At 40.8% G+C, this 72,089-nt stretch overlaps 1 protein-coding gene across 2 annotated transcripts; it reads right to left on the bottom strand.

The window, feature by feature from the left end:
* Positions 1–57,689: 57,689 nt before the first annotated feature.
* Positions 57,690–71,729, bottom strand: AKAP4 (A-kinase anchoring protein 4). Of its 2 annotated transcripts, XM_012471694.2 has the most exons (6): positions 71,482–71,729; positions 68,531–68,626; positions 67,454–67,504; positions 66,934–67,035; positions 59,110–61,203; positions 57,690–57,941 (listed from the first exon to the last, which is right to left on the bottom strand). In XM_012471694.2, exons 1-6 carry the CDS (start codon positions 71,506–71,508, stop codon positions 57,786–57,788), a joined length of 2,526 nt encoding a protein of 841 aa, XP_012327117.2. In that variant the 5' UTR covers positions 71,509–71,729; the 3' UTR covers positions 57,690–57,785. The 2 variants fall into 2 exon arrangements, with proteins under 2 accessions (XP_012327117.2, XP_012327116.2); XM_012471693.2 differs by lacking the exon at positions 67,454–67,504.
* Between the last annotated feature and the right edge of the window lie 360 nt (positions 71,730–72,089).

The following is a 72,089-nucleotide window of genomic DNA, read 5'->3' as shown; positions in this document are numbered from 1 at the left end:
AATTCCAACTTTCCACACCTAAGTAACAAAAGGATGGGAGGCCACTCATTTTGCAACCTCCCCTGCTTTCCACGCATCCTCTGCCCCATCTCCACGTTTTCTGTGAGGCAAAGGGAAAACTGAAAGTATCTTTGATTGGTTGCTTTCTGCAACCAATCAGAGATTTGCATAGGAGTGTAACTTTGTAACTTCACTTCAGCCTCTGATAGTTGCTTTCCACAACCAATCAGACTGATCGTGGGCCGCTAGTTCATTTACATAGGTTGTATATCAAGTAACCAATGAGAAACTTCTAGAGGGTATTTAAAGCCCAGAAAATTCTGTAATGCTGCTCTTGAGCCCCTATGCTCGGGCTGTTCCCACCATGTGGCGTATACTTTCGTTTTCAGTAAATCTCTGCTTTTGGTTGCTTCATTCTTTCCTTGCTTTGTTTGTGCATTTTGTCCAATTCTTTGTTCAAAATGCCAAGAACCTGGACACCCTCCACGAGTAACACAGTCTTAGATCTCCACCTAGAGTAAAACCAGCCCCTCCAACTAACTCTATCCATTCAACAAACAAATACAGGTTTTTCTACTTCCTTCTGTTCTCCTACTTCAAAAAGACTGGCATCATGGCCTGGAGACTGTGAATTCATAATGTTTTTGTGATCTGGTTCCTCCTTTGTTAGTATAGCCCCTAGCTCTCTCCTGTACTGCAACAGCCTCCTACTGCCCGCCCCCCACTAGTTTCCCCACCCTAAACTGTTCTGCCCACTGTTCAGATTAATTTTTGCCTAAAACATCTCCATTTCCCTCACTGCTTTAGTATCTTCCCACAATCATTCCATTTCTCATTCACTGCATGAATGAACTGTCCACTTCTAGTCAGGTCTCACTGTTGTCCTTCTAAATACACCATCCTCATTTTGAAGCGACCCTTGCAAAAATTATAACAGTGAGAAAATGATGACAGTGACAATGATCTGACCTAACCAATTCCATCTTGCCTGGGCTGGAGGGCAGCAGTGTAATCTCAGCTCACTGCAACCTCTACCTCCCAGGTTCAAGCAATTCTCATGTCTCAGCTCCCGAGTAGCTGGGATTACAGGTGTGTGCCACCAAGCCTATATAATGTTTGTATTTTTAGTAGAGATTTATTTATTAGTAGTAGAAATTTATTTATTGTTTGTTTCACCAGCTTGGCCAGGCTGGTCTCGAACTCCTGACCTCAAGTAATCCACCTGCCAGCCTCCCAAAGTGCTGGGATTATAGGCATGAGCCACTGTGCCTTGCCTAATTTATAGTTTAACTTTGAAACAAAGATTATAACAACCCCTCCCTGAAACAAACCCCTTTCTTGCCTGGGAACCAAACTGCCTTTGTAGGACTAACAAATTAGCCACAGTATTTGCAACTTCCACAATTACTCCTGCAGACTACATCACTATTGTAGAATCTAAGATTGACCTTTTGAGATGTCTTTTCAGGTTTTTGCATTTCTGACAGCTGATGGCTCTACCTGGATTTGCCAACTGGTCCTGTGGCCTCACCCAGGAAACAACTCAGTGCAAGAAGACAGCTTCAACTCCCTATGATTTCATCTTTGACCTGACCAAGCAGCATTCCCCACTCCCTAGCCCCCTGCCTTTGTCCTTGAAAAACGCTAGTCTCCGAATTTTTGGAGACTGATGTGAGTAATAATAAAATTCTGTTCTCCTATTCAATCAGCTCTGTGTGAATTAAACTGTTTCTCTATTGCGATTCTCCTGTCTTGATAAATCAGTTGTATCTGGGGAGCAGGCAAAATGGCAAAATGAACTCATTGGACCATTACAATCCAGAATCAACACTTTGATTCATTCTGAGCTTCCCACCCACAGTACCTTCTTTCATCCAGGAAAGGGTTTTCACAATAGCTAAGAGTAGCTACTATTTATTGAGTGCTTATTCTATGCCTAGCTCTGTGTTAAGCACTTTGCATAGATAATTATTTATTACAATAGCCCTATGAACTAGATATCTTATAATTATTCCCATTGATGTGAGGAAACTAAGGCTCAAATAATTCCTTCTCCCTCTCCCTGTCTATTTATATACCATCTTACTGCTTTCAAAGCATATATGAAATACATTAACTTTTTATATCTTTTTTTTGAGATGGAGTTTTCGTGCTTGTCGCCCAGGCTGGAGTGCAGTGACACAACCTCTGCTCACTGCAACCTCCGCCTCCTGGGTTCAACTAAGCTTTGATTCTTTGAAGTGTTTCTGGGTTCTGATTTCATAAACACATTATTTATAGTTTGCATGTTGAGTGTAGGGAAATGATACCTTTAAAACTTTTGAAGGGCTTTTAAGCCATTTTGTTCATATAAATTGTTTAGTCATTTCCTTTGCAGTCTTTTTCTTCGTTTTTATTTTAGATTCAGAGGTTACATGCACAGGTTTGTTACATGGGTATATTGCATGATGCTGAGGTTTCGGGCACAAATAATCCTATCACCCAGATAGTGACCATAGTACCGAATAGATAGTTTCAATCGCTGCCTCCTCCCTCTCTCCTGCCTCTAATAGTCCTCAGTGTCTATTGTTGCCATCTTTATGTCCATGTGTACCCAATGTTTAGCTCCCACTTATAAGTGAGAACATGCAATGTTTGGTTTCCTCTTCCTGCATTAATTTGCTTAGGATTGTGGCCTCCAGCTGCATTCATGTTTCTGCAAAGGACGTGATTTCATTCTTTTTTTATGGCTCCATAGTATTCCGTGGTGTGTAGGTACCAGATTTCCTCTTTCCATTCTACCATTGAAGGGCACCTAGGTTGATTCCATGTCTTTGCTATTGTAAATAGTTCTTTGTAGTCTTTATTACTGCTGATTTGCTAGGCAAACCCTTCCTTCCTGGATATTGGAAAAGCTGAACCTCAGCCATGCCCCTGTCATAAGCATCCTAATCATGACTCAGAGGAAGCAGAATGAGTGCCTGGCGCTTGTGTTTCTAGTAGAGTGACACTTGGGCACACAGCAGTGTCTCTGCAGCTCTAAGGAGGGAAGTGAGATTGATAGGGTTGGGGAGAGAAAGGGTTTACCATTTTTGACTCTTTATACTTCTGTATCACTTTTCTTTTTGCAATGAATGTTATTTATTACTTCTGTAAGAAAAAGCAATACAATTATTTATTTTAAAATAAAAAACAAAAGATAGGAAAGATTAGAGAGGGGCTACAGAAGAATCGTAATCATGCAAAGCTAGTTATCTCCAGCAATAAGCAAGGAGATGCCATTTGTTACCTACCAGAATGGTAAAAAAACAAAAACCAAAAAAATTAGATAATGCTCATGATTGACAAAGCATGAGGAGGAATAGATGCTATCCTCTACTGTTGGAAGAAGCTCACATTGGTATAGGTTCTTTGGGGACAATTTTGCAATGTGCCTCAGCACTTACCATGTATTTATCTTTGACTCAGCAATACTACTACTGGGAATTAACTGTATGGATATATGCTCAAAAGCATGTCATGATGTAAGCATGTGAGAATGTTTACTGCAGAATTTTTTCAAAATGGCAAAAACTAAATGTCCATCATTAAAGTTTGGTTAGGCCAGGCATGGTGGTTCATGCCTGTAATCCCAGCACTTTGGGAGGCTGAGGTGGGAGGATCACTTGAGCCCAGGAGTCTGAGACCAGCCTGGGCAACATGGTGAGACCCTGTCTTGACAAAAATTAAAAAAAAATTAGTCCAGCATCGTGGTGCATGCCTTTAGTCCTAGCTACTTGAGAGGCTAAGGTGGGAGGGTCACTTGAACCTGAGAGGTCGAGGCTGCAGTGAGCCATGATTGTGCCACTGCACTCCAGCCTGGGTAACAGAGCAACACCGCGTTTTTAAAAAAAAAATGTTTGGTTAAATAAAATGCAGTTCATCCATTAATATTAAGAACATTAAGGACTATTTAAAAGCAAGAGGTAGAGTGTAGTGCTGAAGTGGAATGATCTCAATGATGTGCTGTTAAGTATAGAAACTCTGAATATAAGATACTACCATTTGTATCTTTTTTTTCCTGGAAGAATACACAAAAACTGTCAAAAGTAAAATTATATTTGGGTAGAAGGACTAGATTTCTGGGACCAGGAGCTTTTAATTTAAAATTTTAACTTTCAGTACTTTGCAAATATTTTATCATGTGCCTGAATAACTTTTAAATAAACACCAAAATACCATTCTAAAATATCAACTGTGTCATTGACAGACTTGAAAAGCCTGGTTTTTGGACTCAGTGTTAAGAACCCTTATCTTAGGGAAAGAACTTGCCCAAATATTCAGTGTTCCATTTCTTCGGTCTGGTAGTGCGTCAAGATCAAAGGCTGTCTAGAGACATTGAGACACTGTCTCAGTGGTGGAATGTTAATGCCCTTGAACGCCACCCTCAGGCTAATACTCTTTGGGAAACAAGGGCTAGGAGATAGCTTTAACCAGCCAACTGTAGATTTCTTCTCTTTTTTTAACTTTAGCAATTTTTTTTCTGCTTTACTGAGGCATGAATGACAAATAAAAATTGTGTATATTTAGAGTGTAAAACATGATGTTTTGATATATGTCTACATTGTGAAATGATTACTACGATCAAGCTAATTGATATATCCATCACCTCACAGAGCTACCTTTTCTTTTTGTGTGGTGAGAACACTTGAGATCTACTCTCTTTGTAACTTTCAGGTATACAGTACATTTTTATTAACTATAGTCACCATGCTGTACATTAATTACATATCTAGTACATATTAATCTTGCACTTTTTGACCAGTCTCTCCACTTTCACCCACTTTCAAATCCCTGGTAATCATCATTCTATGCTCGGTTACTATGAGTTTCACTTTGTTTTAGATTCCACATATGAATGAGATCATAATAGTATTTGTCTTTCTGTGTCTGGCTTATTTCACTTAGCATAATGTCCTCAGTTCATCTATGTTGTCTCAAACGGCAGGATTGCCTTCTTTTTTAAGGCTGAATAATACTCTTGTGTATATATACACACCACATTATCTTTATCTACTCATCTGTCAATGCACACTTAGGTTGTTTCCATATTTTGACTGTTGTGAATAATGCTGCATGGGAGTGCAGCTACTTCTTTGACATACTGATTTCACTTCTTTTGGATATATACCCAGAAGTGGGGTTGCTGGATCACACAGTAATTATACTTTTAATTTTTTGAGGAAACTCCATACCATTTTTCATAATGATTGCTCTAATTTACATTCCCACTATCAGTGTACAAAGATTCTCTCTACTTCATCCTTGCTAATGCTTATCTTTTGGTTTTTTGATAATGGCCATCTGAACAGGTGTCAGGTGATATCTCATTGCAATCCCTATCAAAATTTTAATGATTTTTTTTTACAGAAATGGAAAAAACAATTCTAAAATTTATATGAAACCACAAAGATCCTTGAATAGCTAAAGCAATCTTGAGCAAGAATAAAGCTGAAAGTATCACACTTCCTGATTTCAAACCATATTACAATACTATAGTAATCAAAACAGCATAGTATTGGCATAAAAACAGACACATAGACCAAGGGAGTAGAACAAACAGCCCAGAAATAAACCCACATATATATAGTCAGCTAATTTTAGACAAAGACACCAAGAACACACAATGGGGAAAGAATAGTCTCTTCAATAAATGATGTTGGGAAAACTGGATAGCCACATGCCAAAAAAAAAAAAAAAAAGAAAAAAAAAAGAAATTGGATCTTACTCTCACACCATACACAAAAATCAATTCAAAGTGGATCAGAGACTTAAATATAAGACCTAAAACTATAAAACCCTTAGAAGAAAACATATGGAAAAAGCTCCTTAACATTGGTTTTGGCAGTGACTTTTTGGATGTGACACCAAAAACACAGACAACAAAAGCAAAAATAAGTGGGACTACATCAAACTAAAAAGCTTCTGCATGGCAAAGAAAAAATCAACAAAATAAAGAGATAACCTACAGTACAGGACAAAATATTTGTAAACCATATATCCAATAATGGGTTAATATACGAAATATATAGGGAACTCGTACAACTCAATAGCGAATACAATGCAAGCAAACAAACAAAAACTGGGCAAAGGATCTGAATGGACATTTTCCCAAAGATGACATATAAATGGCCAATAGGTATATGAAAAGACACTCAGCATCATTAATCATCAGAAAAATGCAAATTAAAACCACAATGAGATAACTTTTCATTTCTTAATTATTATAGACTCATGAGAAATTGCAGAATTAACATAGAGCTGTGCCCCTTTACCCAGTTTCCTCAATGGAGATATATATACTTTTTGAGACAGGGTCTTGCTCTGTCACACAGGCTGAAGTGCAGTGGCATAATCACAGTTTACTGCAATCTCAACCTCCCAGGCTCAAGCGATCCTCTCACCTCACCCTCCCTAGTAGCTGGGACCACAGGCATGTGCCACCATACCTAGATAATTTTTTTTTATAGGGACAGGGTTTTGCCACATTGCCCAGGCTGATCTTGAATTCCTGGGCTCAAGAGATCCACCCCGTTGGCCTCCCAAAGTGCTGGGATTATAGGCATGAGCCACCACACCTGGTCCCAATGGTGATATCTGATGCAACTAAAGTGCATTTCAAAACCAGGAAATGGATTGGCTCAATACAATTATGTACCATAGCCCTTATTCAGATTTTACATTTTTTGCATGCATCCAAATTTATGTATCTTTGTGTATAACTGTATTACATTTTATTATATGTACAGATGGCTATAGCTTCCCTCACAATCAAGACACAGAAGTGTTTTGTCACCAAAAAGGAACTCCCTATGCTGTTTATACACATACTCCCACTCCTTCTCTATTTTTGGATGTTCTCCATCTCTTTAATTTTGTCATTTTGAGAATGTTATATGAATGAATCACAGAGTATGTAACCTTTTCAGATTATCTTTCTTTCACTCAGCATAATTTTCTGGAGATTCACCCAAGTTGTTGCCTGTATCAATAGTTTGGTCCTTTTTATTGCTATGTTGTAATTCATTGCATGGATGTACAGTTTGTTTAACCATTCACCCACTGAAGGACATTGTATTGTTTCCAGTTTTTTGGCTATTACACATAAAGTTGTTATGAATATTTGTGTACAAGTTTTTTTGTGTGAATATAAGTTTACATTTCTCTAAGATAAATTTTTCTAGGAGCATAATTGCTGGGTCATGTGGTAAGAAATCACCAGATTATAAATGATATGAAAAAAATGGTCATCAATTTAAGGAAATAATTTGCCTACACAGATTTTTGTCATTTCAAAATGGTAATATATTCCACTCTCATATGGTCCTTAGAATTAAAGCATGGCGAACGGAAAAGGAGAGGAAAAGAGTGTAATTGAGTGCTAAGGCAGAATATCTTGCCAGATGTAATGAAGACAGATTATACACTAAATATGTGCATAGATTTTCATAGAGTTAACCAGATGACTGCTTGTATTTTTCACTTACACAGGCAAAATGGATTTTGCAGTTACAAGTTATATTAAATGCATCAAATAAATCTCCTAAAATTTATACTATAAAGTACCACCTTAAGTTATCTGGGCTGCAACTGTGCATAATTTTAAAATGCCTTTCAAAAATTTATTTATTTGAGACAAGGTCTTGCTCTTTATCCAGGCTGGAGTGCAGTGCCATGGTCGTGGCTCACTGCCGCCTTGAACTCCTAGGCTAAAGCCATCCCCACCATTCAGCCTCCCAAAGGGCTGGGACTACAGGCTGAGTCATAGATTTATTTATTTAAATGTAACATGAGGAAGACATTAAAACCTTTCAGATTTCAGGAGGTATGAAGAAGGTGAAGCTTAGAACCCTTCACAAGGATTCCACTGGAAGTGGATTAAGTGCTGTGCTTTGTGGATGTGACGATTAGTCAATGCCACCAGCTTGATGGATCTTTCTTTCTATACCAAATCCCAGAAAAGCCCATGCTTTCAGTGATCATTAAAAGCTGAGCTCCATCTTCAGCTAGGTAGGTTAGGAATTCAATGCTCTCATTCAATCCCAGAGTGGTCCGGTGACTGCTACAACACCTGGCCCATAGGAGATGCTTATTAAATATTGGTTGAATTAATGAATGAGAAAAGCGATCTGGGAGCCTGACTTGCACTGGGTAAAATCCCAACAGACTGCCAAACAGAGCAAGGTGCAATACTGGGGAATACACCTGCCAAGTCAATGGAACACACGGATTGACCGTTCAGTGTATTCTCTCCTCAAAAAGAAAGATTACTTCGGAAACCTCAAATACTGCTTCTGTTCCACAATAGTAAACAAAGGGAGCTGTGTAACAACAAGATCTGAGATTATTATCAAGTTGTAATATCCTGACGCAGCCATCTCCACTCTAAGGGTGCTTCTTCCCGCAATTTATACATGTCAGCTTTCACCCTTCTCATTGACTGGAATGAAGGTACGTGGTAAGCCAATCTGACCATGAAGAGAAGAGTAACACCAGAGAATGGATGGAGCAAGCAGACAGAAGCAGGTTAGGTCCCTGACAATTTTAAAGAGTAGAGCCACTGTAATGGCTCAGACCTTTATGTATGAGAAAGATAAACTCCCATCTAATTGGAGACACCATTATTTTGGATCTTTCCATTGTAGAAGCTACTAACTAACATTGTACCACTTTCTGAGAAAGGGTTTATTTCTGCAGATTACTGATCTCATGTATTTTGTTTGATTCTTCCAACTCTTACTCATGCAGGGTAACTTTACATTTGAATGGAAGATGAGGTCAACAAATATTTGTTGAGCACTCACCTGTGCCAGGCATCGTGCTAGAAGAACCATGTTGTACTCCCTATGTGCTATGAACATCTACTGCACAAACCTGTTACAAAGATTAAAGGTGTGTGATTAAAGCTAATGTATGTGAAAGTGCCTAGAGCAAATGATGGCACAGAACAAGTGCTTATGTGTTTTATTTGGAAACCCACATTGACTTTTGCTGCTTTTGGTTCCCAAAGATAAGCAGGTATCTCTGAAGAGATTGTTAGTTTCTATCTGTGAATTCAGCATCAGTGTCAGTGGGAGAGAATGCCTGCAGGTCTGAGAAACAAAATCTCTGGTGAGAGAGGCACTTATGGTAGAATAAATAAGAATCAGAGTTAATTCTAGGCATGATAGGTCTCCTACTTCTCCTTCATGCTTTCTACCCCTTGGTCTCTCTCCTTCCTTCCTTCCTTCCATTTCTTTCTTCCTTTCTTTTCTTTCTTCTTTCCTTTTGACAGAGTTTCCCTCTGTCACCCAAGCTGGAGTGCAATGGTGAGATCTTAGGTCACTGCAACCTCCACCACCCAGGCTCAAGTGATTCTCGTGCCTCAGCCTCCCAAGTGGCTGGGACTACAGGCACGTGCCACCACGCCTGACTAATTTTTGTATATATACATTTTTTATAAATTGGGTTTCGCTATGTTGCCCAGGCTGGTCTTGAACTCCTGGCCTCAAGTGATCTGCCCACCTAGGCCTCCGAAAGTACTGGGATTACAGGTGTGAGCCATAGCACCTGGCCAGAAAAGGAGACTTTTTAAATAAGGGATTATAGCCAGCAAAGTGGTCATCAAACAGGCTGGGAAACATAGCCTATGGCAAAGACCGTAGGTGGGCACTTCAAAGGAGAAGGGTTTGTACAGGAATTTAAGGTAAATGAATTGGTCAAATATACATATTTAACAGCTTACATGAAGAGCTATGAATATTCATGAAGGTTGTCTTGATGCGTGTGTATTGAACAAACCATGTGTATAACATACAACCCATGTTCACTTTGGAGTGGAGACTTAATATTTAAATGTATTATAATTAGGCCCCATACGTGAAAAGGTGAGAGAGAGACATGGAGGCATGCAACTGTGCAGCCTCTGTAAACCACCCAGAACCAGTCTATGGTCGATGGTCTCTTATTAGGAGAAAGTTACTGAAATCAGTCTCTTGTTCAATAAGCTACAGTTATGGTTTGTGGAAGAAGGGGTCAGTCAATGTCTGGTGGTGGGTGAGCTGTGATTGTTTTAATATTGCTTATTTCGAGGCCAGTGCTTGTTTAGTTGCTAGAGAAGAAGAAAAACCTTGTGACAATGAGAACAGAGTTTGTTCTATAAATGTGAGGAGAGCATGACTTCACCCTTGCCTGGCATGACCTTAGGTCTTGTTTATAACTTGGTATCTTATTGTCACAAAAAGCCTGTCCTGTCAGTCTTATGATCTCTATTTTAACATTAATGCTGGTCAGTTGTTGTGTCTAGACCATAAAAGGGAGGGGGTATAATGAGGTGTGTCTGACCTCCCATCCTGTCATGGCCAGGAACTCAGTTTTTGTTTTTTTCTGGGGTTCCCCCAGCCAAGAGGGGGCTGTTCAGTCAGTTGAGGGACTTAGGATGTTACTTTTAGTTTACAATAGCACATAACACAGGGTTCCAAATTGTAGTGAGTAAATATTAGAATTTGTTTAATATTCAGTTTTAACTTGAAACTATAAAGTATGAGAAATAAAGTATAAGAAACTATACATTATTTATATTTAATTTAAGGATTGATAGTGGCACTTTCACTCAGCCCTTATGCAGGATGGCCATCTGTCATATATTCCAGGCAAGTATCTTCAGAAAAGAGTGGGGTTTCAAAAGGGGGTAGGGATTAAGAGTGTCACACTCTCTTCGATGTTATGGCAACTTTTTTCTATTCACATGACCTCAGGTAAGTGGAATTATGGATTTGTTTATTTACTCTGGTTTTTTAAAACTAATGCTCACAAAATGAACAAATTGCTTCAAAAGTGACCTGCAAAGAAACTATGGATTAAAGATAAAATAATGTAAATGCATGCAAGACAAAAGAAAACACACAAAGAAAACCCAAAACAACCAATCATGGCAAAGAGTTGGCACTTATACTCCTAGTAAGAGAACTTTATCAGTCACACTACAAGTTAAGGGCATTGATAATCTAATGAGATGTGACAAGACATTAACCCCAACATTCAGCATTTTTTTGTCATGAAATCTTGGCATACATTCTGCACTTTTAAGATACGTTGAAATCTGGATAGACATTCATGATCATTAGAAAGAAATCTTGCCCTAAGTGCTTGCATTTTATAACTGGATATTATCAGTTACTAATAGTATGAAGCTATCATGATAGTTAAGACCTTTAAAAATAATATTTATTTCATTTTTATCTTATTTTAAAATTTCGAATTGAGATATTCTCAATTTGTTTTGGTATTTTTTAACTTATTGTTTTTGGAGATCATTGGTATCGAGAGAAGAGCATGGGTATTGAAGTCAGAGGGATCTGAATTCAAATTCTGTACACTACTCTCTCCATATCTACAGCCAACCAAGGCAAGATCATCCCCTTCCTGGACTACACAATGACCTCTTAATTGTCATTCTTGATTTCCCTCTAATTCTCTTACACCAAGGCTATGGTCTTACTAGTGGGTACCATTCACATAGAATACAATGTGTGCTGTCCCGGGAGCCCTGTGACCAGAATCACTTTCCTAAAACAAATCCACTCTGCCACTCCCTTTTAGAAGCTTTTATTGAGTTCCTATTACTCTGATCAAAGGGTACCCAAAATAGGACCCAAGGGTCTTTGAAAGTCCCTGAGATTCATTAAGCAGGTCCACGAGTTCCTCCTTTTTCTAACCACCTAGCTATGTCAAGCCAGATTCTTTTCCGTATACTTCAACCAAAACAACATAATGCAACAGATTGAATTTATTTTTATTTATTTATTTATTTATTTATTTATTTTTAAGATGGAATCTTGCTCTATCGCCCAGACTCGAGTGCAGTGGCACGATCTCGGCTCACTGCAACCTCCACCTCCCAGGTTCAAGCGATTTTCCTGCCTCAGACTCGCGAGTACCTGGGATTATAGGCATATGCCACCACACCAAGCTGATTTTTGTATTTTAGTATAGACAGGGTTTCACCATGTTGGCCAGGCTGGTGTTGAACTCCTGGCCTCAAGTAATCCACCCATCTCAGTCTCAGCCTCCCAAGATGCTGAGATGACAGGCATGAGCCACCACACCCGGCCTGAACTTAGAAGCAGATACAGGACTCCAACTGTCTTCTATTAAAGAGATATGCAAATATGTAAAACTGTTATATTGGGGTTCAGGGGTTCGGGGTGCCCTCAGTTCCCCTGAGAGGACATTTCTCCAGGTTCTTGGTCTGTCGCCCTCTCAAGAATGAGAGAGGAGACCACGGCACAGTGTGCTCATAAAAGTAAATGCTGGACACAAAAGTGTTTGTAGAAAGTGATTTATTTAGAGAGAGAAAAAGGAGAAGGAGAGAGAAAGAAACAGCTAACTCTCACACTGAGTGAGAGAATGAAAAGCCGCTCTCACACTGAGTGAGAAGGGTTCCCAGAGGGGGAAAACCAGAGAAGGAAAGTTCCTCTCATACTGAGTGAGAGAATCCAGAAAGATGGAATCCAGGAGAGGAAAGCAGCTTCCACACTGAGTGGAAGGGAATAGAGAGAGAGATGGAGTTTAGGAGGGGAAGACAGGCTTCCACGAGAGAATGTGGAAGGTGACTCCAGAGGGAAAATCCAGGATACAGAAAAACAGCTTCTATGAGAGTGTTCATGGAAGGGGACCCAAACATGGAGTCCAAAGGGGTGTGGAAGAAGGGGACTTTTAACCTGGGAGGAACCCCCAGCTTCTCTAAGACCCCGGGCCAATGAAAGGAGTTCCTTAGAACTTTCGCTGGAGTGATTGACTATTAGTTTCTTCCCGCGCCCGTGAAATTTAAACATAAACCGTTAAATTTCCCGGATGAAGACGGATGGGACGTGGGCATGGCGCTGGGAAGTTCTTGCCCTTAAAACTACGCCCCCTTGTGGACCCGGAAAGAGAACACCTTCCCTCAAAACAATACTGCTTTTCTCACTTTTCGGTTTTGGAAAACATAGAAAATATTGTTATTTTTCACAAAATGCTATTCATGCTAAAATACAGCTAATATATTGTTTATTGTTGTTATTTTATTTTTGAGATGGTGTCTCACTCTGTCGCCCAGGCTGGAGTGCAGTGGCACAATCTCGGTTCACTGCAACCTCTGCCTCCTGGGTTCAAGTGATTCTCCTGCTTCAGCCTTCCAAGTAGCTGGGATTACAGGGGCATGCCACCACACCCAGCTAATTTTTGTATTTTTAATAGAGAAGGGGTTTTGCTATGTTGGCCAGGCTGGTCTTGAACTATCTTCAAGTGATCTGCCCTCTTTGGTCTCCCAAAGTGCTGGGATTACAAGCGTGAGCCACCATGCCTGGCCCATTGTTATTTTAACAAGAATAAATAAATACTTAAAAATTTTTCAATTTAATTTCTAATGTAAAAATCAATAGATGCAGCCCATATAAACAAAAGCTTTTGGGGGTCCTCAAAAATTTTTAGGCATTTACTATAAAGGGGTCCTAAACCCAAAGCATTTGAAAACTGCTGTTTGAAAAAATAAAGTCCAAAGTCCTTAAGCACCAAGGCTTACCAAGGTTTTTCTGATCTGACGCCTGCCTATTCGTTGGCCTTACCACTGCCCTGCAGAAGTTTCCAGTCTAGTTATACAGAACTGCTCACAGTTTCCCTAAGTAATACAACTGTCTCTAACTCTTGGGACAAACGCTGGGGACTTGTAGGGATTTATTTATTTTGTAGATATGGGGTCTTGCTATGTTGTCCAGGCCGGTTTCAAACTCCTGAGCCTAAGCAATCCTCTCGCCTCATCTTCCCAAAGCGCTGGGATTACAGGTGTGAGCCACCATACCTGGCCTTGTAGGGTCATGTCTGAAGAGAGAGGGCCTAGGAAAAAAATCTTAGCACTAGTAGGAGTCTCAAAGACTCTATTGGTCAGGGTTCTTTGTGACAAACAAACAATAGAACTCACTGTAGCTAGTTTTAGTAGAAAAAATAAGAATTTAAGTATATTAAATAACTCAGAAAATTTGGATTTTCACACAGAACCAGAGAAATTTTGTCTCCAAAAACAATATCCCCACTGAGCTTCTCTAGGAGAGCCACTATTGCTCCCTGTAGGTAGGCTTGGTGTAGCTTCAACACCAACGCAGGCCTGGTGATCACTGTAAGGCAATTTAGGACCACTGCCTGTGAAAGCTGGCTGTCTCTCCTCCACACTCTCCACAGTGGCCTCTGAGCAGTGCCTCTTTCATGGCTTGCTCTTCCAAATTGATTTCTCTTCCACATCTTGATTGGGTTCAGTAGGTTCTAAGTCATACGCTTGTAACCTATTGGCAAGGGAAGTGGGAATGGAGATGTCTGGTCCCTGCTTTGGGAAAATATGGGCTCATAAAGTAGCGGAGGGCTCAGACAAAGGAAGAGGGCTCAAAAATGTCACAAAATGATAATCTTCCACTCCAGAGACCATATAATCCAACCCCCTTGTTTTTCAGATGGGGAATGACCTTCCTAATGTCATACAGCTCTCTCCCTAGTGACAGAGCTGATCCTGGAAGCCATGTGTGCCTTCGATGCTCTTTCTACCAACAAGCATTGTTTCCCAAGGGTCCAACTGTGTCATGTGCAATATTCAGACAGGATGTACTCAGGAAGGAAACCAAACAAAAGCTGATATTTGTTCTTGTATTTATATAACATAAATTTCTTGAGCACTCGATGTGTACTAGGGACTGCTACACAATGATCTCCAGAGATCACAGTCTAGGGGGTGAAACGGACAAGTAAACAGGCAATTTCAATACAATGTTGGAAATGCTATAATAGAGAAGCATAGGTGGCCCTGAGAACACAGAGAAGGATCCAATGGCATCAAACTCTTGCTATGGGAGGTTTTCCATCAGAAAAAAACCTAAATGGCATATTCCTGGGATTTTACATGGGTCTTTAATTCTAGGCACTTAAGCAATATAAAGATTAGTCACAGACATTTTCAGTCATAGGTCCAATGAGGTTCTGGAAGTTGCCCAATGTTGCACAGCCACCATGAGGCATACCTCATTGTAAACCACTTTCTGTTGGACTTCTGGGGGTCCTTAGTTTCTTTATCTGTAAAATGAGGATGATCACTACTTGGATTTCATTTGATCTGAGGACCAATCAATATAGCATCTTCAATTAAGGCTCTTCTGGTTGCTGGCAACAGAAACCTACCTGAGCTAACTTAGTTAACAGGAGGGCTTATTATAGGATATAAGGAGTTTCAAGGAACATGAGGTCAGTAAATGTAGCCATGTTTCAGGAGAGACTAAAGTCATGATCTGGAAACTCACCAGGAATCAAGGCAGTTCTGTTTCTTTTAATCACCCTCTCAGTCTGTGTGTTCTTTTGACTATCCATATCCACTCAGGTCTCTTCACGATCCTGATTTCTCTGCTTTTCCATAAATATAGCTTCTCCACAGCTATTGGGTTTATAAGTCGTAGGTTTAAGTGACCAAAAGTGGCTGACTGGCATCTCTGAATCCAGTTCTAAATTTTCAGGATGGAATCTGCTTGTCCCAGTTTAGATCAGGGATACTGTGTGGTTCAGTCAGTTCCACCCAGGAGTCAGGGCTGTGACACAGCTGCCAGCAACTCACCCCTGTGGCTGGTGGCTGGGAGAGATCTAGTTCTTAGAGAAGGGGGATTAGGGGATGGGCAGACCCCTCAAGGCAGATAATGTATGAGAAGGCATGACAACAGAAATAGTGAAGGATCCCAATAATGGCCATCTATTTTTTCTGCCTGCCTGCTACCTGTTCTATTTTTTCTGGCAATAGTTTTTATCCTTTGGGCCGTGAGTGGTGGACACATGATCCAAGTTGAATTGATCATAGTACTTCATACCCTAGCCAAGCTCACTATGCTCGTTCATAGGGGGAAGGATTCCAAAACGATGCTACATTTATTGCAAAAAGTTTATTCTGGAATCCTTCTCCCTCTTCATAAGCTGGCCATTTAACTCCTCCCACTCTTTTAGGGTTCACCTCAGGTTCAGTAGTGTTTATAGTCTGTCCCACACAGTTGCAAGGATTTTATGTTCTCCGCTGACTTTGCTCATGTCCCTAATGAGACATACAGGAAAGTCTACTAGGAGTCATCTGGGTCACCAGGTGGGAATATAAACCTTTCCCAGAAGTCCCATAGCTGACCTCCCCCTGCTTTTTTTTTTTTTTGAGACAGTCTCGCTCTGTCACCCAGGCTGGAGTGCAGTGGTGCGATATTGGCTCATTGAAACCTCCCCTTCCTGGATTCAAGCGATTCTTCTGCCTCAGCCTCCTGAGTAGCTAGGATTACAGGCACATGCCACCACACCTGGCTAATTTTTGTATTTTTTTAGTAGAGATGGGGTTTCACCATATAGGCCAGGCTGATCTCGAACTCCTGACATCATGATCCACCCGCCTCGGCCTCTCAAAGTGCTAGGATTACAAGCGTGAGCCACCACACCCAGTATCCTTTTATACTTCACTGACTAGAACTAATACCAATCACTGGTGAAGGGGAAGAGCATTGCTGTAACTGTTGTAAACTGATTATGGTTCATCTAGTGCTCACTCACTGCCTGAGATCAAAAGATCAACACTTGATCAATGTTGGTCTTCTATTAGCAAGAAGATAGAAGAATAAAATTGGCCAGTCACGGTTGCTCACGCCTGTAATCCCAGCACTTTGGGAGGCTCAGGTGGGCAGATCACTTGAGGTCAGGAGTTTGAAACCAGCCTGGCCAACATAGTGAAACCCTGTCTCTACTAAAAATACAAAAATTAGCCAGATGTGCTTGCTTGAACCCAGGAGACGAAGATAGCAGTGAGCCAAGATTGTGACTCTACACTCTAGCATGGGTGACAGAGTGAGATTCTGTCTCACACACACAAAAAAAAGTAAGATAGCAGAATGACTGCCAAAAGCATCTGCTGCAGATATGACCTCTAGGAAGATATGGGCTTCTTGTGGTTTACGCTGTCTGCTATCGGTTTCCTTCAACTTGCAGGCCTTCTCACTCAGCCCCTAATTTCCTTCCTCTGGCCTCCTCCTGTCGCATGCTTTAGGCAATTCATGGCTTCTAGCCTATTCCCTAGAAGGGGAACGTGTACGTGTCTGAGACCCTGCTGGTGAAAAGGAATGGGTGCAGCAAAGAAGGGTGAATGAATAGTTTCAAGTCTCTTTTTTTGCAATGACCTGCGTACCTTATTACAAGAACTAGGTAGTATCTGTGTGACACACATGGCCGCATAGCCCAGGGTAGGAGCAGGGCTCCAGGGGCAGATCTCCTGCATTCCAACTCTAGTGTCAATAGTTGTGGTAACTTAGGTCAAGTAATTTAAACTCTCTGTGCCTCAAGTCATCATTTTTTTTTGTGAGACAGGGTCTCACTTTGTCACCCAGGCTGGAATGCAGTGTCAAGACCCTGGCTCACTGCAGCCTCAACCTCATGGGCTCAAGCAATCTTCCCACCTCAGTCCTCCAAGTAGCTGGGACCACAACTGTGTGCCACCAAGGCATGCTAACTTTTTTTTTTTTTCTGTAGAGATAGGGTTTCACCATTTACCCAGGCTGGTCTGGAACTCCTGAGCTCAAGGGATCCTCCCGCCTTGGCCTCCCAAAGTGCTAGGATTACAGGCGTGAGCCACTGCACCCGGCCTAATTCATCAGTTTTAACAAGGATAATATCTATATATTATATATTATATTATATTATATTATATTATATTATATTATAATGGCTGGTTGGCCATTTTGAGGCACAGTGTCCTACTGTGCAGAGCAAAGCTGAGGCTTGGATAGACAGTGGAACTAGGGAGCCTGACCTGAAGGCATAGGGAAGGTGGGAGGAAAGAAACTAGCATTTGTTAGGCACCTGGGACTGTCAGTTACATTACATAAAATCTCAAGGAACTTAATCCTCACCTCCATGACAAATGTCAGAGGGCCTTTCTATCACTGGAGTATGGCCTTAAGACTTTGTGCCCAAGTCATCAGCCATCTTTTCACTTTTCTTCTCCCAGATGCTTCTTACCATGGTTTTCCTACATGGAAATCCCATTAACAACTAACCTGATATTCATTCCCTCTCCTTTCTAAGGTAAGTGGGTGGTAGACTTGGGGTTTCAAAACATTGGCCCACTCATAGGAGAGCCCTGGGAAAATGGAAGCACGATTCTTCCCATTTGGGAAGAATTTGGTGAGAGTCAGGCAGAGAATCAACTCAGAGGCTGGAGTAAAGTTGCAAGAGGGTCCCAGTTCCAGTATGTTGCTGGAGTGTTGAATGGGAAAACCAAGGGAAAAGACTGGGCATTTGTAGCAAGTTGATACTTGGGGTCTGAAGAGAATTGCAAAAGAATTACAGTGTTTTGGCCTGGATGCTGATATCTGAGCATCTGGACATCTTTTAGTTCTCATGCTAGGGGCTCACAGGGCAGGAAGGGTGTCTGATCCAGTCTGGCTACTCCCTGCCTCCAGGCCGTGAGCTTGGTCACATGGCCAGATGGAAAGCTGCCAAATAATTGGGTGTCCTCTACAGGAACTCTAGAGAGGGAGATGAGACAGACTCAAAGAACTACCCTTAGTCCTGAGCTCAAAGATGTCTGACTGTACTGCAGTATGTAGGCCAATTTTGAGTGGTCATCACTTTGTGGCCACACCTTTGAGAAGTAGAATGGGATGGAGGTAATCAGTGCGGTGATTGGTGCATTGTATCAGCTGCTGGTCCATCAATAAGGGCTCTTTGTCCTCATCCCTGCTACTGAAGTAAAGTGGACCTAGGAATACACATAGTACTTGCCACCCTGGCTGGGCAGAAGTGCCTCTCCCTGGTAGGTGAGGTTGTGCAGGTGAGACAGCGGGTCTCAGGGCTCACAGTTGTGCATGAGTAATGCTAGAACTGGGATAACTCCTCAGGATGGACCAGAGTATCGGGAGGGGAAGGAAGAGAAGCAGGTGGTTGTTAAGGATGAGGGACATCATCAACCTAGAGTCACATTGAATATTCAGATACAATTAAAGTCTTCGCCTCAGCTTTCCAAAGTCTCAAAGGTTTTTAATCAGGAGAGTGACTTGTTTAAATTGTGACAAGAACCAGAGAGCCTAGGTTCAAGTCTGGGCTGTACCACTCACTAGCTGGGTAACCTTCAACAAGGAATTTTAGCTTCTCTGGGCCTCGGTTTCCTCAAAATGTAAAACTGGGAAAATAATCTCTCACTTAATATGCAGATTACATGAGAAAATGCAGGAAAAGTGCCCAGGACAGAGTTTGGCACACCGGAGACATTCAACAAGCAGGTTACTACCATTATTACTGAAAGGAAGGCCAAATACATTAGCTAAGCTTTCAGGTCCCTCCGTTATATGGCTCTTCCCTCTGTTTCAGCCTTATCGGCCACTTCTCTGTTGGGGCAATCCTGTGGGATTCTTTCTTCTCCTGGCCCATTCTTGGTTCCACTTTTGTGTCTTTGATCATGCTCTTCCCCAGCTTAAATTGCTATTTCTCCTCCTCTTTACCTAAGCAAATCCATCCCATCTTTCACGTTCCCTTCGACCCAGAGAGGCAGAGCTGCAGGGCACCAGAGGGAGGTGAGCAGAGAGGAGTGAGGAATGGCAGTCAGCTGCCCCTCAGATGCATTGCAAGGTCATCCTGGCGCTTGCAAAGGAAGTTGAAAAAGAAGCCCTGATGGTGATGGGCATGGAGCAGAGGTGGGATAGTGGTGCAGAAAAACACCACTTGGAATTTTTTTCTGAGAACTCTGTGACCTTAGATTAACAAAAAGTGGGAAGGGATTGCAGGCTTGTTCAGTTAATGGGCCCATACACTCCCAACAAGAACGTAAGTTCTCAGGATGAAACTTGTGACAGCATCAAGGTCCACAGAAATGGACAGCTTCTGAACCTTATAGCTGAGGCCAAATGGAGTTAAATTTTACAGATGCTTCCTTTTGAACACCTCAAGAAAGAGAATTAAATGGGATGCACACACACCCATGTTCTGTCTTTTATATATATAATATACATTTATATTACAATATATTATTTAATATATTAAGATAATATATAATATATAATATATAAATAACATAATATGATATTATATGATATTATAATACATAATATACATAATATAATTAAATGATGTGATAGTGGAACAAACTTTGCAAAGAAATCAATGGATCAGAATAGAGTCCAAAATAGATCCAAACATGTACAGAAATCCAGTTTTCGACAAAGGAAGAAGGTTTAATAAATGGTATTAGGAAAACTGGTTATCCATTTACAAAAAATAAACTTAGATCTTCACCTCACAATTTTCATAAAAGCAAATTTTACATAGATTAAAAGCCTGAACATATAATATGAAATTGTACAAGTAAAAAAGGAAATACAGAAGAGTTTTAAACCTTGAGGTAGGGTAGGCATAAAATGTACAGAGACAGGTAAATAATATTGAATGCATCAAAAAAACAAGGCATTGGCCGGGCACGGTGGCTCAAGCCTGTAATCCCAGCACTTTGGGAGGCCGAGGCGGGCAGATCACCAGGTCAAGAGATTGAGATCATCCTGGCCAACACGGTGAAACCCTGTCCTTACTAAAAATACAAAAATTAGCTGGCTGTGGTGGCGTACGCCTGTAGTCCCAGCTACTCGGGAGGCTGAGGCAAGAGAATTGCTTGAACCTGGGAGGCGGAGGTTGCAGTGAGCCGAGATTGTGCCACTGCACTCCAGCCTGGTGCCTGGCAACAGAGCGAGAACAAAACAAAACAAAAACAACAACAAAAAAAAACAACCAAAAAAAAAAAAACCAAGGCATCTATTAGGTAAAAACATGAAAACAAAAGTATCTTGTAGTGGCCGAGAACCATCAGATTACCTAATATTTGTTTTCTTTTTTTTTTTTTTTTTTAACTCTGTTGTCAGTGGTGGAGTGCTGCTAAATAATTTTGACAGCAACAAAAAATCAAGACGAATGGGCATGGTGGCTCCCGCCTGTAATCCTAGCACTTTGGGAGGCCAAGGCAGGTGGATCACCTGAGGTCAAGAGCTCGAGACCAGCCTGGCTAACGTGGTGCAACCTCATCTCCACTAAAAATACAAAAAATTAGCCAGGTGTGTTGGTGGATGCATGTAGTCCCAGCTAATTGGGAGCCTGAGGCAGGGGAATTGCTTGAACCCAAGAGGCAGAGGTTGCAGTGAGCTGAGATTGCACCATTGCACTCCAGCCTGGGCAACAGAGTGAAAACTCCGCCTCAAAAAAACAAAAAACAAACAGCAACAATAACAAAAAGGCATCTATAAGACAAAAACATAAAAACAAAAGTGGCCAAGAACCATCAGATTACCTAATTTGTTGTTGTTTTTGTTTTTTGAGACAGGGTTTTATTCTGCTGACCTGGCTGCAGTGCAGTGGCACCATTTTGGCTCCCTGCAACCTCTGCCTCCTGTGCTCAAGATCCTCCCACCTCAGCCTCACAAGTAGCTGGGACTACAGGCACGTGCCACCACACCCAGTAATTTTTGCATTTTTTTTGTAGAGATGGGGTTTTGCCATGTTGCCCAGGCTGGTCTTAAACTCCTGTGCACAAGTGACTGCCCACCTTTGCCTCCCAAAGTGCTGTGATTATAGGCTCGAGCCACCGTGCCTGGCCTCCTAATATTTGTCTTTTATGAGTTGAATATTAAAGAATGATTTTGACAGATTTTGTTTTGTTTTGTGCTTTTAAGAAATGAAGAAACAACCTTTACGTCATTTTTTTTTAGCAGACTTTAATTTTTAGAGCAGTTTTGGGTTCACAGCAAAATTGAGTGGAAGGTACAGAGATTTCTCATATTGCCTTATGATTTTAGATAGCAATGCCTCTGTTTTTGGGAGCTACTTGAAAATTACAACATCTATGTTCGTGAAGACAGAATCTTATACAACAATTAATAAACAATTGTGGGGATTTTCAGAATGGCTGAGTGAGGAGCTTGGAAAATATTTTCTGTCCAAAAAACAACAGTAAAACTAGGGAACATGATCAAAAGTAACATTAGAAATGTTATCAAATGCATACAATGAATTGAGAAGCAGTTATTCAAGAAAAACCATGAAGTCTTGGTTAGAACAGTGGGAGTCTGCAAACATCACAGCGAATTTGAGGTTTCTTTACGGGTTCAGGAAAGCAACAGACTAGCAGACCATTCAGAAATTTAACAAGGAGATCTGAGGAATAGGAGAGGCATAGTGGACTTTCACATATCTCTGGTGGTCTGTAAATCTGTGTGCTTGCACAAAGTAGCACACTTGCTTGGGGGAGACCAGAGAAGGATCTAGCATCTATTGATTCCATGCTGAACATGAGGTCTTGCACACAAAGAAAACAAAAGCTTGGGCATTCTTGTAAACTGCCTGAACTTTGAACACATTTACCAAACCACACACAAAGTAATTGGCAAATGGTGGAAGTCTTACTGGCTAAAAATGCTTAAGCACAACTTCCGATTAATCATAGGCTGACGATTAAGATATGCTGACTCAGTGGTAACCTCTAGAAAGCCAGGCTTAAGAATAAATTTAAAAAAAAATGAGCAGACATCAGCAGCTACATACTACAGACGAGATAGACTCTACAAAATGAGTCTAAGCAAGCCACTAAATGAACAAACAGAAATGATAACCACTGGGGACGGAGATCAGCCAGAATTTGTACAATATATTATCTAAAATATCCAATGTTCAACCGAATGTGAGATTTACAAAGAAATAGGAAAGTGCTAACTAGGTAATAGAAGCTGTCTTGGGAGGACCCAGACGTTGACTTAGAAGACAGGTTTCAAAGCAGCTTTTTAATATACACCATGGAATATTATGCAGCCATTAAAAATGAGGAATTCGCGTCCTTTGTAGGGACATGGATGAACCTGGAAACCATCATTCTCAGCAAACTGACACAAGAACACAAAATCAAACATCGCATGTTCTCACTCATAGACGGGTGTTGAACAAGGAGAACACATGGACACAGGGAGGGGAGCACTATACACGGGGGTCTGTTGCGGGGGAGTGGGGGGGACAGCAGAGAGGGGAGTTGGGGAGGGATAGCATGGGGAGAAATGCCAGATATGGGTGAGGGGGAGGGAAGCAGCAAATCACACTGACATGAATGCACCTATGCAACAACTTTGCATGTTTTTCACATGTACCCCAAAACCTAAAATGCAATAAAAAAAAAAAAAACTAGAAGAAACTGCATTTAAAGAATTAAAGTGTCATGACAATGTCTCATCAAATAAAGAATATCAGTAAAGAAGTAGAAATTATAAAGAATTAGAAATTTTATATATATATAAATATATAAATAAATATACAATTTATTTAGATACAAAATTTCTACTTCATAATTTCTTAAGAAATTATAAAAATTATATATATAATTATAAAGAAGTGAAGAATTAAAGAGTTGTATATATATATAATTTTACATATAAAATTTCCACTTTATAACTTATATATGTAATTATATATATAAAATTTCAACTTCTTTATAATGTATAATTATATTTATATATATAATTTCAACTTCTTAATAAACATCATGGGGATTTTCAGAATGGCTGAGTAAGGAGCATGGAAAATATTCTCCCACCAAAAAACAACATTAAAGAATTAAAGAAAAGCATGATGACATAGCGTATAGTTAGCACTTTCCTATTTCTTTGTAAATCTCATATTTTGGTTGAAAATTGGTTGTTTTAGATAATATATTGTATAAACTCTAGATTCTGATTTCTGTTCCCAGTGGTTTTTCATTTAGTGGCTATGATAGTTAATACTGAGTGTCAACTTGATTGGATTGAAGGATGCAAAGTATTGATCCTGGGCATGTCTGTGAGGGTGTTGCCAAAGGAGATAAACACTTGAGTCAGTGTGTTGGGGAAGGCAGACTGACCTTGTAATTTGGAGGCCACAATCTGAGCAACTGCCAGGAAATATAAAGCTGGTAGAGAAGTGTGAAAGGCAAGACTGGCCTAGCCTCCCAGCCTAGATCTTTCTCCCTTGCTGGATGCTTCCTGCCCTTGAACATCAGACACCAAGTTCTTCAATTTTGAGACTCAGACTGGCTCTCCTCACTCCTCAAACTTGCAGACAGGCTATTGTGGGACCTTGTGATCATGTAAATAATTAATACTTAATAAATTCCTCTTTATATATATATATAATATATATATATATACACACACACACATATCTCCTACTACTTCTGAAAAAAAAGTATATATATATATATATGTATATATATCTTATTAGTCCTGTCCCTCTAGAGAACCCTAATACAGTGGCTGACTTGGACTAATTTTTGAGAGTCTATAGGTATGTCATAATACTTTAATTTAATTTAGTTTAATTTAATTCTTTAAACATGGTTTCTACTAGTATTTTAAATATATTTAAACCCTAGAAATATAAACTTTTTAAAATTAAAGCCAAGCTTTCTAGGGGTTACCACTAAGTCAGCATAGCTTAACGGTCAGCCTATGATTAATTGGAAGTTGTGCTTAATTATATATATAGCCAACTGGAGTTGAAAAGTATAATACTTGGAATGAAATTTCACCAGAGGGGCTCAACAATAGATTGAGCTGGCAGGAGAAATAATCAATGAACTTAAAAATAGATCATTAAAGCGTATGCAACTTGGCAGGGCATGGTGGTTCATGCCTGTAATCCTCGCACTTTGGGAGGCTGAGGTGGGTGGATCACCTGAGGTCAGGAGTTTGAGACCAGCCTGGTCAACATTGTGAAATCCCATCTTGACTAAAAATACAAAAATTAGCTGGGCATAGTGGCAGGCACCTGTAATCCCAGCTACTCGGGAGGCTGAGGCAGAATCACTTGAATCTGGGAGGCAGAGGTTGCAGTGATCCAAGACGGTGCCACTACACTCCAGCCTCGGCAACAGAGGAAGACTTCATATCAAAAACAAAACAAAACAAAACAAAAGATTATGCAACCTGAAAAACAGAGAAGAAAAAGAATGAAGAAATATGAACAGAGCCTAAGAGAAATGTGAGCCAACATAGTGCAACAACATACTCATAATGGTAGTTTCAAAAGGAGAGGAGAGAAAATGGCACGAGAAAATATTTGAAAAGCCCCAAATTTATCAAATTTGATCCAAAAACATCAATCTATGCATCTAAGAAGTTCAATGAACTCCACATAAGATAAATACACAGAGATCCACATATGAACATATCATAATTGAACTGTCAAAAGATAAAGACAGAGAATCTTGAAAGCAGCAAGAGAGAAGCAACTCATAAGGCACAAGAGATCCTCAACAGGATTAACCTGATTTCTGACACATTAGAAATATTAAAAGAAAAACAAACTGTGTCAATTTGGAATTCTATACTCAGCAAAAATCCTTCAAAAATGAAAGAGAAAGACATCACCAGATAAACAAAGACCAAGAAAAACTGTAGCTAGCTTCATGCTGAAAGGAAATGATAGCAGATTATAACTCAAATTTACATGAAAAAATAATGAGCACTGGTAAAGGTAAATACATAGATGAATACAAAATGCAACATAAATATATAGCTTTTTTTCTCAACTGATCTAAATGATAACTGCATAAAATACATATAAATTATTTCATCAGGCATGAATATATAAAAATGTAATATATATGACAATAGTACAAAGTAGGGAGTTTTAAGTTAAGGCCTATTACAATGGCCAGAGCAAAAACTAAGGAAAACAACTTCAAAAATATAGTAAGAAAAAGAATAACAAAGGAATTAAAATGTAAGACTATAAAATATGTGTTTGGCAAACAAGAAGACAGCAATGAAGAAACAGAAGAACAAAGCAGACATGAGGCGTATTAAAAACAAATGGCAAAACTGCAGTTGTAAATGCATCCATAGCAATACTCACATTAAATGAATGAAATCAAATAACAGAGCTAGGTCTCTGTGGTTCTCAGAAGCCTAAGACGGCCCCCAATATTCCTGTCCCCGGTATACCCTTCTTGTATAGTTTCCTCCTCTTGGCTATAGGCAGATCCTGTGAACGTGATGGGAAATTACCCCATAATTAGGTTACTCTATATGGCAAAGGTGAAGGAATTTTGCCACTGTAATTAAGATTTCTAATTAGTTGACTTTGGGCTAAGAAAAAGGAAGATTAGCCGGGGCAGGCCTGGCCCAGTCAGGTGAGTCCTTAAAAAGAGCGTCTCGTGTGGAGGAAATAAGCTACCATTTTGTGAGAGGGACTATGGAGGGAGCCACATGGTCGGAGCCCCTGTTGGGGATGGCTTCTAAGAGCTGAGGGCAGTCCCTGGTAGACAGCTAGTAAGAAAACAGGACTATCAGTCCTACGACTGCCAGAAGTAAATTCTGCCAACAACTAGTGAACACAGAAGAAAACTTCAAGCCTCAGCTGAGATCACAGCCCTAGCCAATGCTTTGACTTCAGCCTGGTGAGACCCTGAGCAGAGACTCCGGTTGATGGACTGGATGTTGTGTTTGTGTCCCCCTGCAAATTCATATGTTGAAACCCTAATCCCAATGCAATGGTATAAGAAGATGGGACTGTTGGAAGGTAATTGATCATGAGGGTAGAGCCTTCATGACTAGAATGTGTGCCCTTACAAAAGAAACTCCAGAAAACTCTCTTACCCTCTTTCTACCATGTGAGAATATACTGAGAAGTCAGCAAGTCTACCTGGAAGATGGTCCTCCCCAGAAGCTGACCATGCTGGCACTCTGATGTCAGACTTCCCAGCCTCCAGAACTGTGAGCAGTAAATTTCTGTTGTTTAAGCCCTCAAATTTATGGTAATTTGTTATAGCAAACTGATCCGACTGAGATACTCAGCTAACCTGTACCCACAGAAACTATGAGATCATAAATGGGCGTTGTTTTGACCTGCTAAGTTTGTGGTAATTAGTCATGCAATAATAGAAAACAATACAGCCTCGAACTCAGGTCTTTCTTGTAGTTAGTCCATACACTGAACTACTCTGCTCTATACCACCATTCAGAAATTGGCTGTTCATGTACCACAAAGGCCTAGTAGACATTTTTTGTTTAGCTTGCAAAGTATTTTAAAACATTGTTTAAAAAATAAGCTGTCTTGGGAGGCCAAGGCAGGAGGATTGCATGAGCTCAAGAGTTCAAGACCAGGTTGGGCAATATAGTGAGAACCAGTCCATATAAAAAACCCAAAAAAAACCCCCAAAAATAACTGTCTATATCTAAATATCAGAGGATGTCACATACAAATTCAAATTTCTGGTTTTCCAAAAAACCACTGGAAGACATGGCATCATTGGTCCATATTACCACCTAGCAAGAACTGGCTGGAGGTGAAAAGTCCCTCTAGAGGGCCTGAGCCCTGTAGTTCAGCACAAGACAGCTCCACTCTATAAGCTTCATTTATTTAGGTGACCCACATAGCTGCAGTTAGGCATTTGAGTATGTAATTCCTGATATCTAGCTTCAAAGTTGATCACTGATTGCCTCAGTTTTATTTCTAGTGCAGTCATTGTTTCTATTTGCTCTCTTCCTGAAACAATGCTATAAGAGTTTAGATCATAAATTCGTTGGGAATGAGTGCCCAGAAAAGAGTTGGATATTGATTTGAGAAGAGAAAATGAACTTCGGTATTATGGATTCAATTAAGTTTAGTAGAGACTGGGAAACTCATCTTTTCACTAAATGTCTTATTGGTGTAAGATTTCAGTTTGGCAAAAATTCTGCATTCTTTTGGCCTTTGAGGAATAGAAGGTGAAACGAGCAGCATGTTTTGTTTTGTTTTTCTTTTCTACCATGGAACATGAGTGGGAAAATTCTGTGAAGGCTCAAAAGGAAGGCTCCACTGAGGTTGTGTAGTACAAAGAATGAATGGTTCAGTTTTTTAAATGGATGCAAATAAACATAAAATATAAAGCAATTTTTGGAAAATGATATAAATGGTGCCAATACGTTCACTCTTGTAAAAGAAAAAATTTTCTTTTACTCATAACATTTCTGATACTGAATATGTGGGAATTTTTCCCACACCAACAAATTCTCCAACTTTCCAGACACCAACTGGGTATCCTACAATTCATTTCTGACACTAATTTCCCTGTGTTAGCTCAGACTTCATAGGTTAAAGACTCAATCCCACAAGACTGCCTTCACGTCAGATGTCAGTCAAAAGTTCCAGGTTGTCACCTGTACTTTTGACCTATAAATTATGGGTTCCCACAAGCCACTCCTCATATTTGATAATTTGCTAGAATGCCTTACAAAATTCAGGAAAGCATTTACTTACATTTATCAGTTTATTGTAGGATATTACAAAGGATACAGATGAATAGCCAGATGAAGAGGTACAGAGGACAAGGTCCAGAAGGGTGCTTAGTGTAGAAGCTTCTGTCTCCATGGAGGTACAGTGCACCACTCTCCCGGCACGTGGATGTGTTCATCAACTCAGAACCTGGCTTAACCTCATTGTTAAAAGTTTTTATGGAGGCTTTACTACCATGTAGTCATGATTAATTAAATCATTGGCCACTGGCAATTAAGTCAATCCCGAATCCCTCTCCCCTCCTGGGAGGTTGGGAATGGGGCTGAAAGTTCCCACCCTCTAATTATATGATTGGTTCCTGTGGCAACCAGCCCTCATCCTCCAAGACTCACCTCACTAGCATAAACTCAAGTATGGCTGAAATGAGCTTACTGTGAATAAAAAAAGATGTTCCTCTCACTCCAATCACTCAGGAAATTCAAAGTGTTTTAGGAACTCTATGCCAAGAACCAAGAATGAAGACCAAATATATATTTACAATTTTATCACAATGTCACAGGCCACTCCCTTGGTCTTTGAATGTTGATCTCTTACAGGAAAACAATTATATCTCTCAGAGAATTTGTAATCTCCTTGCCCACTGCCCAGATAGAGCCAATTTATCAAGACAAGAGAGTTGCAATAGAGAAAGAGTTTACACAGAGCTTGTTAAACAGGAGACCAGAGTTATATTATTCAATCAGTCTGTGAAAATTTGGAGACTAGGGTTTTTTAAGGGTAGTTTGTGGGAAGGAGGAGTGGCTTGGAAATAAGTGCTGCTGATTGTTTGGGGATGTATTCATAAAGAAATGGAAAATGGTTCTCAAGTGCACATAAGTCCATTGCTGGGTGGGGCCACAGGACCAGTTGGCTGTTCAGGGTGGAGCCATCTGCAGTCAGAAATGCAAAAACTTGAAACAGCATCTCAAAAGGCCAATCTTAGGTTCTACAATAGTGGTGTTACCTGCAGGAGTAATTGGGGAAGTTGAAAATCTTGTAGCTAATTTATTAGTCCTATAAAGGCAATCTGGTCCCCGGGCAAGAAGGGTTTCCTTTCAGCAAAGGACTGTTATCATTTTTGTTTCAAAGTTAAACTGAAAACTAAGTTTCTCCCACAGTTAGTTCAGCCTATCCCCAGGACTGAACAAGGGCAGCTTGGAGTTTAGAAGCAGGATGGAGTTGGTTAAGTATGATCTCTGTCACAGTCATACTTTTGTCACTGTAATAATTTTTGCAAAGATAGTTTCACATTTACATTGGGGGTAGCATTTATAGAACAGAGATAGCATTAGTACCAACACCCATATGACTAGTCCTTGAGGAGGCCAGTTAGTGTGGGGTAGGGATACATAGAAGGAAATAACTAATTTGCCCTGTTTTTTGTTGTTTTGATTTTCCTTTTTTACTATGGGACATGAGGAGGAAAACCTTGTGGGCCAGTAGAAAGGAAGGCTCCAATGAGGTTGTGCAGTATAAAGAGTGAATGGCTGTTAAGTTTTTTTTAAATTGGGGCAAATTATTATGAAATATAAAGCATATTTTGGAAGATGGTATAAGAAATGCCAATTGTGGCAACTCATGTTTTGTTTTTATTTTTCAAAGATTTTTATGCAATAATAGAAATCATTTGTATGAATTTAGTTTACTCATGATCTCTGTACCTAGCTGTAAGGAAGTCTTTCAGAAAAAAAAATGTGAGCATATATGAACTATTTGTGTGTGCATGCACATGCCATACCTGACTTAGAATAGAATTCTGTATGTATTCAGTTGCAGAACTTGTCTTGAGTTTTAGAATTTGTAAAATGTTGAAAATGTTTCACTGTCTGTATTAAATGTTTTACTATGCTAAAAAGGACATCTAAAAATCAATAAGGAAAAGACCAACATCCTCTTTTGTGAAAGGGCTGTATATGCAAAGCAATCCCTCAATGCAGAAGGAGCTGAGAAACCAAAGGAGGCAGACAAGTACATCTCGTTGTCACAGGGTGATTTTATTGGGGAATATAATGACAGAAGCGTAGTCTTGGGTGGCCAGAAGACAGAGAGATCATTGTGCCATTATTCCCCAGACCCAAGGATTATATACCATAGGGAAGGGCACATGTGTTTCAGAGGGAATGGGTTGGAGTTTGATCTAAGAACAGGGTTTACAGTAAGCATGAATTTATCAAGGTTGATTTTGTCTAAAGGCAGGATTTTTGGTAAAGATGTGCTCTTTCATACACAAGAAGCAGTAGATAAACTGGAAATCTCAGCGGCATTCCTGAAACTGGGGCTAATTAGAAGTTAGCATGGCAGATTGGCAACTAAGATGGAGTTACTTTCGTCTCCACATATCCTAATGGAAAAATGAAAGAAAGATATGAATAGAAAATTCATAAAATAGAAAATAAAAAATGACCACAAGTAATATGAAAAGATGTTAAATCTCAAGTATTGGTGAGGGTAAAGGATACTCTCATACCCTGATGGGGAGTATGTACATTTGAGCCACTCTGAAGGGCAACTTCACAGAAACTGTTAAATGTTATAAGAATGTATTTATACAGAGGAGGCCTCAGCTTGACCTGCGGCAGTCCAGCCCTTGGGACTTCTCTTGCCTTCCACCTCCTGCTCATCTGCTTCACTAGCTATTCCTATGCTATCGGTGCACAGGCCATGGCCTGCTGTGGCTATAGTGCTTCTGCTCCTGGTTGTCTGCCTGGGGATGATGGTTGATGACTACCCCATCAAACCCAAGGCTCCCGGCGAAGATGACTCCTTGGAGGAGCTGAGCCACTACTAAGCTTCCCTGTGCCACTGCCTCAATGTGATCACCAGGCAGCAGTGGGAGGGTGCAGACATGTGGTGAGGACCCCTGAGGCCTCCTGGGAGATCTGCTAACCATGTCCACCTGATTTGCACATTCACTCCCAACCCGGGAAAGCTGGACAGGGTCTGGACAGGGTTCGTGTGGGGCCCTTCACCAACGTCTCGGTGTCCCCTTCCCCTGGGCTGGAGGGCTGTGTGTGGTCCTTCCCTGATCCCCAAATAAAGAGCAAATTCCACAGGAAAAAAAAAGTATTTATGCATTACATGTAGGAACAATAATTTTTTAAATAACGAACCCATTCTTCTCTCTTCCTCCAAACATCCTTTCTGGACACAGTGATAAGTTCAGGACTATGATCTCAGACCTGGCCTAAGTCATTTAGCAGCTAACAGTCACTTGACCGCAGTGATTGATTCAGGAATGTATGCATGACATAAACTGGTCCAATTTTAGAAACTGGGAATGCTGTGTGGGACACAGACGCTCTCCTGTGGCCATGAAGAAAGAAACATGTAATTGGGATCTGCTAACAAGTTTAGGACCACAAGGGTATGACCTGCCTGAGAACGGGGCCAACACTAAGGAAGCACTGACTTACCAAGTCTTGTCTGTAGCCAGTGCTGCCTCTGGTCTTGTCAGTCACATGAGCCATTCAAGTTCCTATTTTCTTTCAACCAGTTTGAGTTTTTCTATTACATGCAGTTGGAAGTATGTTAACTGATATAAAAATCCTTCACCAACCTTATGTATCAGGGCCTGTGACAGATCCTATGAACTGACTCACTCAATACCCTTTCCAATCCCCTTATTGCATTGCATGCCTTCCTGTATTTCACAGTCTGGAAAGCTCAAACCCCTGTTTCTCACAATTCCTTGCAGCTGGGGTTCTGGATGTGACTTAAGTTCTACTAATCAGAACTAGCTCAAGGCTTGAATTTGGATGTGAGTTAAGTGGACAGAAACAATACTCAAGGCCAAACATTTACTGGTGCAGATCATAGCAAAGATGGTGCAGTTGGGGAATCAGCTGCTATTGATGGTGACTTTTCCTGCTTCCTGATCATAGCAGGAGTAGCAGTGACCTAAGCTGGCTCAGTTCCATGGTGTGGATTTGGAAGCACTCCTGGAAGCTCTACCTAGATCCTTTTTCTTCATCCCTAACCATGATTCTATAAGCCAGTTAAATACCATAACTTACTTTCTGCTGAAATTAGCTACAAAAGATTCTGTTCTTTGAAAATAAACACAGATCATACAGGATTCTTTGAGCCTTTGACACTACACTCAGGGCTGTGGGAGCCAGTCTAATTTTTTTCCCTTTTTAAAGAAAGGGTCTCATGCTGTTGCCCAGGTTGGAGTACAGTGGCATGATCACGGCTCACTGCAGCCTCAACCTGCCAGGCTCAATTGCTCCTCCTGCCTCACTCAGTCTCTCAAGTAGCTGGGACTATAGGCATTCACCATGACACCTGGCTATTTTTGTATTTTTTGTAGAGACAGGGTTTCACTGTGTTGCCCAGGCTGGTTTTGAACTCCTGGGCTCGAACAATACTCCTGCCTTGGCCTCCCAAACAAAGTGCTGGGATTACAGGCGTGAGCCACTGTGATGGGCCAAGAGCCAGTTTATGTAGCAGAAATAAACCAGAGCTAAATAAAAGCATACTCATTTCTAGACATTTGCAGTTATCTCTATCCTCACCACTTAGAACTAGGATTTTTAAAAAGGTCCTGTCTACACAAGTCCTAAACTGGTCTGGTGACCCAAGAATAGCCTCTGTACAGTTCTAGTGTCACCCTTCTTTTGCTTGTACTTTTCTCTCAACCTCTATCCTCAATGATATAACAGGCTTCTCTGTGGAAAGTCATCCATTATTATTACCAGCAAAGAGAATTATGACGGTAAGAGGACCCAGTAAGATGCCTCTGGAATGTGAATGTTCCCAGGCATTGACCAGACTCTCAAATTTCAGCTCTGTTTAACTAGAAAAGATGATGCCAAACAACAATTTCCAGGAACAATCAAATATACACAGTTTAGTATATAACTCGCCTAGACCAATTTTCCCTGGCAGAAATTCAGCATTTGATTATGCTTTCAATTTAGATTTTGCCTCTTTGTACTCCAGAGATAGGTTAGAGCGTACAGTGGACAGTCAATAAATACATCCTAAAGAAATGAATTTTGTACCAGTTGTACATTCTAGGATAATAGGTCTGCTCAGAAAGCAAATGGTGTCAGCTGGACTCATTCTGTTGTGCTACTATAACAGAATACCATAGAGTACGTGGCTTAAACAACAGAAATTTATTTTCTCAGTCGATTTAGCCAACATAACCAGGCTTAAAATGCAGTTGTAAGGAGCTATGACTTTGATAGATAGCCCCAATAAGAGCCCATCATTCATTCAACAAATGTTTACCAAGTGCCAACCACAAAGTGCTGATGGCGCAGAAAGGAACAAGGTACAATTCTTCTCACAAAAGTTGTCTGATGTTGGGAGACACACAATAAACATCGAATTCCAATTCATTGTGTTCAGCACTAGGAACACAGTGCAGTGGCAAGGAACCACTAACTCTTACCTGGAAGAGTCCTAAAAAGCAAGAGGATACATGGGGCTGGCACCAGAAGGCCTTCCAATGTTGCATCTGGTAACTCGATGTGTCATTTCCCTAGGGCAATATTGGGTTGCCTAAATAGTCAGATGCCTAGGGCATTAGCAAAACAGGGGTAAAACAAAAATGTAAATCAATTTTACATTACATATAAAACAAGGGAATATAGGAAGTTGGTTAGATTTTGTTCCATCTATTTTATGATTTAATATTTTATTTTGAATTACATATGGGGTAGGAAGTGGTGGGCATAACTTTTTCTAAAGTATATTTATTCTGGTCGCATGTGGTGGCTCATGCCCATAATTCCAGTCCTTTGGGAGACTGAGGCAGGAGGATCACTTGAGCCCAGGAGTTTAAGACCAGCCTAGGCAACATGGTGAGACTCCATTTCTACAAAAGATTTTAAAAAAAATCTAAAAAGTATCTGTATTCTGAAAAACAATACACATACACAAAATTGCATAAAGCATACATGTACAATTAAAAGTTGTTATAAAGTCAACACTAAGTAACCATCACCCAAGCAAGAAATAGAATATTGCCTGCAGCATCCCAGGAGCACTATCTCAGATGGCCAGCTGTCTTGGTTTGTCTTGGACTGTTCCGCTTTTAGCACACAAAGGCTCAAATTCCAAGGAAACTCCTCCCTAGGATGTGAAAAGTCTCAGTTTTCTGTGATGGGTACAGAAGATTGGGGGAAAAGCACAAAACCCATGTGGTGACACCACCCCCACCCAGAGTGAGTAAAAACAGCACAGTTTTTAAGTGTGAAATGGATATGGCGTAGATTCTCTGCCTCATGGTTGCTGTGGCTATTTTTTTTCCCTACTGCTGAAGTTGACAACCATGACTTCTAGCTCACAATAATGAATCATCCATTGTTGCATCACTGTGACTGATGCCGCTTTAGCATGCAACTTAAGTGCATTGAAATTGCGAGCATTAACAAGTTCGTCTTTGTCTTTGCCTATGGATCAACTGTTGTGATTTGTATTGAGATAGTTTAACCTTTCACATCATGAATATTGTGACCATGTGCATTAGTTTGCTAGGGCTACCATTACAGAATACCACAGACTAGGTGGCTTAAACAACAGAAATGTATTTTCTCACAGTTCTGGAAGCTCCGAGTCCAAGATCAAGGTGTCATAAGTTTGTTTTTTCTGAGGCCTCTCTCCTTGGCTTGCGGATGGCAGCCTTCCCTCTGTGTCCTCACAGGTCTTTCCTCTGTGCTTGTGAATCCCTGGTGTCTCTTTATCTATAGAAATTTCCTCTTTGTATAAGGACACTGGACAGATTGAATTAGGGCCCATCCTAATGGCCGCATTTTAACGTAATCACCTCTTTTAAGGCCCTATTTCCAAATATAGTCACATTCTGAGATGCTGAGGGTTAAGGTTTCAATGTATGACTTTTAGGGGGGACACAATTCAAAACACCATGTTTTGTAAGAATGCAGATAATAGGTGGGAGAATTGCTTGAGCCCAGGAGTTTGAGACCAGACTGTGCAACATAGTGAGACTCCCCTCTCTCTATAAAAAAACTTTTTAAAAATTATTAAGGCTTGCTGGTATGTATCTGTAGTCCCAGCCACTTGAGAGGCTGAGACGGGAGGTTGAGCCCTGGAGGTTAAGGCTGCAGTCAGCCATGATCACACCACTGTACTCCAGTCTGGGAAACAGAGAGAAACTATCTCAAAAAAATATATATATACAGACAATGAAAGCAAGAACTGTTACACACCAATGCCATAATCACTGAAAAAGAATGCTGAACTGCTGTGTTATTTTAATGACAGATGAAGAACACGTATGACTGGGCTAGAGAGATAAATAACCCAAGCAGAACATAGTACACAGTATAGAAAGAAGAAGTGGAGACTAAGCACAGTGGAGAAGAGTGTGTGAAAGTACATGTGGCGACTAAATCTTACATGTCTGGGATAAGACCCGTAAGTATTCCTATAGCAATCAAAAATTTCCCCCAAAATGGCAATGCTTAGCTGAAAATAGTGACCACTGAATTAGTTTGGGCATACCACACAAACACACACCTTCGTGTTGTTCTGAACATGAAAATAACTGACTAAATATAACTGATTAAAGTTATATTTCCTGATTCAGAGGTTGACACTAAACTGTCCTGTGTGGGGGATCTTGATAACAAATATGTTGGTACCTAAGCATAGAGCCCAATCTCTCAGATCTTACCAACAATTGTGCTTTCTACAGTATAGCAAGGGATACAACACATCGAAGCAAAAAAAAAAAACAACAACAACAACAAAAAAAAACTTTCCCAGTCTCTATAGATACTTTGATTTTTAAAAATGTGCAGTACTGGCTAGGTGTAGTGGCTCACGCCTGTAATCCCAGCATTTTGGGAGACTGAGGAGGGCAGATCACTTGAGCCCAGGAATTCAGGACCAGCCTATGCAACATAGTGAGACCCTGTCTCAACAAAAAAAATAGAAAAATTATCTAGGCGTGGTGGTGCATGCATGTAATCCTAGCTACTCGAGAGGCGAAGGGGGAAGGATCAACTGAGCTTGGGAGGTAGAAGCTGCAGTGAGCCAAGAACACTCTATCCCTGCTTGGGTGACAGTGAGACCCTGTCACACAAAAAAAGAAGTTTCATATTATCCACTTGATTTCAATGAAGATATTAATAAAACCACAGACAATATGAAAAGCTACAAACGAGATTTTTCTCATTTATCTGCATGTTTAGCAGACAGCATAGATGTCAGTTGTGTGGAATTCCATTCAGTCTATAAACTTTTGATTTAAAAAAATGAAAAGACCTTACCTGCTAAACATCATGCACACCTTGTACACAATCCTGCTAAAAACAGATACATTCTGCTTATCTATAAAATTAAAGCTTTTATAATGGAAGTTTTGGATGACGTTTTAATTTCTTCAAAATGTGCAGAAGTATGTCTTTATAGAAATGGGAGGAGTAGCCTCCTTAACAGGTGCCTATAAGATGTCTATCATTGTTGCCAGCCATAGAAAAAAAATGTTAAAATGTCAGCCTGCCATAAAACCATAATTTCAAAGTGTGGTATGGGAAGAATGTCCTTTTGTAATTTGGAAATACATTGGGAATAAGAATGGAGAAAAGGATCACGATAAAACAGAAATTTATCAGCTGTTCCTCTAAAACTATTTGAAGACCATTGAAGAGGTCATGTGGAGCCTAGGAAAGAATGGACTCACTATACCCAAGCTGTTCCATGTTATGAGTAGATCTCAACAAAAAACCACACAGCAAAAAATGACTTATTCATGTGGACATCATAAGACTGCCTCAGAACCCCCCTGCAAAAAAGTTACCAGGAAAAGGCAGCAACATGAAATAAGACTTCAATTTCTCTAATAAAACTGTAACTTATTTGGAATCCAACTTTGGTTGGATTCTTATAGCAATCAAAAAGTTCAAATTACCTCTGCCCTTGGGAACATTTTCCCTTTGAAAGAGAAGTTTAACTTGTGGTAACATCTATTTTATTGGGAGTTGTGTAGGGAAAAACTCTCCTCAAACCGTGCTCTTCCTCTACTCTCACCACCACTACAATCATCAACACAGAAGACTTCTGTGACCAAATGTAGGGAGAGGTTTCCCCATACACCAACAGTGGACACCAACTGAGTGTTCTCTAACTTTCCAAGAAGATAGTGTCAGATCCTACAGGTTGTGAGGGAAAACCTAAAAGCTGGAAATGCTTGTAGCCTTGAGTTCTGCTATTCTCCATTTGAGCTACCTCTGAACTTTTGTGGGCCCCGTTCCTGTACTAGTCAAAGGCAGATTCCTACTTCCCTCTGACAGTGGTAAGGGCTCAGAAATGTTTGGGGATGTGGGGAAGGGGCCACTACCCCTTGCTCTTTATCTCTTCCTCCTCAAATACTATTTCTTCTGCTTTGAGGATCACTAGATTTTTTATTCAACAAGTCTGGTGTGTGGTGAGAGATTTTTACTTTTTGGAAATCAAAGTTCTCATTGTGTAAAGGGCCATATGTTTTTGTAGGTTTCCCTGCAAGAGGCTGGAGTAGGTCATTAACGAGGATCTAGTTTCTTCCTGCGAAGGACTCAGGTTAGCTAACAGGAGAATAGCTTCGTTTCCTGGGTTTTGTCTATGGAAAGGAAATACACTCCAACTTCAGAGGAAACTCACAACCCTTTAGAACCAGGAGCCAAAACACAGCTGTGGGTCTAACCAGGAGGCCCTTCCCTGCTGCCAGTGCTTCCCTCCTCAGTGTTGTACTTTGACTCCATAGAAAGGTGAAAGTGGATACCTTGGATGCCCTCCTGCTCAAGTATTGTTCTTCCCTCAGCTCTCTGTGGCAGACTGTGAAGTGGAAAGGGCACTAGTAGGGAAGTCAGGAAGCTGAGCTTTTCCTTCCTTTACTCCCAGCTTACTGCCACCCTACCTTTCTGCCTGCTTTGCTAAGAGGTAGAGCTGCAAAATGGGGCAGATGATGCAGACCTCACCAGGATGTTGAGAGGATTCCCTGCCAGTGTATGAAGTGCACACACACAAGATGCTCAATGCCTGTCGTCTGTATGGGACTCAACCATCGCCAGTACCCCTCCTTTGAATGCCAAGACCTTTGCCCTCCTTTCCATTCACAATGAAAATAACAGTTGACACGTACCACTTCATCTATAGTAACACATTTTAACCTTCTCAATAATTTTATGAGTTGGGAAGTATCGTCCCCATTTACAGGGAACCCATTTCTATACTAGTTAAACGCAGATTCCTACTTCCCTCTGAGAGTAGTAAGGGCTCAGAAATGTTTGTGAATATAGAGATGGGGCCACTCCCCTTTGATCTTGATCTCTTGATCCTCAAATAATATTTCTTCTACTTTGGGAATCACTAGATTTTTATTCAACAAGTCAGGAGTGGAGTGAGAGATTTTTATTCCTTGGAAATCAAAGTTGAGACACAGGGAGTTGAAGTAACCTTCCTACAGTCACACAGCTAGCAAGTGATAGAGTTGCTATTTGAACCCAGGGGGTCTGGCTGCAGTGTTTATTCTCTGGGATGCTGAATACATCCTCAACTCTTGCCCATATGTGCAGAGTTCAATCGCAGGATGTAGTAGTGTGTAATATCTCCACCTGCAGGGTGGAAGCATACAGACTGCCTAGAGGCCCCACTTTGCTGCATTGGTCCTTTCTGGGCCAAACAAACAAGCTTAGTCTCATTCTCACCACAACTAATCCACTAGGTTACAGTTAAGCCCATTTTGAGCCCCTGGCCTGCCTGAATTTGCATTTGGGACAAAAGAGGGAAGCTCAGAAACCCAGATCCTTCTGGAGAAAAGTATGGAGGAAGTGAGGTTATGGCTGGGGCTAATGAGACCCCCAAGAATGGGAAGATTAACCCCTGCCAGTGCCAGATCCTCCCTGGGGCACCAGGGGTCCGTCCTCCAGCATTCCAGCTCTCCTTACCTGGGAAATGAACACTGAAACAAGCAAAGAGGCAGGTGGTGCAGGTGACCTACACCACCCAAATGGCTTTGGTTGAAGTGGTAAACCCTGAGGAGTTGCTCAACTTGGCTCTCCCTCCCCCACAAGGCTTCCTAGCTGCCTCTTCCTGGCTCTTGGCAGTCTCTAGCCTGCAGACAGATAAGTCTTTGCTGTGGGACCTGTAACACCACTGACAGCTTGCCCAGAGCTGGGGATGGGGGTGGGGGTAAGAGTGAGGGGTGAGAGACTGAACAGGCTTTCAGGGCCCTCCTTGAAACCCTCAAATCAAGCACTGGTTTAGCAGAGTGTTTGTCCTCTCCCTTGGCTTACACACTCTCCTACCCACATGGAAGTTGGCATGGAAAATTAGTCTAGGAGAAGATAAATCTGATGGGTAGGGGAGGGAAGGGATTGGCATGATTGTTCCAAGATGAGAAGCTGAGACTACTGAGCACTAGCAAGAGTGAGGCTTTCCTCAGACAGAGCACCACTTAATAAAGTCTGGACGTGGTCAAATGATTTTTAGTTATGTACAGTAGCACTGCTAGCCAGCTAGTTAGATATAGCCTCCCCTTGGCCTAGGAACCCCTTCATGGGCTGCCAGACTTCTTGAAAGTCCTTTCTCCACATCTCCAGCTCTGTGTTTGAGGCTGTTTCTTCCCTACACTATCAACTTGAAAACAAGGTATGTTTTGTAAGGTTTCCTACCAGACATGAATCTCAGCCAAGTGATGGGAAAAAGAATAAAGGACTTGTGCCTAGAATACATAAGGAGCCCTTACAATCCAATAATAAAAGGACAAATAACCCAATTCAAAAACAGGCAAAGATTTTGAATAAACGATTTTCCAAATTAGATGTAAGAATGCTGAATAAGCCCATGAAAACATGCTCAGACATCATGAGTCCTCAAGGATTCTACAAATCAAAATCACAATGAGGTACCACTGCATACCATCTGGGCTGTCTAGAATCAAGACAGATAACAAGTATTGGTGAAGATGTGGAGAAATGGGAGAGCTCATAACCTGTTGATGGGAACACAAAATGGTCCAGCTTCTTTAGAAAACAGTCTGGTGGTTCCCCCAAAATTAAATATACAGTTACCATATGACTCAGCAATTCTACTCCTAGGTATATACCCAAGAAAAATGAAAACATAGCCTATAGAGACATTTGTTCATGAATATATATAGCAGCATTAGTCACAATAGTGAAAAGGTGGAAATGAACCAGATGTCCATCAACAGAAGAATGGATAAACAAAGTGTGATATATCCATACAATGGAATATTATCCAGCTATCAAAGGAATGAAGTACTGATACATATGCTCTCAAATGGATGAACCTTGAAAACATCATACTAAGCGAAAAAAGCCAGTTGCAAAAGACCACATACTATACGATTCTATTCATATGAAAGCCCAGAATAGGGAAATGTATAGAGACAGAGAGTAAATTAGTAATTACTTAGGGCTTGGGGAAGGGGGTGGATGAATAGTGAATGATAGCTAAATGGTTTCATTTTGAGGTGATGAAAATGATCTAAAATTGACTGTGGCAATGGTTATGCACGTCTGTGAATATACCAAAACCACTGAACTGTACACTTTTAATGGGCAAATTGTATGCTGTGTGAATTATGTCTCAATCAGCTATACTTCATTTAAAAATCAAGCATAAAGGGATGCGGAAATACTTAAATTAATTTATTCCAAGTGTATATGAGCAACAGAAAGTCTTTTGTCACCTCCTACACACCTACCTACACACTTCCTAAACACACACATACACACACACTGCCTTTCCAACTCATCCATGGCAACAGCATATACAGTGGGTGCTCAAGAAATATTTGTTGCCTTGATGAATATAGTTTATATTTAAGAGTGGATATACAGGGGGTGGGCCAAGAGAGTAATAAAATAACTGAAAGTTGTCTACTGATGTTAACAGTGGACAGCTAGGGCATGGGCTGTGGTGGGGGGTGGTCACTACAAGTCTCTCTCTCTGCAAACACTTTGTCAGCCTGGCAGAGAACTGCTTTCCTGAAATCCTGGTAAACACACCAGTTTTCAGTTTTACCACCCTAGATTCAGTTGCTGCTTCCTCTCGAGTCAAATCCCTTTTCTTGCCAGCTGTTCCCTCATAGTCTGCTCTCTACAAGGCCACCATCTCACTTTCCGTCTCCCAATTCTACTACCTGGATGCCTGCAGTCCCACTAGGAATGGAGCAGACTCTACAGCAAAAGAGCTGCCTTGTGAGCTAATGAGCTTCATGTCACTAGAGATGTGAAGGCTGATAATGGAAATCTACTTATTGAGATTTTTGGAGAGACAATTCTTGTATAAGATTCCGTCACATCCTGTATAAGCATGCTTGACTCATTTAACATGATCAATTTCCTTATTTGTAAAGTAGGTGCATGCATGCACATCCTCCCCAAACTGTCTACCAGAATGTTATTCAGATAGTTTCTGCTTTAAACAAGCCCACAAATAAGGAATTGTGGATTTGCAAGTCAGTAACCTTTCAAAGAAACAGAGAGGACAAGAAGGAAGAAATAATGTAGTTAATCCAAATAACATATATAATCCAATACTAAATACATAGTATTGGATTATAACCCAAAGTATAAAATACATGAGTCCATGATGAATATAAATAAATGATTGAACAAGTAAATAAATGGGAGAGAAAGAGCAAATTTTCCTTATAGAATGATTCCAAATAATATATTTAGATAAGTCCTTACTCTAGGAGGTGGAGCTTAATACCCTCCCTCTTGAGTGTGGGCTGGACTTAATAACTCACTTCAAAATAATGCATCCATAATGTAGAAATATATATAGAAATGGAAACACAGTAACTTTATGGTAGAAAAACCCAACAAACACTATCTTGGCCAAGTGATTAAGGTTAACTTGCTAATGCTAAGTCATGTGGATATTATGTACCCACTGACACCATTAGATGAGAAGGGCACTTCGCCTCTGTGATATTCTGCCCTCAAATCCACAACTCTGGTCTAGTTATCAGGAAAACATTAGACAAACCCAAATTGAGGGACATTCCCCAAAATACCTGACCAATATGTTTAAAAACTGTAAAGGTCATTAGTTTCAAGGAAAAGCTGACAAACTAACACACCAGAGGAGAGTAAGAAGACACAATGACTAATTGAAATGTGGTATCCTGGATTGAATCCTGGAGCAGAAAAAGGACATTAGTGGCAAAACAGGTAAAAAAATATGAATAAAGTCTGAAGTTAGTTAACAGAAGCTACCAATGTTGATCTCTAAATTTTGACCTTGGTTATGTAACAGGCTAAGAAAAGCAGAAACTGGGTGAAGGGTATACGTGAATTCTTTGTAACTTCTATGTAAATCTAAAAGTATCCTAAAATAAGAAGTTTATTTAAAGAAAGGAATATTAATCAGTAAGTTGATCAAAAAAAAAGAAAAAGAAAAAAAAAGAAAAAGAATAGTCTCGAGATTCCTTTAACTGGATTTAAAGGACCTTAATTCAATCATTCATCAAAGATTTTTTGTAATGAGAGACACTATAGTATAACAGTTAAGAACTGATTGAATCTCAGCTCTACTGCTCACTACCTGTGTGGCCACAAGTAAGTAACTCAACCCCCTCTGTGCCTCAGTTTACTCATTTCTAAAATGAGGATAATAATAGCAACTGCCTCACGGGCCAGCACAAGGTTGAATTTTTTTTTTCTAGTCAAGTGAAGCAGTGGAAGTAAAGAAGCAACAAAAAAAATCTATAACTGGTTGTGATCATTAGTTGTAAACACCACTGCACTCAGATCAGCCTGATTTTTTTTTTTTTTGAGGCAAGTTCTCGTTTTGTCGTCCAGGCTGGATTACAGTGCCGTGATCACAGCTCACCGTAACCTGGAACTCCTGGAACTCCTGGGCTCAAACGGTCCTCCCAACTCAGCTTCCTGAGTAACTGGGACCACAGCAACCACCACTATGCCTCGCTAATTTGTTTTATTTGTTGTAGAGATGAAGTCTCACAATATTGCCCACGTTGGTCTCAAACTCTTGGCCTCAAGTGATCCAACCACCTCAGCCTCCCAGGTAGCTGGGACTACAGGTGTGCACCACCACACCTGGCTAATTTTTATATTTTCTGTAGGGAAGAGGCCTCACTATGTTGCCCAGGCTGGTCTCAAACTCCTGGTCTCAAGTGATCCTCCCACCTCAGCCTCTGAAAGTGCTGGGATTACAGGCATGAGCCACTACGCTTGCCCAAGGTTGATATTTGTTAATGAGTTAATATATTGCAGTACTTAGAATAATACCTAGCACTAGTAAATGCCATGTGTTTATATGTTTATATTATAGATGAATGTATAAGTGTTTGTTAAATAAAATATCAAGTTATATTGCTACTAACACTCCTGGATAGGCCCCGCCTGTGCAGCAGACCATCATATTCCTCAGTACACATCCACTGGACTCATACAACAGATCCAGAATACAATTTAGGACTATTTGTGAAACTAGCGACCTGTGAGCTAGCCTTTAGAATCCCCAAGTGGTGATTAGAGGAGCTGCTTTTGAATGAAAGGCTGCTTTGGGGACCCCAGGCATAGATCAGCAGTTAATTGTAGATGATGATTTATCAGAGAGAAACCTACCAGACACCACTGTATCCAAGGAAGTATTTCTATTCCTTCTTCCACTTACTCGCTTGGGTTGCTTTTGTCCTCTAATGCTCTCCTTACTTACCAGATGATTAACCAAGACCTTCCCTTTCTTTAACACCCAACTTAGATACTACTTCAGCTCTGAGACCTCCTGGGCCTACGCCAGTCTTTCCTATGAACTCCAACAATACTTGGTCCCTTCACGTGGCCCTTAGAATACACTGCCTTGTGCGTTTGTCTTCTCTCCTCAATTAATCATAAGTACCTCAAAAGTAGGCACTGCTCTTGTATCCCTCATAGGACTGAGCCCACCTTCTCCTGCCCCTGTGAGAGTGGAACCAATAAAGAGTATGCAAAGGAAAACAGAAAGTCCACTCTTCCCTGCATTCATCAAATACCGACTGAGCCCTGTGCTTGGGGTAGGGGATGTGGAAGATGAGAGTTGAATTCTTTTCCTCAGGAAGCCCACAGTCTTGAACCAAAACATTACATCCCAAATGCATAATAATATTTATCTCTGGTGGTGGTAGGGAAAATGTGGCAGGGAAAGAAGCAAATGAGGCTGTGTCCGTTTTTACATAATTATCTAGAGAAAAAAAAGACTCTCCAGAGGCTAAGAAACTGAGGTAAATGTGGGGGTTAGGGACAATTCTGATGAGAGAGAGAGAAGAATCTGGAGCTTGGGACAGCCAGAGCATACAGCTCAGGAGAGAAAAAAAGCTGAATGAATGTCTGGGTTTGGGGAAGAATCCAAAACAGAGAAGAGAAAGTGTGACCCTTCCTTCAGTCTCTCCATCTTCAATAAATTCTACTCCCCACCACCAGTTATTATTATTATTATTATTATTACTTTGAGACAGGGCCTCACTCTGTCCCCCACACTAGGTGCAGGGGCAGGATCATGGCTCACTGCAACCTTGACCTCCTAGGCTCAAGAGATCCTCCCACCTCAACCTCTTGAATAACTGGGACCACAGGTGCATGCCACCATGCCTGGCTAATTTTTAAAACATGTTTTTGTAGAGACAGCGTTACCCTATGTTGCCCAGGCTGCTATTGAACTGCTGGGCTTAAGCAATCTCCCACACTGGTCTTGCAATGTGCTGGGATTACATCCATGAGCCACTGTGCCTGGCCCAGTTACTTAAAAAACAAACAACGAAAAATCCTTTGATGCCATTGGATTGTGATAACTGCTAGGAAGAAAATACAGAGAGAAAGTCACAGGGTAAAGGGTGTACTTTAGACTTGGCATGCAGAGAAGGCCTCTTTTGGAGGGGATATTTAAATTGAGACCTAAAGATGAAGTTGCTAGTAGTGCAAAGACTGGGAATAGGAGTTGGGGAGAGTGTTCCAGATGAGGGGAACAATGACATAGAGAAAGATTGTTTTTGAGAAAAGAAGAAAGTGAGTGGAAATAAGCAGCAGGAGATACTATATCCACTGAGATTTGGGTTAAGTGACTTGCTCAAGATTACGCAGGTGGTCAGTGACAAATGAGAGAATTCGCGAGCTCTATTTCGAGAAATGGAATTGAACAGAAGGCTCCTGGAGCTTCAGGGTAGCATCTAGCAAGAGCATCAAGGACAAAACAACAGGGACAGAGACTCAGAGAGCTTTCTTTCTAAAAAATACATATGTCTATTTTCCCCCTTTCTTGCATCCAAGCATCCATTATCTGTGTCTATTTTTATTGAATATATTTAAGGTGTAACATGTGATGTTGAGACTTTCTATTATTCTGGAAATTTTGTCAATATTCCAGTGTTATTAATTTCTGTGAATGCCTCTCTGTTTTCCTGAAGGGGCTGACAGCAAAATCCTTGAATGAAAATAATGAAAAGTACCAGATTAGTCAGAATTTCCCATGTGCCAGGCCATAGTTGCTTGTCTTTGGGGGCAGCAAGGAAAGGGAGACCTGCAGGCCTGGATCCCACACTTGAGCCAATCTTGAGAAAGCTGAAGCCTGAGGCTTTTTGAAGGAGAAAAAAAAGAAGTTGAATGAATGCCTGGGTTTGGGGAAGAATCCAAAACAGGAGCAGACATGATTGGAGACATGATTGGAGACATGGTGGGGGATTAAAGGGATGACGGGGGCTTAACAGTTTAGAAGAAGGCCACATGGATCCCCTGGAAAATGGCTCACACAGAGCGGTCATCTTGCTCAAGGTCACAGAGCTAGTGTGTGGCAAAACCAGGAGTGGAGCCCAGGTCTGACAGGTTCCACAGCCTTTCTATTATAAAACCGAAGATGCTTTTCCCCACAGCTCCTGTTTAATGTTGCCATTACGTTGGCCTTAGAATGTTTTTTCAGAAAGTATGAGTGTGTGTGAAAGCGTGTGAGTATGTGTTGAGGAGAGGCCTAGCTATATGGAGGTACTTTTGATCTTGTATGTACATATTTCTCCCATGCTTACCTATGACTTGGTAGGACTATCAGGTGAATGTATTTCTTCCTGGTCAGACAATCTAACTCCAGAGAACACAGGGAAATCCCAAAACCTGAAGAGAGGGATCTGAGGCACACTGACACTCCCCTTTTGCCAGCTGAACAAGAATGGGGAGAAAGCCTCTAAAAGCGTCCACCAGGAGTGCAGGCTGAACTTCCAGATTGAACTTTTATGGAACTAGAAAGCTGGATGGAAGGTCAGACAGTGACAGTCAGAGAGACTGTCAGTTGGCCACTGTCTAAGGGAGACCACATATTGGGATGTTAAAAGCATAAGGACAGGATAGCTCATCATCTTTTCCTGAGTTATCCTTTCACTGTGTAAATTTTTTCTTTTCGAGACAGGATCTTACTCTGTCACCCAGTCTGGAGGGCAGTAGCGTGATAACAGCTCAGTGCAGTTTTCACTTCCCAGGCTCAGTTGATCCTCTCACCTCAGCCTCCAGAGAAGCTCAGATTACAGGCATGTGCTACTATACCTGGAAAATTTTTGTATTTTTTGTAGAGATGTGGTTTCTCCATGTTGCTCAGGCTGATCTTGAACTCCTACCATCCTCCCGTCTTAGCCTCCCAAAGTGCTGGAATTACAGGCGGGAGCCACCATGCCTGGTGTGAATGGAAAGTGTTATCAACTCCTAGCTTCTCAAACACGGAATATGTGATAAGAATATCAGCTCTGAAGTCTCTACTAATCTTGGCAAATCAGGGAATCTCTCTGATTCTAGGTTTTCCCATCTGTGAAACAGGGTAATGATAGTACCCATCCCATAGGAATGCTAATGAGATTAAGTGATACGGAAAGCCATGGGAACAGAGCTGACATGCAGTAGGCCACCAGTGCATAGTTTCTATTCTTATTTCCTCCCATTGGATTAAAATGCAAATGCAAATGACTGTGAATTATCCAGGCAACTGTATACTTCTGTAAGACCAAATTATAAAACCACTTAAAGTGTGTTACAGATCTGTTGCTGTCTCTTAGTTTGACTCATGTGGAATCCAATACCCAATGGAGACAAGTGAATTAGAGGAAAATGAAAAAGCTTGTGCAAAAGCAAACATCAGGAAAGGGAATTATAAGAGATTTTTGAAGGAGGCTGAGGCAGGAGAATTGCCTGAACCCAGGAGGCGGAGGTTGCGGTGAGCCGAGATCGCGCCATTGCACTCCAGCCTGGGTAACAAGAGCGAAACTCCGTCTCAAAAAAAAAAAGAGATTTTTGAGTGGCTGCGAGACCAGACAAGGCTGCAGAATAAAGAATAGCAACGGTCTCCATAGGTGGGGTGGGGTGATGACTCTTAAAGGGACAGCAGAGGAGTTTATTGGGGGTGATAGAAATATTCTGTATCCTGATTGTGATGGTAGTTACATGAATATATACATGTGTTAAAATTTATAGAACTGTAAAGCAAAAGAGGAAAAAGCCAATTTTACAGAATAATACTTTAAAATATAAAAGTTAGAAATGTGAAGCCTCTGGAGTTCAAATTCTGGTAACACCACTTACTAGCTGTGTTGACCGCAAACAAGCTGCCACCCCTCTGTCTTCAGTTTCCTCACCCTCAAAGAGAGACATTCCTAGTTTCTGCCTCCTGGAGAGTTTGTTGTGGTGGAGGTTAAATGAGATAATACATGCAATGTGCTTACAACACTGTCTGACACATAGTGTTTGCTTAAGAAATATCTGTGTATGTCCAGTAGATAGTTCAATTATAAGGCCCTGGGATTCAGGAGACTGTTGAGAGGATGGAAGAAATCACTGTGTGAGTCACTGCTGTGTATGTTTGGGTATTTATAGCCACAGGACAAATGGCTACTGTGACCTTATGTTTTTAGCCATGCAACCTACCTACCCAGCCACTAATCTTCCTCACTTCACTCCTGACTGCTTTCCAGTTTTCATGTAGTTCCTAACCTGTGGTGCTCTCTCCAATTTGACCTTCAGTTCACTGACTGGTCATGACCTCTCCAAGCTGTTCTTTAAGCTGTTCACTCTTCTCATTCTTCTTTGTGGACCAAAACCTCTTGGACATTTTGCAAAATGCCTGGCCTAGACTCTTTAAAAAGTGACAATGTCATTAAAGGACAGGAAAAAATGTCTGGGACCTTTTCTAGATTAAAGGAGATTAAGGGGACATTGGATAGAGCAGAGGGGAACAGCCGTAGAGACTATTATTAGCATATTTAAGGAAAATTGACTATGAATTGTATGTGGAAGAATGTCCTAGCTCCTAGGAGACACACATTGGAGTATTTAGGATTGAATATCATGATGTCTACACTGACTTTCAAATGGTTCAGCAAAATAATAATTTTATATAATAATTATTATATATATGCACACAATTTTAGTTGTGTGCTGGATAGATAAAGCAAGATGGCAAAATATGAACAATTGTTGAAGTAGATGAAAGGTATATGGGTACTCATTATACTAGTGTTACAACTTTTCCATAAGTTTTAATTTTTTCAAAATAAAATGGAGTAACATGACATCACTTGAAGTTTTGCAAAATACACATGCTTGTTTTACAACCCCAAACAACGGAATCGAGAATTTCCCTGGAGTTGGGATGGGACAGATGGGCTGGGAATCTATATTTCAAACATTGTGGGATCCCAGCGAAGAAATACCACTGAAAGAACTTCATCTCACACCCTCCTCTGCCTCCAGACCATGGTCCTTGCCGTTCTCCAGAATCCAAACTCTGGCATGAGTTCTCTTTGGCAATGTTGCAGCTAGGCCCGTCCACCCACCCTCTGTAAAGTGGCTGCAGCTAGGGAGTGGGACTGGTGAGAAGAGGAGCAACACAAGGATAGATCCTGAGTAGGTAAGCGGTTATCAGATGGTCAGAGAAAGAGGGTTCTTTGAAAGAGACTGGGAGAAAGCACCAGAGAAGTAGGAAAGGAACCCAAAGGTTGGACTCAAAGGAGGATAGAGAGATACGACAAGTCATTCTAGGTGTGCCTGGTTAGGGTTTGCATCAGGATGGGGAGAACTAAGTTGCTCTATCAGTTCAGAAGTGGACCATTTGGTGCCAGAGGAGATTTTCCTGGCAAGTCCTCCCTTCCCTCCAGCAGATAGTCTGTGCCACAGGACTCATTGACAAAGGCACCCAAAATCTCCAACAGGAGAAATTTCTTTTCCAAAAGCAGGGCCTTTGGGAGCCAGATACTGTCAGCCCCCCAGAGGAAAGTTAGCAGATCAGGGTGTTTTATTTTGCTTTCCTCTCCTGCTGAGTTCTGGGACATGATTTATCATCTTTTGGGAAGTGCTGTGTGAAACCATGTCAAGGTCATAGAAAATATATCCCTTTGGCATTTGGAGATGGGGGAGAGTATGGAGTTTGCCTTCTACTGTTTCTGGCATCTGATGGGAGTGACAGTGGCAAATAAAGGCGTGGAGGCCAAGTGTAACCTTAGGGAAGGAAAATGAAAACCTAGCACCCTCCCTTTCATCAACTGTCTCCATCACAGCTGGGGTTTTTCAGCAGGTCATAAGGGAGCACCCTTTACCTCCCCCACCTGTCCCCCAAGAGGTGCGTTGGTTCAGCTCTGGAGAAATCCTTTTAACCTTTAGTAAAATCCAATGAACCTGACATTTTAAAAAGGAAAAATGAAAGGAGGGGAAAAAAACAGAAATAAGCAAAGGAAGTAAAGAACAGTTAAGCAGCATGTGGCTCCCTCCAATCTATCCTTCCCATAGCAGACTGAGTGAGCACTCCAGAACACAAAGTTTACTCTGAAACTGTGAGGCTCAAACCCTTCAAATGGTTTCTCCTTGAACTTGGCAGTGAATCCACATAGGAATCTGATGCCCACTAACTTTTCTAGCTTTGTCACCCTTCACTTCCCCTTCACACACCCTCTCCTCTGGTGCCATATGTCTCCTGGATTCCTAAGCAAGCCATGTCTTTATTCACCTCTGAAGTTTTGCACATGGATGGGCACCCACCAGCCACTCAAGTCAAGTGTGGTGGTGAAGAGTACAGACTCCAGCCTCATTTTGCCTAGGCTTCATCCCAGATGTGGACAAGTTTCTGATCCTCTGTGCCTTCATTTCCTCAGTTGCGAATTGGGGCTACCAACAGAGGCGCCTTGAAAATCAGATGCGACAATTTGTAAGAAGAGCCTAGCAGAGGGCCTGGCTCAGCACACAGTTATCTGTTACTCAGCAAACATTGATTGGCTGGCTGCCTAGTAGGTGTTAGGTGCTTATCTGTTCATTTATTACAAGTTATCTGTAGCCTGGTGGAAAGGCAGACATGGAAACAAGATATTATAAGACAGTGTGATCAAGTGAGGCTGGAACTGCATGGGTTTCTACCTTTTCTTCAGCTGGGCTCGCCCCAGGTGTTACCTAAAATTAAATTCTTAGCCAGGCCCTGAGGCTTCAGGAAGGTAAGAGAAAGTAAAAATCTTCTACCCTGGGAGGGGCATTTCAGACTTGAGGCACCAGCACAGCCCCATAGCTATTCAAATGTTGAAATCCTTTCCTACTGATTGGCAAGTTCCCTGATCACCCCAACTGTCTGTAACCCCTTCTTTCCTTCTACCTCACATATTCTGGCATGCACTGGTTGGATACCATCAGGAACTGTCCTTTTCTCCTGACAGAGTGCAAGGGTGCCAGTCTGTCTTTTGTTGCTCTTTTGCTCTGGTTCCCCTCCACCCCCAACAAAGAGCAGCCCTGAGCCCTGGGAGCAAATGCAAACTCCATACTTGTTCTGTGAGGCTGCACTTTGAACATTAAGTATCCTTCTCCTTGGGGATATTGTCTGCTCTGTGAGTCTCAGGAACTGTGTTGGTTTGCTTTGGGGGATGCCAAATTCCTTAAGATAGCATTCAGCCTTCTTCTGGGCTGTGGTCTATGCCAGTAATATCCTTTGAAAACCTGTGCCTGTCCACCAGTGTGGATTCTTTCCAGCCAACCACCCACTCTACTCTAGAGGTTCCTGTCACCTCCTAGATGTTTCTACTCCATTCTGTCAGTGTTACCTGAACTATGCCAGGATTTATCCTGATATATGACATTATGCACAAGGTCCTGGTGTTCTATGAAGTAGTATAGAATGGAAGCTTTGAAGCCTATCTGTGTTTTTGAATCACAGCTCTACCCAATTCCTAGCTCTGTGACCTTAGGCAAGTTACTCAGCCTTTCCAGGTCTCCATCACCTCATCTGCAAAATGGGATAACAGTAATACCTACCTTAGAGGGCTTTTGGGAGGATTACATGATATGCTACTGAAAAGCACTTAGAAGAATGCCTGACCCACAGTAAAAGCTCAAGAAATGTTAGACGTTATTATTATTTTGTATCAAAGCTCTTTTTTTTCAAGAAAGGTCTTGTCACCCAGGCTGGAGTGCAGTGGCTCAATCTTGGCTCACTGTAGCCTCAACATCCCAGGCTCAGGTGATCCTCCCACCTCAGCCTTCTAAGTAGCTGGGACTACAGGCAAGTGCCACTGTGCCTGACTAAATTTTGTATTTATATAGATGGGGTTTTACCATGTTTTCTTGGCTGGCGTCGAACTCCTGAGTTCAAGTGATCCACCTGTCTTGGCCTCCCAGAGTGCTATGATTACAGGCCTCAGCCACCATACCCAACCATATTGAAGCTTTAATAGGCACATTTAGGTATATTTTCAAACATAATCACCTCTTTTGATGTACATAACACTTCTAAAGAGGTAGGTATAAAAGATTATTGGTTAGAATTCCAATTTTTGAGGTAAGGAAACTAAGACTTGGCTACATGAAGTGAGATGACCATGGTTAATGACAAATTTTCTGATTTCCCATATTCAATGTTATTTTTCCTCACCAGAAGACACTGAAATAGATGGATTGTTACTTATTCAGTAAACATTTATTGAATGGCTACTGTGTGCCAGGCATTGTGCTGGGCACTGAGGGTACAGTGGTGAGCAAGGCAGACAGGTCCCTGTGTTCCTGAAGTTACCATTTTATGGAAGAGGACAATCAGTAAGCAAGTAGATAACAATAAAAGGTATGTATCAAAGCAATAAAAATTAAACAGGGCAATGCGATACAAAGTAACTATGGGAGATAAGGCAGTGAAAGAAGGAGGGCTCTTCTGGGGCAGTGACTTTCATGACAAGAAGGAGTTAAGCTAGAGACCTTCTCACCTTGGATATGTAGCTAGGTTCTGGGAGGGAAGTCCTCATGAAGAGGGGACTTCCAAGGTCCTACTCTGGGCCACCATAGACAAGTGGATGTAGCAGGAAGGAGGGTTGTAAGGTAATGGTTGCTCAGAGCCCAAAGTCAGAAAGACTCGCTAAATTTGAGAGTTTCTGGAAAGAGGCAGGAGAGCAAAGAAACTTTTAGCACTGGAAAGGGAATTTTTTTCCTTCTAAGTACTTTTTAAGTTTAAACAGTTTAAAAATAACTTTATTGAGATATAATTTAGATAGAATAAAATTCACTGATTCTCAGCATACAAGTTAATGAGTCTTGAGAAACATAGACCCCTGTGTTAAATATTGCCTCTCTCAAGATATATAGAACATTATTATCACCCTAAAGTGTTCCCTTGAGACCTCTGCAGTCAATTCTGGCTAGGTATTATGTAGAATGCCCTGCAATTTGGGTTTGTCCGATGGTTTCTCATGATTAGATGAGGGTTATGTGTTTTTTACAAGAATGCCACAGAAGCGATATGCCCTTCTTATCACATTGTATCAGGAGATACATGATATCATTATGTCTTTCCTGGTGATATTGGCCTTGACCATCTAATTAAGATGTGACTAACAGGTTTCTCCATTGTAAAATTACTACTTTTCCCTTTGCAATTAATAAATATCTTGAAAGAGACACTGAAACTATCCCATAAATATTTGAATTAGTGCTATATAAGACCTATATGTTGAATTAGAGAGTGTTGTTTTGTTGAATTTAGTTTTACCAGTCAAGAGCATGGTCTATTTTTACTATTCATCTGTTTTCCTTTATTTTTTCCCATTCATGTTTTGTTTTATTGTTTGTTCTTTAATAAGCATGGATCTGGATTAATGGGAAGACAATGTGATAGAATTTGACATGAGGCAAACCTGGATTTGAATCCCAATTCTCCCACTAACTGGTTAGATGACCTTGCAAAAGGCCTGACTCATTAATTTCTCATCCATAAAAAGCAGCTAGCAAGAAACTATCTCACAAGGTTTTTGAAAGCATCAAAGCACTGAGTACTGTTTGGTACTCAATAAGTGCTGGGTAAATGTAATTTCTTGCCTCCTTTAATGCCCAAATGTTTAATATTACTGTCACAATTGTAAGTAGACTCCGCTTTCTGGCAGGGTGGCCTTATGATATAGGAATTCAACAGATTCTTTTAGATTTATTTTATGTTCTGACGCCACAGAGGTTTTGGCTCGGGAAAAGCAGTGAACTTTTTACATGTCTCTGAGTCACTGGAGAGAAAGCAGCTGGACCTGTTTTAATTGATGGCAAATTCTTACAGCTCACCAGTATCTCCTGGTAATACCTTTGCAAAAGGCAAATTCTTACAGCTCACCAGTATCTCCTGGTAATACCTTTGCAAAACTCCTTCATTGCCGTTGGTATTTGGGATTTGATTTTCACTGATGTACAAATATACCATTTGCAAAAGTGGCATTTTTATTTCTATCACTCCTATATTTCTACTTTTTGTTTATTTTTCTTCTTTCATTATTAGCATTGTTTTAAGGTAGAATTATAACATGAGCAATCTTGTGTGGCTCCTGTTTTTACCCAGAATAAATCCAATATGAGGTTTTTTTGGGAAACATGTGCTCTTATCATGTTAAACAAGAGAGAAAACACTGTAACACCTACCCTCCCCAACCCCATCTCTGATTTCTGATTTCTTAAGACATAAGCAAAACTTTGCTTTCCCTGTTTGGTCTTCTTCCTTTTTTCAAATTTTATTTCCCCTTTTATAATCTTTTGTTATTTGACATGAGGCAAACGTGGATTTGGGTTTACACTGGATTTTAGTTTAAGCCTGGATTTTATTTTACTTTAAAGATTTTAAGTTCTTTAGGCAGGACGTCACTGTTTCTTGTTTTATACTGATACAGGCTTTAAGGGCAACACATTCTCTAAATGCTGCCTTGGCAATCTCCCAGAAAGTGTTACTGTTGTCAGAAAAAGAGGTCCTGATCCAGACCCCAAGAGAGGTTTCTTGGATCTCATGCAAGAAGGAAATCAAGGCAAGTCGTAGAGTGCGGTGAGAAGAGACAGTTTATTGAACGCTGCTCAGTTACAGAGTAGGGCGTCCTCAGAAAGCAAGAGGAGGAATGCCTTGCCTTTAAGTTTTCTTATGTAGCGGTCTTATTATCCATGGAAAAACTAAATTATGTCTACGTGCGGGTGGGCTAACAGCATGACAATTTATTTTGCTGATGTAAAGAAAACTATTCTTGGCATTTTAGTGTGTAAGCACATCAAAGCATGACTATAATCAACTTAAAAGCAGATATTGCTATGTGATATTGGGACATCTGGACATTCTGCTGTCATGGGCATTCATCCTTACAGGTATTATTAAGCTGTTTCCTCAGCCATAAACATCTTTTGACCATGGGCCGTGACTGGCAAGAGATGTGTCTCGCTAGTTTTAAGATGGAGCTGATTTTAAAATGATGTCACCCTGGCTCTCTTAGGCTCCTGTTTCTCTAACATTACTCCCATGAAATCAGTCTTACAAATTAATTTTTCCTTTTGTCTCAGGCTCCATTATGGCTTGGCATAGCTCTGTTACTGATCCTGTGTATAAAAATTTTTGAAATTTTGTTCATCATGATTTTTTTGTATTAATTTTTAGTTATTTATATAGTATTTGATTACGGAGTTTTTTGATCTCTGAGGCAAGTACCTCTCTCACCTCATTCCAGCCTAGTCCTGGCCTTGTAATAACCTCCCAGACAAGTTCTGCTTATAACTTTGTTTTGATATGGAAGCCTGATATCAGAGACACCAAAACTGTTAATATTAAGCCAATTGTACCGCCTGCCAGGAGGAATTGTGATATCCTTTTCTGCTCCTTTCGCCCCTTTCTTTTTTTTTTTTTTTTGAGACGGAGTTTCGCTCTTGTTACCCAGGCTGGAGTGCAATGGCGCGATCTCGGCTCACCGCAACCTCCGCCTCCTGGGTTCAGGCAATTCTCCTGCCTCAGCCTCCTGAGTAGCTGGGATTACAGGCACGCACCACCATGCCCAGCTAATTTTTTGTATTTTTAGTAGAGACGGGGTTTCACCATGTTGACCAGGATGGTCTCGATCTCTTAACCTCGTGATCCACCCACCTCGGCCTCCCAAAGTGCTGGGATTACAGGCTTGAGCCACCACGCCCGGCTGCCCCTTTCTTACTATATGCCGGACTCTCAGCTCAGTAGAAATCCTTGTCCTTTTCCAGCTGCTGGCATTGAGCACGGCCACATTGCTATTGGGATGCCTGGGATTACTTCTTCATTTAGAAAGGTCAAAGGCCAGGGTCTTATTCTCCAGGAATAAACCCCAAGGGCTATTGAGCTCTGCCAGACCCTTGTCAGGGTCCTTGTGGCCCAAAGCATTCCTTTCTCTGCTGGAATCTGTCAGTTAGCTCTGGCAAAAATCAAGTTTCCTCACCCTGAACTTACTCCATCCACATAAGTTTCCCTGAGAAATTATGGAAAAGAAACTTGTTCGTATAATTCTCAAACGTCAGAGCTGGAAAGGCCCTGAGAGACCATCTTGCCCCAACCCCTTTTATTTAACAGAACTTGTAACTTCCTTTGCTCTATTTCCACGTTTTAAGGAATCCCCATGGCTGCCTCATAATAAAAATCAGGAGCAAGGTAAGAGCCAAATTAATCAAGGAAGTAAACTGCTATGGGATCCAGCTGTGCTCAGGGAGGACTGAGTCATTAGAAATGTAGCCCTGGGACTCAAGATTTGTTTATTAAGGATTTTCTTCAAGGGCAAAGAGAAAGATCTATGATGGCTTAACTATAAAGATTTTCATGGGGTGGGGTGAAACTGAAAAAGGTTCGATGAGCTTCCAGCCCAGCTAGAGGGTTTTAAAGGTCCTGCTTTGAAGAAGCTTGTTTTACTTCTATCTGACTGGGTCAGGCATTGTGGAGTAGTTGGCAAAGTTTGCCCGTGTGCCTCTTAACTTCCCCCAAAAAGTGTCTCTCTGGGTCCTATACTCAGAGGATATGCTTTCAGTTCTGAAATATATCAAGAGAGCACTCATAACTGTGTTAGGGTTGGCATTGAGAGTCACATATCATTTACATATCTACATTTGTAACAAAATTCACCCTGTGCAAAACACCATCACATGGATTCCTCTAGTTTAACCTATAAACAATGTAAGGGTAATTTTTAGCTACATTTTACAGATGAACAGGCTCAGTCTGCAGGATTGCCTAAGGCTATGTGACTAGTAAGAGGCAAAGCTTTGACTGTTGAGTCCAGAAGGACACCTCGTCCTGTGCTTGTTCTACTAAGCCACAACGCCTCAAGAGTGCCAAAACATGCCGTGACAGCATACAGCAAACTAGGTAACAAGGGCCACAGGGTTGAAACCACTTTCTTGATCTGGTTTGCAATGAATGCTAGCACTACGATTGACTTATAGGACACACAGACCAAATCTGGGAACTTACTGTTATTCCCAGAGAAGACACTGGGAGATTGGCCCCCCCAAAATTTACCCATCCTAGGTTTATGTTCTTGGAAAACTTTTCTTTCAGACTGGAAGAAGATAAGGAAATCTCATCAATTGAAGAAAATTCCTTATAAGGAAGCTTTATTCACAACGGGAGAGGATCAGATCCCATTGTAGTTCTGGGTAGTATTTAGCTATGTGCAGCGAACACTTTTGAAGGGTGTGTGTGTAGCAAGGCAGTGTAATGGGTATAGAGTTTCTTCAACTAAACCAAGAAAGCTGTATCCCTGGGATTAGAAAGGGGATTATCAAGTTAGTTGTGCAGTTCAGGGAGAAATAGGAAGGCCACAGGTGGGAAAACTCTAAATAGACTGTGAATTGAGATTATTTGGACACACCAGATTACTTAGGGACCTTGACATGTGTTATATCCCTGTGTCTTCTGTGCTCAGAAAATAACCATGGTGAGATCTGAATACAAGTTCAACACCGTATCCCCGTTATTGGAAAATGGACCAATTCCCTTCCCTTGTCTTGGAAATAGCTGACCAAAAAAACAATGATACATTTATTTTTTCTATTCATGCTTTTGCCCAGTTTATTGACACCTCTTACATGCCCAGACAACTGCTCAAGTGTATTGGGAAATACAGTTGGGTATTGTGCAGTTGACTGGCCTCATGGTGGGAGTGTTCTGGCTGGGATGGAATGCTGCTAGGGGGACTAAGATGAAGAGGAGTCAAGGAAGTTGTCAGTTCACAGGTTAGTGAGCAGCCAGTCCAGCAACTGTTTCTTAGCCATGGTTCCCACAGCTTCATCCAGTTGCTGTTCTTTGGCAAACTTTATGACCTCTTGAAGAAGACCTCCTACACTGTACCCCTTCTCTGCTGCTTTAGCTGAAACCTGAGGAAGCTGTGGGGAAAACAGAGCTAGTGCGAGTTGCATGATGCTTTTTGGAGGAAAGACCTGCTGGACAAAGTGAACTAACACCCTTCTACCACCCAACCCCCTCAACCCCTAACTTCTTCACCTACATCCACCACCTTCCCACCCATGATTCTAGGATTAGGGTACAGCATATCATAGATACAGGACTAGAGGCTGCTGACACAGCTTTCCTTTTTCCTTGAACCTTCTCTAATGACATAGATCAAAATGCCAAAGATATTTTCTTTTTTGAGCTTCAAAAACAAACTCTGAAATTAGTTGTGTTCATTAAATACTTCTGACCAGATGCTGGACCCTTCAGTTAGTCTGTGCTGATTGCTAGGTCAAGGTTTGGGGGTTGCCATTCCCCCACCTCCCTAAAAAAGTATGAGACTTGGAGTAGGGAGGATTGTCTGGCCTTGGCTCCTGGATTGAAAATAACTTGGTTAAGTATTTGATGTTTCTGGAATCCATCTAATGCAGGAAACCCAGCTGTCAGGGGTCTGTGTGTGTGTGTGTGTGTGTGTGTGTGTGTGTGTGAGAGAGAGAGAGAGAGAGAGAAAGAGAGAGAATGTACATACGTATGAACGTATGAATGCTGGCCTCCATGGAATCTGAGGAGCACAGCCAGGACTAAGGTGAGGCAAGTGAGGCACCTGGGACATAAAATTTAAGGAGAAAAGACTCTCAGGGCACTTGCAGGACCCATGAGTTTGGGGGAGGAACATAGGGAAAATAATAAGAGACTAGTTTCAAACACAAAATTAGTCCCTGATACTTCCAACACCTCAGGGAGGGAGGAACTCCATTTTCCTTTTCTTTCCCCTCCTCTCTAGAGTACTTGGGGGGATCTTAACTCAAAACATGAGACTTAACAATCATTCCCCAATGTTTCACTAGTTTGTCAAAAGGGTCACTGATGAAATGCGTTAATCTCACTCTCCTCTTCTTGGTCGAAATGCACAAACCTCGAGATGTCCACTTAGCTAGTGGTTCACTATTTTTGTGTCTTTTTATGAGTTGAAAGCAATTCATGAAGCACATGGTAAAGAACAGACTTGAAACTGGAATGATCTTGGGCTCTAAGTACAGTGCTGCCTCCCTGCCTCTGCCCATTCCAACTTTCTTCTTGTGCCTTAGATGCATTACTTACCTTTTCCAGTTGTCCATCATCATCTCCCATGAAGTAGAGCATGGGCACGTCAAACTGGGAGGCTGCAATCCACTGCAGGACAGCACGGAGCTGCTTTTGAAAGCTATTTGTAGAGCACTGATTATTGACAATTACTTCATGTCCAGGAGGGTCTTGATAGTTCTGTGGCATTGCATCATTGTGAATGCATCTGGTGCCCCTGAAAGTGGGCTTACTTGTTGAGGCTGCTTCTCCTTCCGACTCAGCGAGGGCTGCCCCATTTTTGCTATACTCAGCCATAAGGCAGAGCTTTACCACAGATTCTACCAGTTGACCTATAAAATGCCAGTTCACTTGCTTCATCCCACTGATAAAGTCAAATTCTTGATGGTCCTGGCATTGTTCTTCTCCTTCGTCAGGTCTCTTGAACATGGAAGTTGCTTTGTTTACCTTAGGCTCTGAATGCTTGTTCTCACCTTCGCATAGATCCTCACAGTTGGAACTCTCATTAAGCAGTTTCTGAATCAGCTTTAGAACGATGTTTGATGTGTCCATTTTCTGGGAGCCTATGCGTTGGTTCTCCTTTTGACAGGTGGATGGTCCAGGGGCTCCGTGAAATTCTAGATGTTTCACTGAAAGTGCTTTGGCACTTTGGCCACCTCCACACTTCTCATATTGAGTACTCTGAGCCATATAGCCGGTGGTGGAATCAGGACAGTCTTCTTCACATGTATCTTTGCCCCTAGCCTGCTGGGTCAGATGGTACTGGATCAGCTTAAGGGAAGAGACAATCAGGTCCTTGGCCAGTGAATCTGTGGAAGCACTGATTGTTTCTCTTTTCTCATCTTTATTGCAGCATACTTTGGTAACCATCTTACATGGGTTTCCTTGCTTTTGGTTCCACATGGTCAGGCCCTCCTTGAGGATGTGTTCTCCAACTTTCTCAGCACTAGTCAGTGACTTGCATGAGTCTGATTTCATTTTGCATTTGTCCTTCCCTTTCATTTCAGCTTTCATGGCTGAGAGTTCAAGACTCTTGTTATTGCATTTGGGATCACGGGACCCAGCTTTTAAAGTTGCATATGACAGATGCTGAGACTTAGTCTCCTTCTTCTCACCAATAAGGGCACTGACCAAGTGCCTCAGCATGGCCTCCATGATGTCTGCAGCATTTTGTTTCCCATGGTTGAACAGATTTCTCTTGACAGCCGAGACAAAGTCTGAGTCAGCCATCAGGACCCCAGTAATATTATGCAGCTTCTTCATGCAGGAATCAATCAAATCAGACACAATTTCCTTGGCATGGTTTAGCAACACCCTCTTTAGGACCACACACGCTGGAATTGGCTTCCTAGAGCTGTGCACTTTCAAGGTCTTCATGACGGAGAACATCATGTCAGATGCCACCCGATTTGCATAAACCGTAAGTCCCTTGCTGATGGAATCTGCAAATTCTTTGCTATCTCTCTGGTATATCTGTTTGTCTCCACTTTTGTTCTTGTTGGATAATTCACTATATAGAAAGCTTTTCTGGCCACCTTCCTTGCACTCCTCCCCAGTGCCACACATTTCTGCAGCAGTCAGTTCCATGGCTTCGTGGGCTATTTCAGAAGCAGTCTTGCTCACAGCAGGGGATGGAACAATTGAATGATGAAGGCATTTACTTCTACCTTCCAACTTATCCTTGATTTCCTTACGGGCCATCTGGATTACCAGAGAAGATAGTTGGTTGACGTAGAAGGAAAGGTCATCCAAAGAACATTCTCCATCAGGGGAAATGACTGCTCTCTGAGTGCTAAGAGATTTGGCTGAAGTAGCTGAAGTACTTTGATTATTGTTGGTGTTTTTAGTTGCTGCCATCTCTAGCTGTAGGTTTTGAGGTCTGTTCAGCAAATCTATGTTCACTTGATTGGCATAGACACTGTAGCAGTTCCCAGAGGATGATCTGTTACATTCGCCCTCTGTGTCTCCTACTTTATGTTTACAGCTAGAAGTTGAGGGGCTCAGTGCATGTTGGAAACCTAAGGCATACTTTTGGAGATCACTGAAAAGCCAGTTGAGGACACTTACGGGATCAGAGGAAGCTTGTTTGAAAAGGCACACAGATCCCTCCATCTAAAAGAAGAAGACCTATCCATAAGAGTTTGGGTAGGCGATTTCTTTCCATTATTTTATTTAGAAGATGCACCAGATTAGGGATTTGACCTTTTAGATTTTGTGTGGGAACATAACATCCAGTTATATCCATTAATACACATTCAAGCAGAAGTGGCAGCAACAAAAGTTCATACTATATACATGTGTATACTTTATACAAGTGTTATCAATATATGTCTGCCAATTCATATGAATATGTTGTATCTCAATGTGTCAAAAATGTATCAGAGTGTCTGTTGTGTGTGTATATATGCATGGAAATATGGCAATTCACATGTGTGAATATCTCAATACATGTGAGAATGTGCCATTCTGTATTGTTAATGTATGAAAATGTGCCTCTGTGCGTGTGTGCAGATGTGTGACTATGTGTAAGCATGTATAATAATGTGTTAATGTAATTCACCACATAAACAGAACCAAAGACAAAAACCACATGATTATCTCAATTGATGCAGAGAAGGCCTTTGACAAAATTCAACAGCCCTTTATGCTAAAAATTCTCAATAAACTAGATATCGACGGAATGTATCTCAAAATAATAAAAGCTATTTACGACAAACCAACAGCCAATATCATACTGAATGGGCAAAAACTGGAAGCATTCCCTTTGAAATCTGGCACTAGACAAGGATGCCCTCTCTCACCACTCCTATTCAATATAGTACTGGAAGTTCTAGCCAGAGCAATCAGGCAAGAAAAAGAAATAAAGGGTATTCAATTAGGAAAGGAGGAAGTCAAATTGTCTCTATTTGCAGATAACATGATTGTATATCTAGAAGACCCCATCATCTCAGCCCAAAATCTCCTGAAACTGATAAGCAACTTCAGCAAAGTTTCAAGATACAAAATCAATGTGCAAAAATCACAAGCATTCCTATACACCAACAACAAACTTAAAGAGAGCAAAATCAAGAATGAACTGCCATTCACAATTGCTACAAAGAGAATAAAATACCTAGGAATACAACTAACAAGGAACGTAAAGGACCTCTTCGAGGAGAACTACAAACCACTGCTCAACGAAATAAGAGAGGACACAAACAGATGGAGAAACATTCCATGTTCATGGTTAGGAAGAATCAATATCGTGAAAATGGCCGTACTGCCCGAAGTAATTTACAGATTCAATGCTATCCCCATCAAGCTACCAATGACCTTCTTCACAGAACTGGAAAAAAACCACCTTAAACTTCATATGGAACCGAAAGAGTCCGCATAGCCAAGTCAATTCTAAGCAAAAAGAACAAAGTGGGAGGCATCACACTACCAGACTTCAAACTATACTACAAGGCTACAGTAATCAAAACAGCATGTTACTGGTACCAAAACAGAGATATAGACCAATGGAACAGAACAGAGGCCTCAGAGGCAACACAACATATCTACAACCATCTGATCTTTGACAAACCTGATAAAAACAAGCAATGGGGAAAGGATTCCCTGTTTAATAAGTCGTGTTGGGAAAACTGGCTAGCCATATGCAGAAAGCAGAAACTGGACCCCTTCCTGACACCTTACACTAAAATTAACTCCAGATGGATTAAAGACTTAAACATAAGATGTACTTCCATAAAAACCCTAGAAGAAAACCTAGGCAAAACCATTCAGGACATAGGCGTAGGCAAGGACTTTATGACCAAAACACGAAAAGCATTGGCAACAAAAGCCAAAATAGACAAATGGGACCTAATCAAACTCCACAGCTTCTGCACAGCAAAAGAAACAGTCAGTAGAGTGAATCGGCAACCAACAGAATGGGAAAAAATGTTTGCAGCCTACCCATCTGACAAAGGGCTGATATCCAGAATTTACAAAGAACTAAAACAGATTTACAAGAAAAAAACAAGCCCATTCAAAAATGGGCAAAGGATATGAACAGATACTTTACAAAAGAAGACATACATGAGGCCAACAAGCATATGAAAAAATGCTCATCATCACTGGTCATTAGAGAAATGCAAATCAAAACTACATTGAGATACCATCTCACGCCAGTTAGAATGGCGATCATTAAAAAATCTGGAGACAACAGATGCTGGAGAGGATGTGGAGAAATAGGAACACTTTTACACTGCTGGTGGGAGTGTAAATTAGTTCAACCATTGTGGAAGACAGTGTGGCGATTCCTCAAGGACCTAGAAATAGAAATTCCATTTGACCCAGCAATCCCATTAGTGGGTATATATCCAAAGGATTATAAATCGTTCCACTATAAGAACATATGCACACGAATGTTCATTGCAGCACAGTTTACAATAGCAAAGACCTGGAACCAACCCAAATGCCCATCGATGATAGACTGGACAGGAAAAATGTGGCACATATACACCATGGAATATTATGCAGCCATCAAAAACGATGAGTTCGCGTCCTTTGTAGGGACATGGATGAATCTGGAAACCATCATTCTCAGCAAACTGACACAAGAACACAAAATCAAACATCACATGTTCTCACTCATAGACGGGTGTTGAACAATGGGAACACATGGACACAGGGAGGGGAGCACTATACACTGGGGTCTGTTGGGGGGAGTGGGGGGGACAGCAGGGGGTGGGGAGTTGGGGAGAGATAGCAGGGGGAGAAATGCCAGATATAGGTGAAGGGGAGGAAGGCAGCAAATCACACTGCCACATATGCACCTATGCAACAATCTTGCATGTTTTTCACATGTACCCCAAAACCTAAAATGCAATAAAAAAAAAAAAAACCACAGTGATCATGTTATGGTGGGTTTTTGGACATGGAGAGTAGAGAGAGTTATAATTTCTGAGTCAAAGTGTAGAAAATCAGGCATTACATATTTAGTATACAACCAATATGCCCATAATTAGAATGTCAAAGCTTAGTAAGTATTAGGGCCTTTCTAGTTCCAAGGCCTCCAGAAGGGTAAAAAGTAAAGAAATTCCAAGATAGAGTTTGAAATACTGTGATCTCTTAAATGCAAAAATTACAGAGTGAACATCTCTCACCAAACTTTTTAGTGCATGTCTTGATTTCTTTGTTTATATTTCTTTAAATCTTTAAACATTTTGCTTTATCAAAAGTCTGAATGTGAGGAACTTCCAGGCCTTGAGTTTTCTCTAAACACACATACACACACACACACACCTATAATGTGCCTATAATTGCATATTTTAGAAATATGCATTATTTTGTTTTTATTGTCTCCTTTTCTTAGAGCACCTAAATTTTACAGCAACAATTTATTGAAGGCTTTAGGCTGATACAGAATAAAACAATATTCATATATAAATATTCATGTATAAATAAAGGTGTGGCATTTACTACACAAAGTTGTTCATTAACCATTCGATTTTGATATTCAAATATCTAGCCAAAAAGAGAATTACAAGTGTGTGACAAGAAGAGTTGCATTTTTCTAGTATCTTAGAAAAATAAGAAACTAGGAAAGGCTAGTTGCAAAAGGTTCTCTGCCAGAAAATTCAGGAAACAATGCTGTCTCAGGTAGGTGCAGACACAGGAAGAAGAATGTGCCTTTTCCCACTGTGCACTTCAACCCTTCATTAAAGGGCAAAACTAGGTTCATTGTTATGGGAGCCACAACCAATTACAAGTGCATCTGTACCATCTCTGCCACTTCATTTCCTAGCAAAATCATTGTGAAAACCTATTGCCTGAAAAACAGTTGACATGTATGCCTACTGACTTTGTAATCTGAAACAGATTAACAAATCTTGGAAATGATTCAGAAAAAAAAATAATAATAATGTGTTGACATCATGACCTATTGTATATGTCTATTGTATAGGCTGAAATGTGCATGTTAGTATGCAATTTGTACACGTGAATGTCAAAATATGAGTGTTTATCCAGTGTGTCTCTGAATATGTAAATGAGCAAGTGTCAATTTGAGTAATCTACATATATGTGTATAAGATAAATTCACTAGTATGTATCATGCAGTTATAAATGCATTTATGTATGTTAAAGCATAAATTCACATATTAACATACAAATTCATTAATATAATAGATATAATTTTAATATATTAATATGTACATATTAAAATATGAACATGTATAAACAGATGATTGTATAATGACTATATATGTTCAGAAATTGGGTATCAATTTATGCTATATTTATGTTATGTCAGTGCTTGACAATGTGTGTGTCAATGTTATACATACCCTGGCATTTGAGTATGTGTGTGAGTAGGTGTGTTATTGCATTTGTGTCAACAGTGTATGTATCAATGCATACAAACAAGTGCGTTAGTAAATATGTGTCACTTTGTGTAAGTTTGTGTGTATATCAGCATGACTGTGCATGACCATTTACGTCTTTGCATAGATATGTATATTTGTAAGTGTGTATACCAATACCTGAGTCTGTATGGTCACTGTGTTTTGATCAAGCCTTATGCATGTAATGTGTATGAATGTATGTTAATGTATTGTGTAATAAGGGTGTTTATGTGTGTCATGTGTGGGCATGTCACTTCATCTGACTCTGTATGACTTTGTATATCTTTGTATATGTGTGTCATTGTTTGTTATGCTTGTTATGCTTGTGTGTGTCAATATCAAATGTAGCCAAGCATGTATTTATCATTGCTTGTATAAATATAAATTTTTTGTAAATATATATAAATGTATACATTGATGTGTGTATCATTTTGTATAAATTTATATGTGTATATCTATGCCTGTGACTGTGTATACCCATGTCCAGATATGTGTATATGTACTATAAACACATATGCCACCCAACACTAACTACAGAGCTCTCTGCTCCTTCTATTGCTTCATCTCCTCTCTTTTCACTGAATTTCTAGAAATGTGAGGTCATGATAAAGGCAACTTTTTGCAAACAAGCTTAAGTTATAATCAAGGAATCTGCATTGTATGTAGGAAATATGGGCTGCTTTTTCAAAAATTAATGCCAGGTATAATTTATCCCTTTCTTAAGACTCCAAAATTGAGTTGGCCATACCCAAGTAAACTGAAAATTCTTTGGATACTGTAATATAAACTTGCTTTTCCTTCCTTGGGGGCCACTCCTTTCGTTCCAAAGGAGTCTGGGGCCAGAAATGATGTTTTGGTATAATATGAGCCTAGAGATACAGAACAAGAAACATTTGACTTCTTTGCACTAAAGTCTAATATCCTGTCCCAATACCAGCCACTCCAGTCTTGTATGCATGTGAGAGTGACTTGTTGTGTGCTCCAGTGCCCTCCACAAGGGCACTGTATGTGATAGTGGCATGCAAGACTAGTTGCTTCTAACTTTAAGCTACTCAACAGGCTAGGTAATATCTTAAACAACAGTGTAAGGACGAGGCACTCAAATTCTTGGTGGTTATGGATTGCCTCTGCTCCAATCCTTCTTTCTTCCTTGTTGGATGCTGGGCAATGTGGGGCAGCCAGATCTATTACCAGCCAGCAAAGATTGCAAATAGTCTTGTATGATTCTGATTGGATGGGTAGCTGGAAATCAGGAGAGGGCATTCTGATCCTCTGTGATTAGTGCCATTATTAAGTACCTGGGTACTGAACTTACTGTGGCATTGAACTTAGGTCTGTGTTCTCTAGAATGTCATAGTATTCAAATTGATAAGCCTGTTTGACAATACTTGTCTTACCATGTCTGACCCAGAGTCCTCAGACTCATCATTGAGCTGAGAATTAGAAGTGGTGGAATCTCAGAGGCTATGTGTACCTTAGACTGGTATTTCTTCTCAGTGTCCTTGATCACGATAATCTCTTTTTCTTCCAGATTTCCCAGGTTTAAGTTGCCTTCTGAGCTGGAACCAGCAGCATCCTATGGGATTAAAGGGTGAGATCTTTGAAGAATGAGACGAAGCTCCCTCCACAAATTACTACTCCCCTCTCTGAAGATGCTCACAAAGCCATCAATCTCAAGAACCATATTCATCATCCTTTGGATGTGTTTTTTAAAAAAATGAATAATAAAAAACAACTTTTCAGACATACTACCTTCCATGTGTTATCTCTTTTAGCCCTACCAGCAACTTAAATGGCTTCTAAAATGAGACTTGTTATCAAGAGTGACAGTAAATTCAGAGCAGGGATCTTGGGCTCATGAGACTGCTGGATTTCCCCCTGAATCCCCTCCACCTTTCCCCTCACTCCCCCAACACTTTCCATTCTTTGTACTTCACTGATAACCCTTCTCAGCAATTTCCCACCCATTCTGACTCTGAGCAGAGAATCCGCACCTTGCAGTCTTTATCTTCTACATTCAGGGTGGACACATCAACAAAGCATACCTGCATCAAATTAGGAGGGTGAATTTAGAAAAACTCTTAAGAAAGGGACATAATTTCTCTTCTTGGAAATGATAATAGCACCTACCTCATAGGGTTCTTGTGAGGGTTAACTGAGATACTGTATGGAAAGCATGTAAAAGCAGATTGCCTGGCATAGAGTAAGTACCCAATAAATGTTAATACTGTGATTATTGTTAGGCAGATAGAATCTCAGCATTAGTACATTTCTTAAATGAGAATACCAACCTGTCAGAGCAAGGCCCAAGGTACAATATCCACCTATATTAATTGAGAAAACTAAGAAGAGAAATGGCTTGCCCAACTGACACAAAAAGGTGGAGCGTGTATTAGAACTCAATTTTTCTGGCTTCCAGTTTAGGGCACTTGCCACTACACTAGTGTTTCTCAAAATTTACTTTATTATCAGTGATATAGAATAGTTTAAGTAGTATATGGATAAACATTTCTGCATTTAATAGGTGTATTTTTATTGTGTGTTAGGGAGAATACACACTAGAACATCAAACCTTGGATATTATGGATAATATTTCTTAGCATGATTGTCATTTTAAAAATGTAAGTCAAATTTTAAAACATTGTAAAAATACATATTAATTAAATAATAGTATGTGTGGCATTTGAACATGATTAAAAAATGTGAAGCCCTATGTAATTACTTGAAGTTTGGGAAACAGATCATGAAGCATTTTGCCCTCCTGAGGGGTGCTAAGGTAACACTGTTACCTAGGCAATATTATTATGACTTAACAGGCTTAACTAATAGGGGCTGGTTGCTAGGCAACCACCACTCCTCCCCAGGTCCTTTACATCACACTTCACCCTGCCCATCCCTTGATTTTTATCTCTGTGATGTATGAGCATGCTGGCCCCTGACAGACCTTGTTGAGCTTGGCTGCTTGGAGAAGTCATGGTATCATCGTCTATTAGTTTAGTTTGGGCCCCAGGATATCTATACCCATACGCCAATTTTTCCTACTCCTCAGCAGGAGTCATTTTCTATCTTACCACTTTCCGGTCCTGATCTTGCTGTCCTGCTGGTTTGTAGAGGTCTACCTTGCACACACTCCTGCAGTTGCGTAACCAGTCAATATCATCAGACATCTGGAAAGAGAAAGAAAAGAAAACTGAAATTCTTATATATAGTTTTTGGAAATTGGGTCAGTTTGGATAAGAATCTCTGGAGGGGGTTCTGAAACCTATTTCTGTTTCATATATAGGTTTAGGCTAGGAACTGGTGAAGTGAGCAGTAGGGGACACATTAATATGTTTGAACTTGATGCTCAGGATCATTATCTTTTAGCGAAATCCATAGTCTCCTTTAATTTAGACTCCCCACACCAAGTATTTGGAATCATGAGAGTATGATTTAAAAGGAAATTTAAATCAAATTTAAAGGATCAAATTTAAAAGGAAATCTAGTGACTTTTGGGATTACATTTAGAGTGATTTACTTCTACCCAACTCTACTAACTAAATCTCTCTGATCTCCACATTTCTTTATCCACTTTTGAGTACCTTCAAAAAACCCCAGCTCACCCTCCCCCATCTAACTTAATTCTAGCTAACTCCAGTTCAACCAGTCTTTCCTGTTACACTAAAAAAAGTGAAATTAGATGAATAGCTGTAACACATCACTCAAAGCCATTGGAAAAGACTAAAGTCAATAGCAGTAAGTAGCCCTTTTATTAAAACAACATATATAATTTCAACATGTAGAACAAGATTCTGAATGCTGAGAAAACCCAGTCTAATAGCCATAAATATAACACCAAAAGACAGCAATCTGAGGGAAGACCAGACCCTGAAACAATAGGATTAAGGTTAATTTATTTTAGAAAGAAAAAATAATTTCTACCAACTTCCTTCCACTACCACCCCCGCCACCTCCCAATCCAGCCTGGAATTAAAAGTGAAAAGGAAATGACAGAAGCCAGTGACTGATTTTTGCTACGTAAGACATGAGATTTATGCTCAGAACTCACAGTTAATTGCTGAGTAGACTTGTCTTGGTATCTGGAGCTTGAATTTGATTTCTTTTTAAAATTTAGCAAGAGAAATCATTTTTGCCAAGTATTAGAGGGCTATTGAATTCCCCCTGTCACCCTCCCCTCTCTCCCCTCCCTTCTGCCCCTCCCCTTCTCTCTCTCCTTCCTCCCCTCTCCTCTCTCCCCCTTCCCTCCCTACTTTCCCCCATCTCCAGTCTCCCTTTCCCCTCTCCTCCCTCCCTTTCCACTCTGCTTCCCTCTCTCCCCCTTCCCTTTCTTCCCCCTCCCTCCCTTTCTCCTTCTTCCTTCCTCCTTCTTCCCTTCCACCCCTTCTCTATTCCCCCACAACATATTAATAATAGCTATTCTCTAATGGCTATCTTTTCATATGATAATACTACATTCCTGCTCTTTACCATCTCTGCCTCCAACCAAGATCTTCTTGAACTCTTCCTTCAGGAATCTCTGTGAAACCTTGAAAAAGTTATAGGAAAAGACTCCTACACACTCAGACGAGGGAGTTTCTTTTTTTCCCCAAGAGCTACATAGAGAACATTAGCCTACTAAAAAAAGGTGGAGGCATAGAGTCCCTTATGTAATTCAGATACATCCTAAGTCCAAGTCCAAAAGAACTGTGAGAAATAAAATTTATGAACTCATTACCTTGATGATGAAGTTCTTTTAGATGTTGGGCTGAAAATGTGCCATCCAGAAGGGACATGTGCCCCTTTAGATGGAACTGAGAAGTGCCAAGTTTTTGGGCACCTGCAGCTGGCTGCAACCCCTGTCAGCTGTTGAACCAGACTGAGGGCCCAGGCTTGCCCCTGCTGCCTTTGACTACGGGGTGTGGCAACAGGGTTTGTTGGGTCACAATGCCTGAAACCATAGCAACCTGACCAAAGGTGGGCATGTTGGCAAACTCAGTAACCTATTCCCATCAAAAGCACATCAGGCTGTCTGCTATGGGACAAACTTTTTCTGTTATCTCTCTGAGGGTATGTTGGGGTCTGTGAGAATGGCACGTCTGCCGGGGTCTCTTGACCTGCAACAGGGTCCCAATACCTGGAAGAGAGAGTGCACAGAAGAAAAGAATGATAGAAAGATGGGGTCTGGAGGACTGACGAGGCAATACCCCAGTCAGCCATTTATTTCGTGCACAGGGTCTCATTATATACTTTTCAGCCCACAATGGCTGACGTCAAATCATTACAGAAAAGGGGAACAGAACATTGCAAGCCTGGGGATCAAGATAAAACTAGTACATAAAGATTGATCCAAAAAATCATAAAACAAACAGATGATCTTTTCTACTTACAGGAATAAGATAACATTTTACAACTGTCAAAGCAAGCGATAAATCTTGAGGACAACAATTTCAAATGGCATGTGAATAATCACAAGCTTCAGTGAATACTTGGTAAACAAAGTGATAAAACTAGCCCAGTACAAAAACTTCAAGAAACACAATGTCTAATAAAACCACACAGCCTTCACCCAGCCATAATATTAGGTCAGTGAGCCAGAGATAAACTTCTGCAACATCAAATTCCTTTCAGTTCCTTCTTTCCCTCAGCTCGACTGCCTCCAGGGGGGAGAAACGTGTCTGGGCTCAAACTCCATTATGGCGGAGACACTTAGGGGTCTCAACGCTGGAGTGATCCCCACGAGGGTACACACATTTTTCTCACATTTTCTCCAACTCACAGTCCGTCAAGATATCCCTTCTCTTTTTATTTCTTGCTAGACCTCCAGAACAATGTAATCATATCCCCCACTAGAGAATCAGAGTTATGTGGCAAGAAATCTTTAGATTTACATAGAAACAGAGAAATCTTGATCCAAGTCTTTTCTGGGTATCCCAAATAAAAGTATGAAAATAGAAACTTGGAGGCCGCCTTAGCAGCTTCTGTAGTTTCACCTAACCATTAAGATGCCCCCTTAGCTATTCAAAAAGAAGTCAGATGTCCCTACCATTGTAGTATCAAAGCACGCCATCATGTAGGACCCTTGAATGATGTTTTCTTGTCGATTTGGATGCTGCGATGATTCTTCCAGTCTGCCTCAAGATGCTGGTCTTTTCTTCAACTCTCCATGCCCTCCTAAAGCCTTGACTGCCAGCTGGTACCAGAGCTACTTCTTGATGACATCACTGTTTCTATAGAGAACAGTGACAGCACAATGTTGGAGGGCTCTAAGGATTCTGTGTGCTCTAAGTGGTCCAGCAGGCCTTCCCTGTGAGAAATAAGTAGTCCAGAGAAAAGCTGATCTAGTTGAGACAGGATCTGTCCTTTACAGACTCCTTAGGCCATGAAAAGACTTAAGCTCCACTTAATCTTTTCCAGCTGGCCAGTGCTGGTTTGTTGGCTACAGTATGTGTTAGAGGATTATCCATTACACTTTGAGATGCCTTCATCTCATCTCACTGACTTTAGCCCCAGTTTGGAAACATTATCCCACAACCAAATGGTTCTCACTGTGCCCAAGTGTCATCTTTTCTTTCCTTGTTTCTTCTCCACGTCTCCACTTTAATAACTACATGCATGTAAATATATGCATCAGAATTAACAATCAGTTGAGAT

This window comes from Aotus nancymaae, unplaced genomic scaffold (genome assembly GCF_030222135.1).
Source record: "Aotus nancymaae isolate 86718 unplaced genomic scaffold, 86718_ANA_hifiasm-v0.15.2.pri h1tg000058l, whole genome shotgun sequence".
Taxonomy (NCBI): domain Eukaryota; kingdom Metazoa; phylum Chordata; class Mammalia; order Primates; family Aotidae; genus Aotus; species Aotus nancymaae.
This window is presented reverse-complemented; position numbering and strand designations above follow the sequence as displayed.

Bases quoted from the DNA above. Each gene is read 5' to 3' on its own strand.
- AKAP4 (XM_012471694.2), bottom strand. From the start codon at position 71,508: ATGATGGCGTGCTTTGATACTACAATG. The intron at 68,627-71,481 runs GTAGGGACATCT...TTCTCTTTCCAG, and splicing joins CGTGCTTTGATACTACAATG to ATGTCTGATGATATTGACTG. The intron at 61,204-66,933 runs GTACACATAGCC...TTCTTCTTTTAG, and splicing joins AGAAGAAATACCAGTCTAAG to ATGGAGGGATCTGTGTGCCT.